This window comes from Diabrotica virgifera, chromosome 4 (assembly GCF_917563875.1).
Source record: "Diabrotica virgifera virgifera chromosome 4, PGI_DIABVI_V3a".
Classification (NCBI taxonomy): Eukaryota; Metazoa; Arthropoda; class Insecta; order Coleoptera; family Chrysomelidae; genus Diabrotica; species Diabrotica virgifera.
Genome location: NC_065446.1, coordinates 209,250,223 through 209,322,311, shown reverse-complemented (window position 1 = coordinate 209,322,311; position 72,089 = coordinate 209,250,223).

Here is a 72,089-nt window from a genome sequence, read left to right as displayed (position 1 = left end):
TAATGTGGAACTGCGTAGAATGGGGAAAGAGTGTGAAATTCTCATAACCATCAAAACAAAAAAAATAGAATATCTAGGACATGTAATGAGAAATCAAGAACGTTACGGCCTTCTTCAACGGATTCTCCAAGGGAAGGTAAATGGTAAAAGAAGACCGGCAAGATTTCCTGGCTTCAAAATTTACGAAAGTGGTTTAACACGACTACCACTGAACTGTTCCGCGCTGCGGTAAACAAAGTCAAGATAGCCATGATGATCGCCAACATCCGAAACGGATAAACACTTTAAGAAGAAGAAGAATATTTTACAACTTGTCACAGAGAACACCAAGAAACAGGTTTAGTAAATAATATTCAGGCAAAAATATCAATATAAAATTAGTTAAAATTATTTAAAAAGATAGTTTTATTCATGAGATATTCTTACCGAATTACTCTCGAGCTCCTAAATTATCGATTTGTTTGCCCTCGTGACACTTTGACATAATTTCACTCCCGTTCGGGTAGTGAAATTAAAACTGTGAAAGTGTCACTCGGGATAGAAATCGATAATTTTAGAGCTCTCGTGTAATTACTACTGAAAATTCGTCACTTTAAATCATCAAAATTGTATTGAAACACAATGAAAATTATAATCGTTTATAATAAATTTTTTATAATAAATTTTATTCGACCAATAACTATTCACTGATTTGTTTGTTGTTGGTGAAAATCTCTGACAGGTGGAAAATTTGTAGAATATAGAAAAGGTCTGTACTTAAAAAAATACGAATCTTCAATACGTTTTGCGGTTCGATAACAGAGGACGTTGCTACTATAAAACTATTGCTACTTATAGTTTTATCGGTACACTCTGTATGAACATATGTGAAGTTTCATTTCAATCCACCAATTTGTTTTTTGTTTAGAAGTCATTAAGTATTGACCCTGTCACAGTATTTTTTTACAATGGGAAGAATGGAAATTTATAAACGAATGTTGAAAGGACTGTATGGTTAACAGTGGTATATAAGAACTCTTTGCCTTCACTTAGAACAGTAGGAAGATGGATTGCTCGATTTAAACGTAGTTGTACAATCTTTTAAAGATGACTCACGTCAAGGATGTCCAAAAAATAGTACCGACACCATACATTGTAGAAAAAAGACAGGATATCGTATTTTAAAATCATCAAGTGACAGAAAGAGATTTATTAGAAATCCTAGGTATCCTGGTAGGTAGTGAAAGCAACATTTAGACTGAATTATTGGGTTTCAGAAAGCTATGTACAGAATGGATGCCGCATTCGTTAACAAAGGAAAACAAAACTACATTCGAAGGCGACTGTCTTAGCAACATTTAGAACATTATTTGCGAAATGATAAGTAGATTTTAGGCATTTGTTCATCACAATGGATAAGACTTGCGTCTATCTCCATGATCTTGAATAAAAAATAAGCTAAGCAGTAAAATGAACCTGATCTTTTGGCTCCGATACGAGTTCGTGTCAAGAAATCAACCAATAAGGTGTTGGTATCATGTTGTTTGGGATGCGAAAGAGATTTTGTTTTTGCATTACTTGCAAACTGGTAAACCAATAAGTTATGAACATTATTGGTTACCCTTTAAACCAGCTCAAGGAAAAAGTTCGTGAACAAATACCCGTTCTGCACAAGCAAGTAATTCATTTTTATCACGACAATGCACTGTGTTGCACAATAATCTTCAAAAATTGCGTTACGTACTACTTGAACGCCCTATTACGGTGCGTTACATATTGGTAAGGAGGGTCAAAAATCTTCAAAAAGCGCGTTACGTACAAATCGCGTTCAAAAATCCATTAATTAAAGTTCTAATTGTCGGAGCATCCGCCGTATTCACCAGGTTTGACACCTAGTGATGAAAAATGAAGCGCGTTCAAAAATCCATTAATTAAATTTCTAATTGTCGGAGCATCCGCCGTATTCACCAGGTTTTACACCTAGAGATTTCTATTTATTTCAATATCTAAAAAAATTGTGCGTAGAAAGAATCTGCTTTGACTGTGTGTATGGATATTCAGGAAGACTATACTAAATAATAAATTGCATTTCAAACGAAAAAATTGTCTTTCTCAACGAACCCTAAATACTTTAATGCTTATCCACTTTATCGTACCACATAGCTGTTCAAAATGTTTCAAAAGAAGCACCATTTAAAACAGTTAATTGTATAATTAGAATGGAAAGCAACTAAACACTGTTAAGCGACTTTAAAAAGTAGTTAATAAACGTGTCTCTTAATTGCCGCAATCAAACTTTTTGTCATTTATTATCAAGAAGATACATTTAATTAAAAGTTCCGTCCTCTTCGGAGCGCATGCATCGAATATTAATTAAAAGACCCATTGAAGTATTCTCATCTTTCCTTTGAAACTCTTAAAGAACAATCAGAATATTTTATCTGATATTAAATTACGTTCTCTCAGAAACTTCGGTAGACTTTGATCCTTTAGCTGCTGTATGGTTTTTGTGTTAAAGCATTTCAGTGGTGTTAGTTTTCTCTGTTTTACTTTAATGTAGATAGATATTATATCAAAAATGCTTGGTTAATATTTACTTTCGTAGAATGTGTGCTCTGGTTATTTAACTACTTTGATAAATATAGTTCCTTTTTCTCTCTATTTTTGTTCTTTCATCGTGACTTCAAAAGAAACTTGGTTATGTGATATTTAGAATATAATATTAAACATAAGAGAATATAATATAAAAAGTGTGAAGAATTCATGACAAACACAAAAATCTGCTTCTGGGATGCAGTGGGCGCCTGAGACTAGGGATGGCGGTTGTTCAACAAAAAACCGGTTTTCAGTTACACCGGCTTTTTTTTACTTACGGTTTAACCTGGCGATTATAACCGGTCAAAAAAACCGGTTGTTCCAAAAACCGGCTTTCGGTTTTTTTATCAAAAGGAAATACTTAATAGGCTATAACGTTACATTTATATTGCACTTTAGTTTGCTCAATTTTCCTCCCGAAAAATTCCCCAACCAATTCAACCTATAAAAATTTTCCCAGGCGCTTTCAAATTACCCTAAAAATGGGAGAAAGTACCCTAATCTGGCATCTTTGATTCGTCGCTCGTTGTAGAAGGCGTCGGCGTATATTGCGTTGTCAATTGGGATATTCCCAAAAGTGATGATCCTACCGATCTACCGAAATGTCCCTTGGATCTATCGAGTTGAAAAAAATATCCAAATGACTTACATTTTACTCAAAATTAAATTCGATAAACCAATTCATCATTTACTTCTCTATTGTCATCAAAAAATTTCAGTAGGTAGTATTTTTTAATACGTTTGTATAATACCTTTTATTTCCTAAGAATTATGTATTGTTTAAAAATTACATACTTAATGGAGATTCCTAATCGTATTTCGGTATTCACATTTTCATACAAGAGTCTCAAGTACTCAAGTAGTATATACAATTTTTAGATGATGTTTGGAATATCGATTTCAAGCAGATCACTTTTTTATGTAAATATTATCATTACTTCACTTAGTGAAGTGCGGGTATAACTATCCCCAAACTATAATAAAACTTACTAATAGTAATCGTTTCATAAAAGATGATGTCACACTTTTGTCCAGTTCTTTATTTGTAAATAAAAGTTGAATTATGGTTGTTTGGGTTAATTACTTCGCATATTATTTATAATATAATACAGTAAAACCTCCGTTAACCGAAATAATTGGGGGAAGGACGTTTCGGATAACAAGAATTTCGGTTAAAAATACCATTGTTTTTTGTATTTTTTTTGTATCAAATTACATAGTATTGGAGAGATATAGCTGCAAAACATCGTAGTCAAAGGAAAACACAAAAGAAAATATAAGATTTCTTTAAAAAACACTCTAAACATGTTCGTTTTCCTTAATTTTATTCCTTTTTTTAAACTTAGTATGTATTGGTAAAACCGGTTGTTTCGAATTAAAAAAAAACGGTTTTAGGTTATAACCGGTAGGTTTTTCCCATCGCTACTTGAGAGGCACTTTTTGCAATACAAGTTTTCTTTCAACGATGATTTGTTGATTATCAGAAAGCATATTACGATAGAATAAAAACTGAGGAACTATTAATGAGGAAATATTAAATTCACCTGGTCTAGACTGCAGAAATCACCGTATAGCAAACAATATCTATTATAAACAAACTTCAGTTGAGTCAATTATTAGTTAACCAAAAACCTATATCACAAATCACCAACTTTTGTTACTTAAGTGCATAACAATAGCTCAAACATGAAATCTATTTTTTTGATACCAGTTGGCTGGTTTCAATCGTCGGATAAACTGTCCATTTTTCAAGCAGGAACATTTGTACATTTGAGTCCGCGAATCTTTACCCGTGAGTCATCATTTAACCCTGCTGTCCCGTTCGAGTCAACTACACAAATGTACTGTTCGGGTCAATATGACCCAACTATGGTTAACGCTCCTTAATCGAAATAAAATAAGATAATGGTGATAAATAAAACTTTATTAACAAGAAATTATGGTTAGTTAAACAAAAATTATGTTGTTAATGTAAATTAAACCTTATTAACAAAAACAAAAAATATTTTTTTCTTTCAAAAAAGCCTAGTAACAAATATCTACAAAAATTTAATTCAGTTTACAACTGACAGTAATAAAAAGAATGGATTTTACTCATATGTTTATGATATATACAACATGATAATTAGTCTTGTCATCGTTTTTAGGGCAAGTTTACAGCGTGCTCGTTAAGCAGGCGGAGTTAGATTGTCCATAGATGGTTCACTAGCATTTCCATCTTGTCTACTTGTTTCTGCTCGTGTCCTTTTTACCAGTTCGTGAGAGTCTTTAGTTATTGGTATATTTTTCTGGAAATGATGACTGGCTTCATTAGTTTTTCCCAATTCCTCAAGAAAAATTCGCCGTTTTGCCAGTTTATTGTTATTCCATTGGATACAATATATTGATGCCCATAACACGAACGCGTTGTGGCAGAAATGTCCAGCACATTATAAAAAACAATCATTGGCCAGCGATTTATCTCTTATCACATGTATACGTGCCAACAAACTAATCTAGAATATCCACTGCTCCCTTATTGGAATTGTAATCTAAAATAATTTGGGGCTTTTTTATTTGATGAAAGTGATGCACGATGCATCGATTCATAATGCAAATTACTTATAAGAACAACATTTTTATCATTTTTGGGAATATTGTCAACAACAGTGGTATCTTGCGTAAAGCAAAAAAGACGAGCTATGACCTTCTTTATTCGCGATTTTTGCTGAAAGCTCCGGTTTATTTTAATTATAATCCCCGGCATTGTATCTATTTTGTGATAGAAGAAATTTTCCTAAATTTGACGATGTAAAAAAGTTATTACACGTAATATTGTGGGCTTCCAAATGGCTACTCAAGTCACACATCACACGCATTCCTGTATAGATCTGCAATTTTAGAGCATAAGAAGTTTTACTATTCATAACTACATAAAATCCAAACTTTTGTGCCATATTTCGCTGGCTTGCTTGGAATGTACCATTTGAAGGGAGAGCGGCCTCTAAAAGGCTAGTTGCTTATCGACGGTAACATTTTCATCAGGGTTAAAAAATGTTGGTACATTTTCTACCTACGTTTCATAAATTTCACGTAGTGCAGCAAGTTTATCAAAACGTCTAGTATCCTATCCTGTCTACTAGTTTTGTTATCAAAACGTATTACTTGCACACTTTTTGTAAATATATCAAGCGACATTGTTGATTGAAATATACTACGACTCGTTTCTTTATTCCACAAACTTTTAGTTGATTCACCATGGGACTTATAAACTCGAACTAAAAATAAGAGACCAATGTATGCTTGGAAACCAACTTTATTCATGTCTTTCCAGTTGGTTCCAAAGACCTGCTGTTTTTCCATGTTGGTCATATTTACAATTTGGTTTGCAACATCGTCCAGCTATACTACAGTTGTTTATTTTACAAGTTCTAGCTTGCAGAAACCTGTTTTTATTTACAGACGTATCTGGCTGACAAACACACAGGTACTACCAATATAGAATACTGCCAACTAAACACACATACACAGGTAATTTTTAACGGTTTAAATACGCGGGTCATATTGACCCGAACATACCCTAGGTAACAATTTCATTTTTATCAAAAAAATCAGGAAGTTGATTATTTATCTCATATGCAATTGAAAGAACTCATATTAGGTAATAAAGTCACGAAACACCAAATCGTTACGCCGGGTAATATTTTGTAAAATAAGAAATAAACTATTTTTTGGGTCAAATAGACCCGAACAGGACAGCAGGGTTAAAACATACTAAAAAGTCGATGATAAGTCGGAAATTGAAATTTGCTAAACGCAACAGCAATTGACAGTAAGTGACTTGCTGTTGCGTCTAATAAATTTCAATTTCCGACTTATCATCGACTTATTTCGTATGCTTTAAATGATGACGCACGGGTAAAGATTCGCGGACTCAACTGTATGTCCCCTTAAAGCGAATCCTTTAGCATCGACCTGGTGTCATCACAATTTTATATTTTAATACATTTATCATGTAATTTAAAGGTTTTTACAAACAAAAATGTGGCTAGTTTCAATAATTATTCTCAAGAAGTTTCACTGATGACTCCCCGACTGGACCAAAAACATTTTGAAGGTATAATTCATGTGGATAAGTTTTAAAATAATTTTAATACAAAAATATACCATTATACCTTCACAAAATATAAATAGGAAATGTATCACCTCATTGTAAGTTTATCTATTTTTTCCTTTTATTATAAACTTCAACAAGTTTACGAGTTGATATATGCCGATGACCTGGTAATTGTGCAAAATCAGAAAAAGACTTGCAAGTGAATGTGAATGTTTGTAATGAAGCTTTTAAGAAATTTGTGATGAAAATAAATATTGAAAAAACAGAAGCTTTAGTAATATCGAACACTCAAGAAAATATAAATGTAAAGCTGAATAATGAGACCATTACACAAGTCGAGGACTTCATGTATTTAGGATCAACAATGAATTGACAAGGAAATATAGATTATAGAACCAGGAATAAACGGCAGGGTAATGAGTGCAACAAAATTATACTATAAACTAAATAAAAGTTTTACTAGGAAGAAAGAAGTAAGCCTGAAAACAAAAATGAAAGTATTTCAAACTGTATACGAGCCGGTACTACTCTACGGTAGTGAAACGTGGACAGTGAACGACAACATCCGTAATAAAATTCAAGCATGAGAAATGCGATATTTACGTGCGGTATCCGGAGTGACTAAACGTGATCGTACAAGAAATAAAGACATACGTGAAAGGTGCGGTATTGGAAGGGCCGATTTGAAACGAAACAGTTATCGTGGTTCGGACATATGGCGAGAATGAGTGAAGGTAGAACTGTAAAGAGGGTATGGAAAGCGGCTTCCGATAATAAACGACGAAGAGGCAGGCCAGCAAGAACGTGGAACGCAAATATTGGAAAGACTTGGGTAAAAAGAAATATTGGGTGGAGAGAAGCAGAAAGACTAGCTATTGACCGAAAGGCATGGAAACGTCTGATTTCTCCACTTATCTCGACACCGTAAGGTACAAGAGGACGGCTTAAGTAAGTAAGTAAGTATAACCTACAACTACCCTATACATCCTGTATTTATCTGTAAATTTTCCACTACATACTCAATTTATTAATTCAGTTTATGAAAGTCAGTTAGTAGTAGGTCTGGATCCCGCGTATGAAAAAAAAGTTGATTAATAGCAAGCTGAAAATTTGTTAATAGCTTAAGGGTGTCTAGTCGGACAAACTTTGATATATGGGAACACTGAAACAGGGGAAGTTTTAATAGTGGAACAGGTTAAAAATTTGGAACGGTCAGACCACGAAAACGTCACATGTATTATTTGACATGTTCTACGTGTTCCACTCATTATAATGCCCATTTGGTGATAAATAGCAGCCTGATTTTTGCATGAGACTTTAATGAAAGGGTAACAAATCAATTGGAAGTTCTGTTGGACAAAATACATGTGACATTTTCGTGGTCTGACCGTTCCAAATTTTTATCCTGTTCCACAATTAAATACTGTTTTTTTTTTCTTTGGCTTGCAGTCTTCTGGACTATATACATATGTTACAGTTCAAGTTGATTATCCAGTTGGAGTTGACTCCAACTAGTTGGAGTCAACTCTAACGGCTGGTTTCAGTAAAAGTTGATTATAAATATAAAATGAAGATTTATATTCAACATTTACTAGTAAAAGTAGACTCCAACTAGGAAAAGTATACTCTTCCCAATGCCATTTAGTAAAAGTTGATTCTGATTCACACAAACAGCCGATTCTAGAAATTAAATGTTACTGAATATGTTCAAATTAGTCTAGGCTGTATCGTCGCCCCCGTTAGGTAAATTACTCCGATTCGAATTTTTTGCACAAACTTACTAAAAAAGAGGTCCATAACAAATCTACTGGTTGCCAGGCAGTACCTTGATCGATAAATTGTTTAAACAATTTTTTGAGACAAATTCACAAAAATAATTTTTTCACTTCGAGTAATTTTTTTTTAGATCATTTGGGTTATTCTGAGCAAAAAAAGTTATTTTGTGATTTTTCTCTAAAATTGATTGTTGTCGAGTTAAACGCGATTTAAAATTTGAAAAATGCGAAAATAGCCAATTTCAAGGCTTAATAACTCGGTTAAAATCCATTATTATGAAAGTCAGAAAGTGACCAAATCAAAGTTTATAGCCCCCTCTACAAGATCCAGCAGAAATTTTTTGTCACTATTTTATTACTAAGCTTTATCTATAATTATTAACAATGAGCGCTAAGTGCGTATTAGGCGGCCGTCAATGGTGAGTGCTAAAGAGATGCACCATTCCGGCCGTCCAATGGTGAATCTCACTCGCACTCACATTGACGGCCGCGTCAATACACGCTTAGCGCTCATTGTTGACAATTAAAAATAATATCTTATTAATGAAATAATGAAAAAAATTTCTTTAGGATCTTATAGAGGTAGCTTTAATCTTTGATTTTTTTAGTTTCTGACTTCACTAAAATCATTCATTATTGTACTCATTTGCCCTCATTTTCGGCAGTAAAGTAACAATTTGTTGTATTGAAAGAAGAATGTTACTTTATCTGCCGCGATTATTATTATTATTAAGTGGTCAATGACAGCAATCGATTATTTATTTGAGTCAAATTAAAATTTATTTACTTTAATTATTAAAAATATTGAACAAAATTTATCTTATTATTAATAAAATTTATGTCAAAAAGTAAAATTCTGTAGTGTTTCGCAATTATATTCATACAAAATAGATTGTTACTTCAGACACACTTTAAACCCTTCATGTACTGCTATCTATATTTACAATTTTCACACAATAAAACCTTTACATCAGCGGTTCACAATCTTTTTGAGTCATGTACCATCTAAAGTTTCTTTTATTATATTTCTATATTTTTAGATTGTATAATCAAGACTTACTATGTACTGCTATTTTAAGTTTTTGTGTGTTTTGTGTACCACCGCAAATAATGATATGCACCACCGGTGGTACATGTACCACAGATTGAGAACCGCTGCTTTACATAATATGAGATGGAGTAGATAAAAATTATTTTTGTGAATTTGGTTTACCAAAAATTGGTTAAACAATTTTTCGACCGCGGTACCTCGTGACACCCTGTGTATTTGTTATAATGATTGTTATACGGATGTAAATCTGTGAGTAAGTTTGTGCAAAAAATCGAATCAGAATAATTTACCTAACGGGGTCGACGTTACAGACAATAAGTAGTTGAAACGGTCAAAACAAAGAAACGCACACTCTTTAAAAATGCACTTGAGATTCTCGTATAATCAACATTTACTGAATCGATCCAGGAAGAGTCAACTCCAACTAGTAAAAGTTGATTTAAATTTTTAAAATCAACTTTTACTGCTCGTTTCAGTTGGAGTTGACTCCAACTAGTTGGAGTCAACTCTAACTGAGAATCAACTTGAACTGTAACACATTGTTCTGTATGTAATTATTTATGTTCTGTTGTTAGTTTTACGTGTAGTATTCTTTCCTCTATGTTGTTTTTGATTTTTCCTACAAGATTTTTGAATTTTTTGATACAATAAAAAAACCAAAACTCATTATCACAACAAAAAGGATCTAAAAATCCAGAAAACAAACACCGGGGTTCAATGTAGAACTGAACTCTGAAATAAAAATATTTGGAGAATTTATATCGATTCAGAATGAGTAGGGCCTAGGTTCTGCTCCTAAAAAAGGAAGTGTCTATTATTTTAAAAATTAATTCGGGCAGAATAAAAAAATATTCTTAAGAAATTGGCATATCTTACTATGTGTCACTTGCAGAGATTTATTTATATTTATTTTTAGAATACAAAACAATCTAATATCTATAGACGGTTGAAAGGTAATAGGTTGTAACCGACAAATCAACTTTTTTCATGAAGTGCAACAAATGTTGCATTTGTAATTTGATGAGGAATTAACATAATAATTATTTTCATTAATTTATATATCAATTATTCACCTACAAATTAACAAAAAAAATATTAGGTTTCTCATAAAATTACGTAATGGGAACGTTTTTTTCTACTTCCTGAAAAAAGTTGATTTGTGGGTTACAACCTTTTACCTTTTGACCGTCGTTATTTTATGTATTATTTATTTAATTTTAAATGCTTCACTTATAACTCCTATAGAGATTTGTTAGTAAATTTCAAAGTAAAAAAACTTACTTTTTCATATACTGTCACAATTTTCCGCTATATTGTACATCACAGTTTTCCCTTTGTTTTTTTTTCTATGGACATCAATTCTCATTACCATTGTGCAATAGAATCTATAAATTTTGCTTTGTAAATCATCAGTTTTTATTTGGACCAATGTAACCTAATAGTTTCATTGAGAGGCACTAACGAAATTAGCGGAACCAAATGCATGCCAATATGCAGTTAATAAAACAATATATCTAGTGATGACAATATGAACATGGCAGCTAAATAAAGTATTTATGAACACGTGTAACAACAACTACAATTACAAGCAATTTACTAGAATTTGGTAACGGGTATACAACTAGAACATTATAGTAAACTCAGCGTTGTAAAGCAAAAACGGTGTAAGAAATAAATCGGTGTAATATTAACAGAAAAATTAAACGGAACAACTGAATTAAATAAGCATATAAATAATTAAAAAGCATATTTTGAATTAAATAAATTACACAGAATCTTCTTTTTATGCCAATATATTAACTTCAAAAAATTGTTTTCGGACACCCTGTATAAATAATTATGTTACTGTTTAGATTACTGGATAGAGAATTGAATTAGATTTCAAATGAGCTATAAAACGACCCCTATTCATATTTAAAAAAATCATCGATGACGTCATCACGCCCAAATGGGTGACGTCACTAGTAAGATATATATGCCAAAAAGTCGTAATTTAAAAATAAAAATCGACCTGTTTCGGGATTTTTTTCCAAAATTGTTCATTCTCGAGAAAATGAATTTATTCCAACCTTTACGTGCTCTCTGTATATTCATATAACAGGAAAATACATGTAGTTTTCGTAACCTACATATAACCACATTCCAGCCAAAGGAAAAAAATTAGTCCTATTTATCATCGATGAAAAAGTACATAAAACTACCCTGGAATAGTCCTTGAAACAATCTTATGTAATATACGCAAATAGATATTAAGAGCATGGGGTTCTCCAACCTCGACGCTTCGTTAAGGGCTGAAGGGGCAGGTGAGTGTCCCGACGGTCTTGTTTAATTAAGGGATAAGCCAAAGGCAGAAGGGCCTGCGATGTGTCGATGTGCAATCGATTGCCTTCCGTATCCCTAAGGATCACCAGACGAGCAATTACGCAATCTCTGCTTACGTAATTGATAATCAGGCACTCCACCATAGGGCATACAAGAGCTCGACCGAACCGACGCGATGAGCTCGTATGCATACATTGTTTTATGTTTTGATGGGACCTTTATATACCGTGCACGCCCTTTTAGCCCGATCAAAGAACAATCTGACCCCAAAAAAATAAAGAATGAAAATTTGGGAATAGGTAGTCGAACTTGTCTATTATTAAATAAGAAAAAGTTTACAATTCTACATCCTTTACACCCTTCTCGAGGGTGAAAAATATACATTCAAAATAAGACCAGAATTAGATAAAATGACTAACTCTAAGCAACTTTTGTTCTATACAGTTTTTTCCACAAGTCAATACTTTTCGAGTTATTTGCGAGTGAATATGTTCATTTTTAACAAAAAAAAAAATATGATTTTGGACGGTTTTTGGCAAATAACTCAAAAAGTAAGTATCTTATCGAAAAAAATATTCTTAGCAAAAATATAGCTTATAAAAAAGTAAAAAAAAATGTGTATGCATGAAATCTATAGTTCAAGTAGAAGCAAATTTGTAGCTAATGAAAAGTATATTCTTCTTCGTTAAATTCAAAATCGAATATTTCAACGTGAAATAACCGAAAAACGGAGCAATTTCCGGGGAAAAGTCGTTACAACTTTTTTAAAGTGTTTAAAAAGGAATTTCCTTGTGGAATTTTTATAATGAACTATTTTAAATGGGAAATAAGCCACAATTTTACCAAAAAAAATGAATTTATTAACGTTTCGACGCCCAAGTTGGGTGTCGTTGTCAAACTACAAAATAATACTAAATAAACAAAAATGTTGTTGCTTAGTAAAAAATTCTTCTAATAATTTATTTAATCTGACTCATTTCTATCGGCAATTCAGGCATGTATTATACATTTTAAAGTAAAAGACTTTAAAATGATATTGCCAATATTGATGAGTTGCGTTTCCTGGGACGACTTTACTAAAAGATAGTTCATTCGATTACATGAAATCAACCCCAACTCAAGAATATCCGCCATAAAAAATCATAGCATGTGAACTGTCTTTAAAAAGACAACAAATGCAACGATCGCAGTAAAATTCTCGCGCTAGAGATTCCATAGTACATCACGAGGTTTTTTCCTGGTTTTCCCTCGTGATTTACTATAGAATCTCTAGCGCGAGAATTTTACTGCCATCATTGCATTTATTGTCTTTTTAAAGACAGATCACATGCTATGATTTTTTATGGCGGATATTCTTGAGTTGGGGTTGATTTCATGTAATAGAATGAACTATCTTTTAGTAAAGTCGTTCCAGGAAACGCAACTCATCAATATTGACAATATCATTTTAAAGTCTTCTACTTTAAAATGTATAATACATGCCTGAATTGCCGATATAAATGAGTCAGATTAAATAAATTATTAGAAGAATTTTTTACTAAGCAACAACATTTTTGTTTATTTAGTATTATTTTGTATTTTGACAACGACACCCGACTTGGGCGTCGAAACGTTAATAAATTCATTTTTTTGGTAAAATTGTGGCTTATTTCCCATTTAAAATAGTTCATTGTTTAAAAAGGGTTTACTTTTGTTTTTTAAAAAAACTTTTAACATAAAAAGTAAGTGAGTTACGCTCATAATATTGTTGTCCCCTTTTATTTTTTGGTAAAAGGAATCGCGAAATCACCCCTTAATTAGCATCCCAAATAAATTTAATCGTTAACGCTTCACAAAGTACTTTTCTTATGTCTTCTTTTTATATGATCTGTAAGTTTCATCGGTTCAAAGTGCTTATTTTTGAAAAGGCTGTAGTTAAAATGGCTTGAACGGGTAACTAATCACGAGTTTATGCCAATTTTGAACAGCCATAGGATAATCAATTTTGGTCTAACAAGCAAACAAAATTTCAAAATATTCAGAAAATCAAACGTACATTTTATTACTGTTTGAGATTTTTGGTATTACTAGTAATTTTTAAGTTATTTAAAAAATGAATTTTTTTCAAAATTAAAATAAACCAAAACCAATTGTTTTGAAAAATGTGCACATTGAACCAATGAATCTTATACATCATATAAAAAATACATAAGTAAAGTAACTTGTGAAGCGGTAACGATTAATATTATTTGGCATGCTAATTAGCGGGTGATTTTCGCGTTTTTTTACCAAAAAATAGAAGGGACCAATAATATTTTGAGCGTAATTCGCTTACTTTTAATGTTAGAAGTTTTTTGAAGAACAAAATTAAACCTTTTTTTAAACACTAACAAATTTATAATGGGTTTTCCCCGAAAAGTGCTCCGTTTTTTGGCTATTTCACGTTGAAATATTCGATTTGGAATTTGACGAATAAGAACCTACTTTTCATTAGCTACAACTCTGCTTCTTCTGGGTCTACAGACTTCATGCATATGCCATTTTTTTTACTTCCTTTTAAGCTATATGTTTGCTAGGAATATTTTTTTCGATAAAATGTTTAATTTTTGAGTTATTTGAGAAAAACCGTCTAAAAACATGTTTGTTTTTGTTAAAATGAACATAATCACTCGCAAATAACTCAAAAGGTATTGACTTAGTGAAAAATCTCAATAGAACAAAATTTGCTTAGAATAAGTCATTTTATCCAATTCCGGACTTATTTTGAATGTAAATTTTTTCACCCCCGAGAAAATATTTTTCACCCCGTATTTCCCAATTTTTGGAAAATGGAGGGGATGTAGAATTGTAAACTTTTTCTTAAATAATAATAGACAATTTCAACTACCTATTCCCATATTTTCATCCTTCCTTTATTTTTTTGGAGGTTTTCAGAAAATTGTGTGTTCTTTGATCGGGTTATTTAGTATCACTGTGTGGTTCAATGTAAATAGAATAAGATATGAGTGAATGTCGAATATACGAATTTTTCAAATACCTTCTTCGCAAAACCTTCGTCGATTTTTCTTTCAAATGATTTTTAGATGACTATTTCACTAGATTGTTTTTAACTGATAAAACGGCATAGCAACGCATCGTTTTCTACTGACAAAACTCCTTAGCGACGTGATTTCTCAGCGACAAAATTATGACAGATCCGTCACGAAAGTGTCTGGTAATAACAAATAAACAAAGATTATATTTCGTTGATATGGTGCATTAATTGTCTCGTGAAATAGTCTTGTAGAATATCATTCGAGAAAAAATTATTTACCGGCAAAATTTTCTCCTGGTTTCATTCAAGTTCGTTGCCTCTTGGTAATTTTCGCTTATGAAATTTTGACAAAATCACTCGACTGACGTCTCGTGATTTAAGTCAAAATTTAATTCGCGAAAATTGCCAGGCAACAAACTTTCATACCAGTCGAAAATATTGCCGGCAAAATTTTCTCTCTTGTGATATTATATACGAAAATAATATCGTAAAAATTAACCGAGTGAAAAACACAAAAAAAAATATCATTTTTTTGAAAAAAATTTTAGGACATAAATTTTGATTAAACATGTTTGTAGCATAAATTTTGATGCTATCAACCTCTTTTGCCGTGATTGAAGGTTTAATACATAGACAAGTACTTACCGAAAAAAAAATATATATTGTATTGATTCTCCTTATTTTCTTTATGTAATATTTAAAATTTATTATACGTATACTTATTTTCAATTAATGTAACAAAACTTTTATTGGGCTAGCTCAAATTTATAAATTATCCCAGGGTTTTACGTCATCCAATCACAGACAACATAATACATATACAACACATAATACATCCACATATTATAATACCTATATTAACACTTAAATACATAAAATCATGACTATTTAAAGCGCAAATTGGCTAAACAAAACCGCCAATCAACTATTGGTTATAGTAATAACAATAACCCAATAATTTTAAAATAATATTTTTTGAAAAGGATTTCCGGGTTTTAAATCGAAACGCCAAATAATAATAAAATTTAATTTGTAATCATATGATTGTACATTTTATACAATTAATAAAAGCCATCCAAGTACTGTAATGAAATCTATATTTTTAACTAATATTTGACGTTTGTTTTCAAAATTTGTAAAATACATAATATAAGTGTAAAATATAAATGTTAAAAGTACACGTTTAAGGCATGCATGTGAAAGTTTTCAGAATGAGCAATAGCGAGTTCTCCAATTCACATGAGTGCTTTAAAAATGTACTTTTTAACACGCATATCATACAATATTTTTTCTACAAACGTAATTACAGGACAATATCTACAAAAACTTTTACTTGAACTTGACTGACATTCCATTTTTATATTTTTTGACATTACATCAAAATTGCCTATACGCTATGAGCTTCGCTGGTGTCGCTCCTAGCGGTTACTAATTCAACTTTTACCGGTAATTTTTAAATTTATTATTTAATTGTTATCGCTTAATATTTACAACGCAAAAAAGTAATTAAATTGTAATCGATTTTTTTAAGATTTTTCTAATCATTTTGACGTTCTATTGATAAAGTATCAATTTCTTACTTCGGATACTTTGACAATAATCGTGTAGATGGCGCTAAGATTATAATAGATTATTTATAATTAGATATTACGGAACATTAAAAAAACTTAAATTCAGTATTTAAAACGTAAGTATATTTAAGGTAAAAATATATACCACAGCTTTGACCAACTAATATTGTTTATAATTAATGTTTTTAATTTTAATTTTAAATTAATCACTTTGACATTTATGTCAAATTTCCAGTAAACGTTTACAAACTTGTCACTACTGGCGTTCGCGAATTTGTAAATATCCCCTCTACGTACGAGCTCACAGCGTATACGGTCAATAAAAATTGCAGTGCCATAAAAATTTTAAAGCACTAGCCTTAAAGTAGCACTTTTAACGCTCGTATGGAGTGCTAAAAATTGCATTTTTAACACGGTTGTAGAAAAAAAATATTATATAAAATTCTGCAAAACATGTATAAAAATCAATGTTGTTGAACATTGTTATATATACATTTTCGCAGAACTTCTTAAAATAATATCCGTAAGGAAAAAAATTCCTGTAGCTGGCTGTATACCATTAATTACAAAAACTGAAGAAAAAAATTTTCTGTGTAAAAGGTATATTTATTTGAAAACCCCAATAAAGGGCTACATTAAAAAACAGAATGCTTTCGCTCTAAAGAGAGCATCATCAGTGTCCTTTGTAAGCTCTACATGCTAAGCCACGAAAAATACATGGGTAAAAACCCTTAAAATGTTGACTAAAAGTCTTACATTGACATGTTGTATACGAAATCCGGGCGATGGATGAAATTTAGAAAGATACCTCAAAGCATTATAATATGACTATTCCACGAAGCATGTGGGTGGTTGAGTCCATTTCTTGAAGACAGCTTCACAAAGAGAAAGGTGAAAGTTAACTTAAGGAGTTATTGGGGTTTTCTAATAAATAGACCTTTTACACAGAAGATCTTTTTCTTCAATTTTTCTTAAAATAATATTTTTTGAAAATATTTTCCGAACTGGAAATCGAAACGTTAAAAATTATTTAACACATAATTAGGTTTCATTACAACTAACTTAATTAAAATATAGTCCTGTCGCCAGGGGGGGTACAACGGCCTCGTTAATTCAGATGGACTTACTCAAGTTTTTTTTATGTATTTTGACCCGTAGAACACGAATTTTTTGGGTAACAGTTGATCCGGATGTCGATAAGATTGTTATAGACCAAGAACTTGAGGAATCAAATAACAGCGATTTTTGGCAAAACAAAACACTATTTTGTATTTTTTGGGCCATTTTAAGTAAAAAATATTTCTACAAGTTTTTTCGTAGGATGCACAGTTTTCGAGATAAACGCGGTTGAACTTTAAAAAAATCGAAAAATTGCAATTTTTGAACCCGAATAACTTTTGACTAAAAAATAAAATAGCAAGTCTGCTTACCGCATTTAAAAGTTTAAGTCAAATTATATCGGTTTTGATTATTTCCATTGGTAAAAATTTATTTTTTTATTGTTTAACAAAGCTATAAACACGTAGGGTTTCCCGTGCTTTTACATGTGTTTTAACGCATGTAACGTAGAAATAGTCTTGATTGCACTAGTACCTATTCTACCTACTCGTTCGATTTTAAATGAGAAATCATAGAAACATCACTCACGCACTAGTTGTTTGTAGCTTTGTTTAACAATAACACAATAAATTTTTAGCAATGCAAATAATCAAAACCGACATAATTTGACTTGAACTTTCAAAGGCGCTAAGCAGAATTGCTATTTTATTTTTTAATCAAAAGTTATTCGGGTTTAAAAATTGCAGTTTTTCGATTTTTTGAAAGTTCAACCGCGTTTATCTCGAAAACTGTGCATCCTACTAAAAAACTTGTAGAAATATTTTTTGCTTAAAATGACCCAAAAAATACAAAATATTGTTTTGTTTTGCCAAAAATCGCTGTTATTTGATTCCTCAAGTTCTTGGTCTATAACAATCTTATCGACATCCGGATCAACTGTTACCCAAAAAATTCGTGTTCTACGGGTCAAAATACATAAAAAAACTTGGGTAAGTCCATCTGAATTAACGAGGCCGTTGTACCCCCCCTGGCGACAGGACTAATAATGTTCTTGATTATAAACACTTACCGCAATAATCAAATACAATGAGCATATAAAGATGACTTACCTGAAAAAAAAAAAAGAATTATTAGTATTATTTTCTCGCAAAAATCAAAAATAATTAATATTTCGGATTATTGACTTGAGATTAAAAAATTGTAAAAAAAACAATTGATTTATCTTTATTTTAGAGATTTTTAGAACTATTGACCTCCTTGTTATTAGTATTTGTTTCGCATTAAAACAGAATGAGACAATAGTGTCTACTACCCAAAAGGAGAGTTAGATGAAAAAAAAAAAATACCAGTAAACCAAAATTTGATTTTTAGTACAATTTTATTACTCAATATATTATGTAAAAATTATCACAACTGCACATTAGGTGTTGGAGATATTGCTATTAATTTTTTGGAAATACATTAACAGTACAAAAAAAAACAAGCAAAAAATAAAAATAAAATAATTAATATCCGATTCATTTTAAAAATCAAGCGATACTTTTCTTGTTAGTATTGTGCCATCTACGACTTTCAGTAAGGCATTTATATACTTTTTACTAAATTGTTGACTCTTATACATCTTCTGTGATTGATATTCAGCAACATTTACCTTAAATCCCAAAGAGTTTCAATTTTTTTGGTATACATCTCATGATTTCCAAGATCGATAAAATTTGGAAATAATGGCACATATAAAATAATTACACATTCATTTTGTGGATCTTCAACTATACGTACATGGGTATGTACCTAAATGCTAAATAGTTTTAATTTGTTCGTGCAGACCTCTGTCTCTAAGATCGATAGACCTCGGAAGTAGTGACAAATAAAATATATTAATACTTTATTACCTTTATTAGGAATACCTTTGTTTTCGGAAGAATTATGCGAAATGAATCAAGATAACGCTCCTACAAGCCATCCTGAAAAGAAAAATACTTGGAAAGCGGGGTCCAGGAAGAACAAGGACCTCTTGTTTGATGAACCCCAGAACCTGGTTCAACACAACATATGTGCAGCTTTTCCGCGCTTATAAGATAAAATTGCCATGATGATCGCCAACATTCACCACGGATAGGCACATCAAGACGATGAACATTAATTTTGTCTTGACTAAAGAATTTTTCAAAACATGTAGAATGTAGATTTCAGCTATAAACTAGCTTCCAACAAAGTACACATTTATGTTCAACCTCTCTTAGTCCAGAAAGCCACTGCGCATCCGCTAGGCAAAATATTCCGATTCGGATTTTTTGCACAATCTTACTCAAAAAGGACCCCTTTTAACAAATTTTCATGTTTCCAGGACCAAAAGGTGGTCAAAAATTTTTTAAACGTTTTTTTTTGTTTTTTTCCTAAAATTATTTTTTTTGCATGCAACAAAGTTGTTTTAGGTTTTTTGGATCATTCCAAACAGGAAAGGTCTTTAGTGACTTTTCTCTAAAGTTGATAGTTTGTAACATATAAGCGATTAAGAATTGAAAAATTGCGAAATCGGCCATTTTTAACCTTGAAAAACTATGTGAAAAACTTAAAATTTGAATGTTGCCAAGGCAGGCAGATATTCTTTAAACATGTATTGATGCAATCCCGAAGAGTTTTTTGCAATACAGTATTCAAAACTCCTTTGTTTTTTAATTTCTAATCAAGCGTGCGCCACACTATTTTCCACCGACAGTATGGTGCAGATGAAAGGAATAAATTCGTTATCTTGTAAACCGGTGACTTTAAGGAAAAAACCCGAAACAGGTCGATTTTTATTTTTAAGTTGTGATATTGTGGCATATATGGTATACTAGTGACGTCATCCGTCTGGGCGTGATGACGTAATCAATGATTTTTTTAAATGAGAATAGAGGTCGTGTGGTAGCTCATTTGAAAGGTTCTTCAATGCTCTATTCAGTAATGTCAACATTTACATAATTATTTTTACAGGATGTCCAAAAATTTTTTATTAAATTAAATTATTTGACAAAAAAAGAAGTAGAAAGACACCCTGTATAAATAATTGTATAAATGCTTATATTACTGAATAGAGAATTAAAGAATATTACAAATGATCTAGCACACGACCCCAATTCTCATTTAAAAAAATCATCGGTTACGTCATCATGTTCAGATGGATGACGTCACTTCTTCTTCTTTAGGTGCCGTGTCTGTATTCAGGCGTTGGCCGTCATCATGTTTACAATTTCCTGAAATCTCTCTCTATCAGCTGCTACGCGAAATAATTCTTCTACTGTGCAGCCACACCATTGTCTAATATTACGCAGCCATGAAAGTTTCTTTTGACCAATCCATCTCTTTCCCTCCACTTTTCCTTGTATTATAAGGCGAAGCAGATGGTATTTAGGTCCTCTAATTATATGGCCGAAGTATTCTGTTTTTCTCCTCTTTATGATGCTTATGAGCAGACGTTCCGAATTCATCATTTGAAGAACATCTTCATTGGAAGTTTGCGAAACCCACGATATCTTTAGGATTCGTCGATAGCACCACATTTCGAATGCTTCTATTTTGTTTAGCATTGTGGTTTTTAACGTCTATGTCTCACAATTATACAATAGGATAGACCACACATAACATGTCAGCACCTTCTTTCGAATATTCATCGACAGGTTTTTATTACATAAAACTGGTTTCCAGGTCATAAAAGCCTTCCGTGATATTTCGATCCTAGTTATTATCTCTTCATCAGAGTCACAATTTACATTTAACCAGCTGCCAAGGTATTGAAATGATTTACCCGTTCTAACTCCTCTCCATCAAGAGAAAGCTGGCCTTGATCTATATTAATCTTTCCAACTGCCATCCACTTTGTTTTTGAAATGCTGATTTTAAGGCCTCTCCGATAGCTTGCTTCACTGACTAGATTTAGTAGTGTCTGAAGATCTTGTAAATTTTCAGCAAGAATGGCTGTATCGTCAGCGTATCTAATATTGTTGATTACTTCTCCACCTAGCCTTACTCCCTCTTGTCTGTCATCCAAAGCCTCCCTAAAGATTTCTTCAGAGTACAGATTAAAAAGGGTGGGTAATAAAACACAACCTTGTCGTACTCCACGTTTTATCGGCAGTTTTTCAGTACGACTGTCTCCAATTTGGATAGAGGCTACTTGATTGTAATATAAGTATTTCAGCGATAAGATGACGTCACTAGTATACTATATATTCCACAATATCATAACTTAAAAATAAAAATCGACCTGTTTCGGAATTTTTCCCTAAAGTCGCTGGTTTACGAAATAGCGAATTTATTCCTTTCATTTGCACCATACTGTCATGTCGGTGGAAAATAGTGTCGCGCACGCTTGATTAGCAATTAAAAAACAAAAGAGTTTTATATATTGTATTGCAAAAAACTCTTCGGGATTTGATCAATCGATGTTTAAAGAATATCTACCTGCCTTGGCAACATTCAAATTTTCTGGTTTTCACATAGTTTTTGAGGGTTAAAAATGGCCGATTTCGCAATTTTTCAATTGTTAATCGCCTATATGTCAAAAACTATCAACTTTAGAGAAAAGTTACTAAAGATATTTTCTGGTTAGAATAATCCAAAAAACCAAAAAAAATTGTTCCATGCAAAAAAAATAATTTTAGGAAAAAAACAAAAAAAAAACGTTTAAAAAATTTTTGACCAACTTTTGGTCCTGGCAACATGCAAATTTGTTAAAAGGGATCCTTTTTGAGTAAGATTGTGCAAAAAATCCGAATTAGAATATTTTTCCTAGCGGGTGCGCAGTGGCTTTCTGGACTATTTAAATGTAAAGATAACATCAAGTATATTTTTTCTCATACTAAAGACAAAATTAAAAAAACTTCAAAGAATGGCATTTATAAATTGTCATGTGGTGACTGCCCTGTGACCCAGGTGGGTAGAATGATGCGATCCATAAAACCTAAAAAAAACTTTGTACCATGCAAAAAAATAATTTTAGGTAAAAACAAAAAAAAAAAACGTTTAAAAAATTTTTGACCACCTTTTGGTCCTGGCAACATGCAAATTTGTTAAAAGGGGTCCTTTTTGAGTAAGATTGTGCAGAAAATCCGAATTGGTATATTTTTCCTAGCGGATGCGCAGTGGCTTTCTGGACTATCTTATAATTTCGATGTTCCAGAGTTCAATCCAGTCTTTTGGCGCACGTATGTTTTATCAATTTGTTAGGTACTGAAATCACAGTTTTCATCACAATAAAAAATGCTGCCGATCAAAAACCCCAAGCTGATGATTATACATTATTAAGTGCTCTATGATTAGATTAGGCCAGAGCATATTATGCTAAAATTAGGATTTTGCGTTATTTCTGGGATACGCTGTATACCGGTATTAATAAGTATTTTTAAGTTTTATAGCTAAACAGGAATCAAATGCAGACTCTTAATTTGCTTCTACTTTTCTGCCGTTGGCAAAAAACTATGTTTTTCATAAAGTGATTTTACAGAAAATAATCTATTTATTATATTTTTACTAGCATGACAATAAAGATTTTAAACGCCTCTTTCTCTTTAAATCTAAATCAAAATTGCTTAATAGCTGCCATTGTATTCTCTTTAGTCTCAACTGAAAAGAAACAAACAATTTAAAAAGTAATTTAATCCTTAATCTTCAAGTCCATAATCTCCTATAACTCCTGCACGAGAAAATAAAAGCACGTTCACGTTCGTCCTTCTATAATCCTCCATTACCCTTTCCATTACCATCAGAAAGGCTCAACAATATTACTCGGATTATCCAGGGAAGGAGTCACGGGCTAACGAAAACTATGACGTTACACTTTTTATAAAATTATTAGCAATAAAATTTTATTTCGCATTTCGCAAATATGATATTCGCAATGTTATTGTGATTCCATTAAACAACATTCTCAAACTTTTCTTGAGAATCAAACATAACAGAATATAGAAGAAGTGAAGAGGTCACCCTGGTCACCGGTCAAGAACCATTTGAATACTGTCTTTTTCTGTTTAATATATTTTGACCGCATGCAGCACGGACCTTGATAGATAGAATGAACGACATCGGAATTGACAAAATAGATTCTCAAATTTTATTATAGGAAGATATTTATTGGAATCAGACAGCTATCATAAAGACCAATGATAACACGTCAAGGCCAATTAAAATACAACGAGGTATCAGACAGGATTGTGTTGTATCACCGATACTGTTGAACGTCTCCGTCTACCTCGAAGGTAATATTTTCGAACGCTTTATCGCATTTTTCAGAAGGTATCGGGATAAACGGACAAAGATTAACTAATATCTTCTATGCAGATGCCACTATTTTAATGACTGATTCGTACCACAGTCTTCAGATACTGTTAAATAGGGTTACTTAGAATTCAAAATGGGGATGAAGATCAATACTACGAAAACAATATATTATGTAAACCACCAACATTTTGAAGACGTAGACCAATACAAATATCTTGGCTTACTGGTTCAACAATCAACTTGACTATAGGCAAGAAATAAGAGCCAGAGTATAGAGGTAGCTTGACAAGGTTTTATCAAAATGAAAAATTTATTTTTAACAGTAGCATTACAATGAGTTTTAGATGTCGTTTTCTGCATTAGTATAATATATGGTCAATACTATAATATTTAACGGAGGCCTGGAGACTAAATATAACGCTGATGAAGAAGTTAGAAGCTTTTGACCTCTGGCTTTATAGAAGGATCTTAAAAATACCTTGGACAACCCACACCACCAACAAATGTGTCCTGAAGAGAATGTATACAGATATGGATCTGCTAAAAATAATCAAAGTTAGAAAAACTCTAGCTACCTACCTAGGACACATAATGAGACACAAAAAGTACCGCCTCGTGCAACTGGTCATCCAGGGGAAGACTAAAGGAAAACGGTGTCCAAGTAGGTGCCAGATTTAATGGCTTAAAAATATAGACTGAACTGGCCTTGATTCAAATATTAGAGCCACCTTTGCAAGTGTAGTCACAAACCTCCACTATATAAGATAGCACCACAAGAAGACGAATTCGCAATATACTGCTACAAATACGTAACCACTAAAATTAAAAACTTTTTTAAGATTGAATAGAACTATTTTCAAAATGATTCCTTGTGAAATCTCCGTTTTTATTGGTATTTTGGAATTTAAGTGGTTTTATTGTCTAAACGGACATTTATAAAGGGGCCTAAATACGGAAAATATTGCAATATTCTACATGATCTTCATTGGCTGGGCAGTGACAGCCAAAATATACTCCAACATCCTGTAAAATGTAAATTATATGAAGCCATAAATGAACTACTCTATAAATTAATAAGACTTGTAAAAACGACTATCAGTAAATTATCCACAAGTCTTTCAAACGTATGCAGGGTTACGGCAGGGGGGCATACTGGCGTTCCTTCTCTTTAATATTCATTTAAAAAACTACAAGAGATGATGTGAACAATTTTTCATAAGTCATCGCAGATTATGGCCTGCGCTGATGATTTGGATTTGGTCGCAAGCACCACACGGAAGCTTAAAGAGATGGTTGTAACGACCTTAATATGGCACAAAATGGGTCTTAACCTACACTAAGAAAACAGAATGTTGGCATCCATTGCAAATAATAGAAATAGAGCCAGATATTGCTAACAAAACGTAAGCACAGACGACTATAATTTTAAGGTCGAAAATAAATATACTTATATTACCACGTATCGACCAGGTCGATAGGAAGCTGATCTTCGGCGTTTCTGTGGCCCAGACTGCACTGGGCTCCCATGTCTGTCAGAATCAACAGGAACTGCAAATATAAGCTCTTCCTGCTACATCGAACGTCTAATCGTGCAGAAACCTTATGGCCTCACAGAAAGCCACAAGTTCATTCAAAGACAACTTCCTTACCTAGCTCGTCTACATAAAGGCCGATCCCAGGATCTGCCATCTCTAATATGCCAATGCCAGGCACTTCCAGAGAGCATATAACGAGGTTTCCTTGTCCTCATCACATAGACGATACCATGGACCATCCGCCAAGGCAATCAAATGAAGGTATCGTCAGAGTCTACAGTGGCCGGTGAGCATACTGACCACCAGGGAGCACCTTCTACGGTTTCAAAGATAAAGTTGGGCTGTGAGATTTTTGGATGGCCTCACTATGTGCAGCCTAGCCCATATCAAACATCCACAACTGGTCCAGGAGTCCTGGAGCCTCCGCAGGAGAAGCTCCTTGAGATTACCCTGACAAGTACTAAAAGGGCACCCCAATCACAGGGTTAGGTCCCTCAGGCCTGTATGAGCCTAGTCTTGCCAGGGCGTCAAATTAGCCTATCTGGGTTCTCTCATAACAAGTGATAATGACACATCTGAAGAAGTAAAAAGAATGGTACTGCACTGAACAAATGTTATTTTGGACTAAACAAGCAGCTAAGAATATACCTTTAATCCAAAAAACCATAATAACAATATATCAAACACTCATCCTACAACAGTGCTGACATATAAGTCAGAATCATGGACCATTTCCAAAACAGATCGTCTGTTTGTCTGTTGGAAAGGAAGATACTAAGAAGAGTAATGGGTGCAATCTGTGAGAATGGCATTTGAGGAAGGCGACATAACTTCGAATTATAAGAGAAGTTTCATCTAATGGTAAATGGTAGAGATGTAATATCTTTTAAAAAAATATGTAGGCTTAGATGGGCTGGAAATGTGTCTAGAGCAAATGAAAATTACCCACCTAGACGAACTCTATTGGTGGTCTTCTTCTTGAAGTGAATATCCGTGACGAATGTTGGCGATCATCATGGCAATCTTCACTTTATCTGCAGCAACGCGGAAAAGCTGCATATATGTTGTGTTAAACCAGGTTCCGAGGTTTTTTAACCTGAATGTTCTTCTTCTTCCTGGACCTCGCTTTCCAAATATTTTTCCTTGCAGGATGGCTTGTAGGAAGCATATCTGGAATTATTTCGCATAATGTGTACAAAGTATTCCAACTTTCGAGATTTGATGGTGGACTTCCTCATTTTTTGACCTTATCAGTCCACGGGATTTTAAAAATTCTCCGATATAGCCACATCTCAAACACTTCCAATTTTCGGCACATATCTTCGTCCAAGGTCGATGATTTAATACCATAAAAAAGGACAGAGAAGTCGTAGCATCTCAGCATTCTTACTTTTATACCAAGAGAAAGGTTGTGGCTCTTTAAAAAGGCCCCCCATACGGTTGAAGGTTGATCTAGCTTTTCCGATACATGCTCTTATCTCTTGCTTGTTGTGCCTCACTCTTCCTACAGGGGTTTGGTTAATGTAGACTTGACCTTCTGTTATCTTTTTCTTGCTAATGATCATAAGCTTGGCCTTTTTTACGTTTATGTTGAGTCCATATTGTTGACTGTAATACGTGATTTTGTTCATGAGGACTTGTAGGTCTTCTAGGTAGTCCGCAAATATTATGGTGCCATCTGCATACCTGATGTTTTTTAGCCGGTACCCGTTTAGTAGGATACCTCTTTCAGTTTCGGGCAAAGCTTCAATAAATATTCTTTCAGAGTAGAAATTGAAAAATAGAGGGGACAAGACGCAGCCCTGCCTCACTCCACGCATGATTTTTACATATACGGGTGTGTTCACCGTCAACTCTGAAATTTGCAGTCTGATTCCAGTAAAGGTTTCTAATTATAATCAGATCTTGGTTGTTAATTCCTGCTTTTTTAGTACATATTTGCATCATCTTGGCGTGCTGTACTCGATAAAACGCTTTCTCGTAATCAACCAGACATGCGTATACGTTGCAGTTAACGTATCTGCATCTCTGGAATAAGAATAGAAAACAAAGCCTTTCTCGAACCAACAGCATTTATGAACCCAAACTGTTGGGCGAAATTTGACTTTCACATAGCTTGTAAATTCTGGTATGGCCTATTGGTGGTTGGTACCAGTAGAAAACAGGAGTAGAGGTAGATCAAGACTAAGACGGAGAGACAGTGTAGACGAGGACGCGATGAAAATTGGCATTGAAAATTGGCAACGATTGGCGATACAGAGAAAAGATTGGCGAAATAGACTGGGGAAGGTCACAGCTCAACTAGACCTGTAGCACCACCGATGATGATGAATTACCATTTTATATTGCATGGTTGTTTTTGCTACCACCAAAGGTTTTCTTTTAGATGTAGATATATTATTCCATTGATTGAACAGATTGTTCCATTCGTTATAGGTCATGATCGATGACTTCGGTGGCTCACCCTTAGTTTTGATTTTTATTTTATTATATTGGAGAATTTGTACTGTTTCTTGCATTCTTGTGTGGCCTGTAGAAGTTCTTTGTTTTACTGCTAAAGTAGTCTAGTTACTCTGTCATCTTCTCGTATGACAAATATCTTATTTCCGTGTTTAATTCTGGTTTTGATATTTTTGTTGTTTTAGGGTTACTTTTCTTAATTTTCCTAGCGTTTATACTAGGTCTTGATCCCGCGTATGAAAAAAAAAGTTGATTAATAGCAAGCTGAAAATTTGTTAATAGCTTAAGGGTGTCTAGTCGGACAAACTTTGATATATGGGAACAGTGGAACAGGGGAAGTTTTAACTGTGGAACAGGTTAAATATTTGGAACGGTCAGACCACGAAAACGGCACGTGTATTTTGTCCGACAGAACAGACTTAAACTCTTCGAACAGAGATTAAACTCTCATGCAAAAATCAAACTGCTATTTATCACCAAATGGGCGTTTTAATGAGTGGAACATGTAGAATATGTCAAATGCCAGGAATTATGACAGGTGATAAATAGCCGTCTGATTTTTGCATGAGAGTTTAATCTCTGTTCGGAGAGTTTAAGTCTGTTCTGTCGGACAAAATAAATGTGCCGTTTTCGTGGTGTGACCGTTCCAAATTTTTAACTTGTTCCACAATTAAAACTGCCCCTGTTCCAGTATTCCCATATATCAAAGTTTATCCGACTAGACACCCTTAAGTTATTAACAAATTTTCAGCTTGCTATTAATCAACTTTTTTTCATACGCGGGATCCAGACCTATACTTCCTTGCGCAGCTTATAAAAAGGCCTGTTTCCGCGTACCAAAAAAAAAGTTGATTAATAGCAAACTGAAAATTTGTTATTAGCTTAACGATGTGTAGTCGGACAAACTTTGATGTATGGGAACACTGGAACAGAGGAAGTTTTAATTGTGAAACGTGATTTTAATCGTGGAACGTGTCAGCCTGACAAGTTTATGATTGTGAAAACTAGCAGGTTGTTTTTAGGTTTATTCAATAGAAAACTTCATATAATATATTGAAAAATGTTTGTCCGACAAATATGTTGGGCATTTTAATAAGTTCGACACGTAGAACATGTCAAAGGACAGGATTTATATTGGTGGTAAATAGCAGCCTGATTTTTGCAAGCGAGTTTAATGAAAGGATAACAAATAAATTGGAAGTTCTGTCCGACAAAATACATAGGACGTTTTCGTAGTCTGACCTTCGAAACCTAATGCTAGGTTTGAATTGCTAAGGTTGCTATTGAATAAATCTAAAAACAACCCCTCACAATCATACATTTGTCAGGATGACACTTTCCACAATTAAAATCACGTTCCACAATTAGTCCAGAAAGCCACTGCGCATCCGCTAGGAAAAATATTTCGATTCGGATTTTTTGCACAATCTTACTCAAAAAGGACCCCTTTTAACAAATTTGCATGTTGCCAGGACCAAAAGTAGGTCAAAAATATTTTAAACGTTTTTTTTTTTGTTTTTTTCTTAAAATAATTTTTTTTGCATGGAACAAAGTTTTTTTAGGTTTTTTGGATCATTCCAAACAGAAAAGGTCGTTAGTGACTTTTCTCTAAAGTTGATAGTTTTTGACATATAAACGATTAAAAATTGAAAAATTGCGATATCGGCCATAGGTAGATATTCTATAAACATCGATTGATGAAATCCCGAAGAGTTTTTTGCAATACAGTATTCAAAACTGCTTTGTTTTTTAATTTCTAATCACGCGTGTGCGACACTGTTTTCCACCGTTGCATGTGTATACAGTATGGTGCAAATGAAAGGAATAAATTCTTTATTTCGTAAACGGGCAAATTTAAGGTAAAAACCTGAAACAGGTCGATTTTTATTTTTAAGTTATGATATTGTGGCATATATGGTATACTAGTGACGTCATCCGTCTGGGCGTGATGACGTAATCGATGATTTTTTTAAATGAGAATAGGGGTCGTGTGGTAGCTCATTTGAAAGGCTTTTCAATTATCTATTCAGTAATGTAAACAATCAGATAATTATTTATATAGGGTGTCCAAAAATTTTTTATTAAATTAAATTATTTTACAAAAAAAGAAGTAGAAGGACACGATGTATAAATAATTATATACAGGGTGTCCAGAAACTCTACCGACAAACGAAGATAGGATATTCCTCAGATAATTTTAAGACAATTTAACCAAATTCACCTAGTCCGAAAATGCTTCTTAAGGGAGCTAGAGCTCTTTGAAGATGGCGCCATGAAATTAGTTTTTCTTAAATACCTCCAGAACGCTTCTATTTAGAAAAACGAAAATTGGTATGCATATTTACTTTTCAGAGATGAATCGATTCCATCCATTGTAAATTTCTAGTACCGGTCATAGGCGTCCGTTTTGGGTAGAGCAACGGGTGTATTATCGCATAAATTTTTGTCCTTAACTTTTATGTATTTTTGACACCGGATTATTAAATTGTGAGGTATTCTACTACTAAAAGGTACTCTTGCTTTAAGTCGGTAGGACACACCGTTTTCTAGAAAAATCGATTTTAAAGTTTTCCGTTTTTGGAATTTGAAAAAAAAATTGAAAGAACTTTTCAACAAAAAACGAAGTATTTTACCAACATAAAGTAAGAGTAACTTTTAGTACCCGAATACCTCATAATTTAATAATCTAGTGTCAAAAATGCTCAAAAATTCAAGACAAAAAAGTTATGCTATAAAATAACTGTTGACCTACCCAAAACGGACGCCTATGACCAGTACTAGAAATTCGCAATTAATGAAATCGATTTATCTCTGGAATATAAATAAATGTACCAGTTTTCGTCTTTCTGAACAGTTTTTTTTTTAATTTTTTTTTTATTTAAAAAGCGAAAAATTTTTAAATCGATTTTTCTAGAAAACGGTGTGTCCTACCGATTTAAAATAAGAGTACCTTTTAGTACTAGAATACTTCACAATTTCATAATCCAGTATCAGAAATGCATAAAAGTTAAAGATAAAAAAGTTATGCGATAAAATAACCGTTGCCCTACCCAAAACGGACGCCTATGATCGGTACTAGAAATTTGCAATGGATGGACTAGATTTATATCTTGTAGATAAATATGCGTACCAATTTTTGTTTTTCTAAACAGTAGCGTTCTGGAAATATTTAAGAAAAACTAATTACAAGAAGCCATCTTCAAAGAGCTCTAGCTCCCTTAGGAAGCATTTTCGGACTAAGTGAATTGGATTAAATTATCTTAAAATTATCTGAAGAATCTCCTGTCTTCGTTTGTCGGTAGAGTTTCTGGACACCCTGTATATGTTTATATTACTACATAGAGAATTGAAGAATCATTCAAATGAGCTAGCACACGACCCCTATTCTCATTTAAGTTATGATATTCACAATATCATAACTTAAAAATAAAAATCGACCTGTTTCGGTATTTTTCCTTAGAGTCGCCGGTTTATGAATAGAAATAACGAATTTATTCCTTTCATTTGCACCATACTCTCGGTGCAAAATAGTGTCGCGCACGCTTGATTAGCAATTAAAAACAAAGGAGTTTTGAATATTGTATTGCAAAAAACTCTTCGCGATTTCATCAATCGATGTTTAAAGAATATCTACCTACCTTGGCAACATTCAAATTTTCAGTTTTTTACATAGTTTTTGAGGGTTAAAAATGGCCAATTTCGCAGTTTTTCAATTTTTAATCGCTCATATTATGTCAAAAACTATCAACTTTAGAGAAATGTCACTAAAAACCTTTTCTGTTTGGAATGAGCCAAAAAACCTAAAAAAAAACTTTGTTCCATGCAAAAAAATAATTTTAAGAAAAAAAAACGTTTAAAAAATTTTTGACCCACTTTTGGTCCTGGCAACATGCAAATTTGTTAAAAGGGGTCCTTTTTGAGTAAGACTGCAAAAAATCCGAATCGGAATATTTTTCCTAGCGGATGCGCAGTGATTTTCTGGACTAAATTATTAAAACTTCCACTCTTTCATAGTTTAAACTTTACCTGTTCCAGTGTTCCCGTACATGAAATTTTGTCTGACTAGATACCATTAATCTATTAACACATTTTCAGATGCTATTAATAAACTTTTTTTTACAACGTATTTTTGTCCAAATCTCCTGAAAATTTCCATCTGAAGTTTTTTTTATACAACGAGTTTATATTGTAGTATTCTAGATTCTAGACACTCCTTAATATAAAATTATATATAGAGTGACCCAAAAGTAGTGCAACGGTCGAATGTTTCGCGAAATGAACATCGCATCAAAAAACTGAAAAACACGTATTCAATATTTTTCAAAAATCTATCGAATGACACTAAACACGACTCCCCACTCCCCCTGGACGAGGGGTGGGGGATAACTTTAAAATCTTAAACGAAAACCCTCATTTTTTATTGCAGATTTTGTTCCTTTATGTAAAAGTAAGCAACTTTTGTTCGAAACATTTTTTCGAACTTTGGATAGATGGCGCTATAATCGGTGAAAGTGAAAACGATTTATCGTGATACCATAGGTAAATTATAGAAACGGACTAATATCTCGAGAAATACACTTTCAAATGAAAAACCAGAGAACACGTGTGTAATATTTTTCAAAAACGTATCGAAAGACACTAAAGACGACCCCCCCCACTCCACACCCTGGAGGTGGGGGTGGGAGAACTTTAAAATCTTAAATAGAAACCCTCATTTTTATTGCAATTTTGGATTCCTCATTTAAGAATAAGTAACATTTATTCAAAGCATTTTTTAAAATTGTTGATAGATGCCGCTAATAAATTGCATTTTTCCAATTATAGCGCCATCTATCAATAGTTCTAAAAAATGTTTCGAATAAATGTTACTTATTTTTTTATGAGAAATTCAAATCTGCAATAAAAAATGGGGGTTCCTATTTAAGATTTTAAAGTTACCCCCCACCCCTGTCTCCAGGGTGTGGAGTGGGGGGATCGTGTTTGAGGTCGTTCAATGGGTTTTTGAAAAATATTAAAAACATGTTTTTTGGTTTTTCATTTAGAAGTGTATTTCTCGAGATATTAGACCGTCTCTGTAATTTATCTATGGTACCTATGACGATAAATCTTTTTTACCGATCATAGCGCCATCTATTCACAATTATAAAAAATGTCTCCAATAAAAGTTGCTTATTTTTACGTAAGGAATCTAAATCTGCAATAAAAAATGGAGGATTCTATTTAAGATTTTAAAGTTACCCCCACCCTACCTCCAGGGGGTAGAGTAGGGAGGTCGTGTTTAGTGTTATTCGATAGATTTTTAAAAAATATTAAAGACGTGTTGTTCAGTTTTTCGATACGATGTTTATTTCGCGAAATATTCGACCGTTCCCCTACTTTTGGGACACCTTGTATATAAAATTCCATATCATTTGTAGCTGCTAGTTTATGCGGTATATTTTAATGAAATTCACATGCCATTTAAAGGGCAAATATATATTTTCCCATTATTTTCGAATAGCACTGGAAGGTGCCATCATTATTTATAGTTAATTTTGTTCAACTCATTAATGCAGCAATAATTAACTAAATTTAATAACAAATTATCTCTTTCGGACACTAAAATAAATTACACCCAATTAAATTCATGTAAAATTAACAATACTCATTGAATAAAATAGCGCAAAACATACAATATAATCAATTAGACCGGACTTTTCGGGTTCATCCAGGATGACATAGAAATTAATTTAAATCATTTACACAGTAAAAATTGAGTTTAATGAAGGTTGAAATACCTTTATGTGTATTTTGAATATGTATGTATAGAGTATAGTGCAAATGAAAGGAATAATTTTTTAGTGAATGGGCCATTTTATAAATAAATCCCGAAAGAGGTCGTTTTTATTTTTAAATTATGATTTTTTGACTATATGTATACATAATAATATTATACTAGAGAATTCATTCATCTAGATAAAATAATCGATATTTTTTTATGAGAATGGGAGTCGTGTGCTAGCTCATTTGAAAGTTATTCAATTCTCTATATGGTAATATAAACACTAACATAATCATTTATACAGGAAGTCGGATTGTACATTCCTTTTCACTTAAATTAGATGTTTAAACTCTCAAGAGGCGGGTGGGTGGCACCTGCGGTGGCGGCGGCTGGAAATAAAAAAGTTCATTAGTTATTCAGAAAAACGAAAGACCTGACAACAATGTAAATACGACCACTCTTACACGAGTATTTTCGTGCATATTAAAGCTAACGCACAAACTAGATTTACGACATGAAGATCAACAGTGCAAGCTATTCTGCCTTACACAAATGCAGAATAGGTAAAAGAGATAAAAAAGAAATGGATCATCTACCGAAATGTACATGTAATTTGTGTAGAACTTAGAAAAAATTACAACGGAAAACCAACATCAGTTTGAGTTTAGTAAAAGTAAAGAAACAACTGTACACTTAATCCAAATTATGGATTAAGATTGGAAGATTTCTTTTGAAGAGATTCCAAATAAATAAAGGTCCTTGGAAAACAATGAAATACTGTGATAAGTATAAGTATTTGAGTATGACAATCGCAAAAGAAGGAACTGTTTATAAGACAATAGAGGAAACATGTAATCAAGGAAGGAAAGCAGTCACCATGTTTAATGCTATTCTGTGGGATCAATCGATATTTACTAGCAACAAACCAAAATATATAACATAATCTTTAAAAGCATAATTACCTAAGCACCCTAATTCGGCAGTAAATAACCCACCCACAAACTCAAAACTGGTGAGGGACTGCAAAGATTTTCTCAAAAACCTGGCAAAAGGCAACAAAATGTCTTTAATATAGATGCCGGGTCACGAAGAGGTGCATGGAAATCAATGAGAAGATATGTTGCCAAAACAAGGTACGCAAGAAACCTTTGAAGGTCTGACCTGAAGGTCTGAAGGTGAAACATTTGAACTAGAATCTTTTAGTATGGCATCACTAAAGATGCTACGAAAAACGAGGTTTAGAAATTACTGATAAGGAATCATCAAAAGAAATGAAAAGCCACTAAACGGCAAATCTAAACTAAAAAATAATCAAGCATACTGATAAAAAACTCTGTAACAATTTGATGACTCCCAATAAACGAGACATCAAAACGGTCAATGAAGTGGTAACTGGACATTGCTGTTTAAGAAATCACATATCCAAACTAGGTAAGGTAAATGAACCATGACGCAGAAAGTGTGAAATGGAAGAAAAGCTATGCTAAATGATATAAGGCAGGAATTCACTGGTCAACTGCGGTTTGAACTAGGAGAGATTCCAAAACTACCAATAAGACAATTGTTGACCTTATTTGAGGCCACATAATTTATTAGAGGTTAAGGAAAAAACAAGATATGTTACAAAGGTCTCATGAACAAGTACCATAATATATACTAACCTGATTTAAGGAGAAGAGGAAGAAGTATGTATGTAACATTGAATAAGTATAATATATTACGGTATATAAAACATTCGAATATTATATTAATTTAATTTGTCTTGTTCGCTAGGTAAAGTATTTGAAATAATACTGTCTTAATAATTGTGTGTCTCCAAATGATATATTTTCAATGTGTTTTAAACCGTCAGAGAATTTTCTATAAATTAACTGAGACTATAATTAATCACCAATAAAATTACTAAAGCATAGAAACTAAAGCAGCAATGGAAGTAGAGATCTTAGTATATTACCAACTCGAAATTGTCACCAACATTCCATTATTAATGCGTTTTCCAAATGAATTTCCACTGTCCTTCCAGATGTTCACTCTCACGGTTCAAACTCAATTAGAGCTCTCATATTAACCATGCAACCCACAGAGCTTCTCGAGTCTTCTAGAACTGCAGACGAGCTGGTTACACACCACAATGACACGGGAGACAGTCACTTATGGTTCAGTACTTTGGTGGAGAAAGACGGTTTTGCAATCTTATGCGACCTCTTTCACCACCCCATAAAGACAGGCACTTCTAAATATAACAGGAGCCTTGAATAATACAGAAAGGGCTTTGGTAAAAGATATAACAGGTCTCCCTTTGCTGGAATTATATTTTTCGGCGGTTGCCTTTATGACCATTCTGAGACTTTAAGCAAACAATACTTGGAGGCCAAATTATGTATTAAATAGCCACACAAACACTACTAGGATTGTACGTGAGGAATCCATCTTTATGATGAACTCATATGTTAACATCAGAACTAATCTTCACTGAGATGATTATCAATTCTACCATCTAGAGAACAAAAAGTCCCAAATATTAATATGTCTCATTGATGGATCTAAAACTGCTCATTGTACTGGATCAGGAGTTTATGGGCACATATGCAACTATGATAAATCTTACAACCTAGGTCAGTATACAACTGTGTTCCAGGCTGATGTTTTTGCTTTGGTGGCCTGCATTGATGAAATCATAGATGGAGGCTCTAAAGCTAAGAGAACCAACATTTGTACAGATAGACAAGGGGCTATTCTGGCAGTAAGTTACCAACTGACAAATCAAAACTGGTAAGGAACTGCAAAGATCTACTCAAAAGTCTGGCAAAAGGCAATAAAGTGTCTTTAGTGTGAGTTCCGGGACACGAAGAGGTGCATGGAAACAAACGAGAAGATATGTTGCCAAAACAAGACACACAAGAAACCTTTAAAGGTCTGACGTGAAGGATGAAGGTGAAACCTTTGAACCAGAACTTTTCTGTGGCACCACTAAAGATGCTACGAAAAACGAGGTTCAGAAACGGCTGATAAAGAATAATCAAAAGAAATGAAGAGTCACTCAAGGGCAAATCCATGCTAAACAATAATCAAAAATACTGATAAAAACTAGATTTGATGAATACCAATAAATGAGACATCAAAAAAGCAAAAGGCAATAAAGTGTCTTTAATATGGGTGCCGGGCCACAAAGAGGTGCATGGAAATAAACGAGAAGATATGTTGCCAAGACAAGGCACGCAGACACGCAAGAAACCTTAAAAGGTATGAAGGTGAAGTCTTTGAAGCAGAACCTTTCTGTGGTATCACTATAGGTTCAGAAATGGCTGATAAGGAATCATCCAAAGGAATGGAGAGCCATTCAAGGGAAAATCCAGGCTAAAAAATAATCAAGAATACTGATAAAAACTCTAAAACGATTTGATGAATCCCAATAAACGAGAATTCAAAACGATCAACGAAATGGTGACTAGACATTGGCGTTTAAAAAACCACCTATCCAATTTAGATCAGAAAAATGAACAATGGTGCAGAAAGTGCGAAAAAGGAAGAAGAGATCTAGCTAAGCTGAATGAACCATAGTCCGGAAAGTGCGAAATGGAAGAAGAGACTGCTATATACATACTATGCCAGTGCAATGTGCTAAGTGATATAAGGAAGGGATTCACTGGTCAACTGCTGTGTGAACTAAGAGAGAGCCTAAAACTACCTATAAGAAAACTATTGGCCATCGTTAAGGCCACAGAACTTAGTACGTTAAGAAAAAAACAAAGTATGGCATAAAAGTCTCACGACCAAGTCTCACGAACCCTGAAGAGGCTTAGGCCTAAACGGGGATAAAACAACGACTATTTATTCAAGTGCCAGAGACTAACCTCATTTAAGGAGAAGAGGAAGAAGAATATAGTATTGGACAAGTAATACACTGCGATTTATAAAACGTTTAAGTACATTAATTTAATTTCCCTTGTACGCTGAACAAAGTGTTTACTATTACTGAAATACTAATCTCTTAATAATTTTGTGTCTCCAAATGATTTAATTTCAACGTATTTTAAACCATTAGAGCCTTTTCTATAAATTAACCGCGACTGTAATTAAAATACCCAATAAAATTACTAAAGCATAGAAACTAAAGCAGCAATGGAAGTAGAGAGCTTAGTCTATTACCAACTCGAAATTGTCACCAACATTCCATTATTAATCCGTTTTCCAAATGAATTTCCACTGTCCTTCCATATGTTCACTCTCACGGTTATGAGCTTTAGAGCTAATTATTTTCTAATTCGACATGATTTGTGACTACATCCCGCTCGAGGACAAGTATTTTTAGTTAATTGCTATTTTGGCACTGCAATTACAGCAAATTTACTTCTGAGAAATATTCGTCTTTTATTTGAACTTTAAAATTCGGGGAAATTTTCTTCCCGCTTAGTGCTTTAAGTGTTTATATTGATAGGCAGTTTTAACCAATGATTTTTATTGCTCATATTCTGTTTACCAGAATATGAGATATAAGAAAGAAAAAAGAATAGATAGAAAAAGTATAGTAGAAGAGGAGAGTATCCTAAATTTGCAGTTACTAGAGCGTTATGGAAACCTATTGGGTTGTGAATAGTAGGTACTAAAACCAAAAAAAGTTAAGTTTTCCATAAAGTGGGGGACTTTCCATTGTTTTAATTTAATTTTCCATTTCCAACAATTGTTTTTTTCTGATGATAGCGCCATTTATTTATAATTCGAAAAAATATCTCAAAAAAAATTTACTTACCTTTACATAAGGAATTCAAATCTGCAATAAAAAATGGGGGTTCCTATTTAAGATTTTAAAGTAACCCCCCACCCCATTTTCGTGGGGGTCGTGTTTAGTGTCATTTGATAGATTTTTAAAAACATTGAATACGTGTATTTTTCAACTTTTCGATCTGATGTTCATTTCGCGAAATATCGAGGGATTCGTATTTAAAATTTTAAATTTGGTATCATTCGATAGATTTTAAAAAATATTGAACACGTGTTTTTTAGTTTTTCGATCTGACGTTCATTTCGCGAAATATTCGCTTTTTTTTGTGAAATTTTGTGACTCGTCAATTACCTTACGTCCCGCTCAAATCGTGAAATTTTTGAAATATACACTGTTTTGCATGTAACTTACCTTATCTTAATCTATTTTGTAATATATGAACTGGGATTGCAAATAAACACTATTAGTCCAGGGCTTATCTGTTTTGAGATGGACGTTGAGAGGTGACTAAATTTTTTTTGCAGATATTGCTTAAAAATAACTCAAATAATAATATTTGAGTTATCTTCCCACTCAAAATGGTCCGGAACATTGTTTAAATAATCAAAATGTCAAAATATGAAGGAAAAATTCGATTTTTTTTATTGTTTTTTTGAATATAACTTTAAAACTGTTCATTTCTGAGAAAAGTTGTACTGACATAAAAGTTGCGTAATTAAATTTACTATAATATAGGATTGGTTAGAAATTTAAAAAATAGTCACCCTTGTTGCAAAATAGCAATAGTTGCGAAAAAAACCATACAAAAACAAGTATTCGCATTTTACGTTTTTAAACCATTTATCCTACACTTACGACCTTCGTATTTTACCCAGAAAAACTTTATGATATGGTAAAACAACACTGTAAATTTCATTAAGATCAGTTGAATACATTTTTCAAAATAAATTTTGAAACCAGCTTTCGCAAAAAAAATTCATTTTTCAAAAATGTTGCAGGACTGAAAATAAAGCAGATAGTAAGTTGAATTTTTTTTGCTTATAGAAGTGTACTGTACCTTTCATTTGCAATTTGCAAAATTAAAATCGAATAATTACCACGGCGTCAGGAAATTTTTTAAATAAACATTCATTTTTGGTGCTGCGTGCAGGACAGCGGTGTTCGATTCACACAAGTTGATTTCCATCAAAATTTCTTCTAATCTTTATTTAATATATTATTTTCTTACTCTATATTTTGTTATATATTAATATTTTAATTCCACAAAAATCAAACTAATTTTATTATTGTTTGTGAAATATTGTTTAAACGATTGCATATGTTTAAAAATGATAAAATTTTATTCTCTAAGTTAAAATATATGAACAAAGAAAGTTTTTGCTAAAAAAAGTGTTATTTCAAAAGATAGAGTATGTGTTTTTATTTTGCAATAAACAAATTTATTTATTTATATCGAAATGTAATAAAAATTAAAATGTATCAATCATTATCAAAGGTCAATGAAATGCTTAATCAGAGCAAACTATCCGCTGTCCTGCGCGTAGCACCAATAATTAATGTTTATTTAAAAAAATTCCTGACGTCGTGGCAGTTAATCGATTTTAATTTTGAAAATTTGAGATAAAAGGTACAGTACACTACTTCTATATGCAAAAAAAATTTCAACTTGCTATCTGCTTTATTTTCAGTCCTGTAACAATTTTAAAAAACAAATTTTTTTGCGAATGCTGGATTGCAAAATTTATTTTGCAAAATCTATTGAACCAAGCTTAATGAAATTTACAGTATTGTTTTATTGTATCATAAAGTTTTTGTGGGTGAAATATGAAGGTCCTAAGTGTAGCATAAATGGTGGAAAAAATGTAAAATGCGAATACTTGTTTTTGTATAGTTTTTTCGCAATTATTGCTATTTTGCAACAAGGGTGACTATTTTTTAAACTTTTAACCAATTCTAGATTGTAGGGAATTTAATTATGCAACTTTTATGTCAGTACAACTTTTCTCGGAAATGAATACTTTTAAAGTTATAATCAAAAAACGAAGAAAAAAATCGAATTCTTCCTTCATTTTTTGACATTTTGATTATTTAAACAATGTTCCGGACCTTTTTGAGAGGGAGGATAACTCAAATATTATTATTTGAGTTATTTTCAAGCACTTTCTGCAAAAAAATTTGAGTCACCTCTCAACGTCCAAATGTACTAATATTTTTACAGATCCGCCCTGGTCTATATCTAAACTAAATTCCAGTTAGCGATGCAGTGCATGCAAACAACAATTTAAGTTATTAAAGGTTTGTAAAATTTATCTTCTCGTTCCATATTATTAAAATCACTTTATCACTTTTCTCTTTTCTAAATTATTAGTTTTTATTGTACAGTATATAAATTATTGTAATCACTGAATACATTCACTCGATTTTACAAGTAACTGTTATACAAAGATATTCAAAAACTGAACGGAATAGCCATCTTATTCGTTGCTGATCACTACATCGCTGTCAACTTATGTTTACACCTACTGCATAGCTTATGTGATTTTAGTATAAGTATTGAATTTTATCTTTCCTTACCAAATTTCTGTCTGAATGGTATTGCATTTCTCCTATTTCCTCTTTTACGACATCTGTTGCTACGTTTAATACAAACCCTAATATTACTTACGACGATCGCTGTGTAGAAATTCGCCAGTATGTAAATGGTAGGAGACAACTTGAAGGAAATACAATCCAGTAACATCTTCTACCAAAGCTTAAAACAAGCCCCTGATCACGAATCCATTTTAGCTCTCCCGTTCGTATAAACACAATCTCTCGCATTATCGAAAATTCATAACAGTTTAGTCAAAATGGGTGTCGCTAAAGCATAAAAATAACCGCAATGCAGTGATACCCCTAGATTGTGTTTGTGCTTAAAGATATCCCATTTCCATAAAGGCCATGTATCGGTTGATTATCGGTAATTTTTCTTCCGACTGTAGCGGTGGATGCATTCGTATTCATTTTCACTTGACTTGCAATATCTTTTTATGAGGCGAAACATAAAAAGCGAATTGGAAAAATATGTTTGCATCGAAAATTTACGTCGGCGAAATAATCAACTTACTGTTCCAACAGGGATATTCTATCAAGTGTATAAGTCAGGAGTAAACAATGTGTTGTTTGGGTATTGAAAAATGTACAAAGGTAAACACACTCTTACAAACTACTGTTTTGTTGAATGCCTTCTGCTTTCATTTTGTCGGTTCACATGGTAGGTTTTTTGACCTTACCATTATTTTTTACGTTTTTGAAGTTATACTTCTTTACGGGCGTAATGACGGTGAAATTTTATATGGGAAAACCTAGCGACCGGGCGCATGCGCATTATAACTTTGTTCTGATTGGATGTTCAAATGACATGACAAAAATTATCCAATATGGCAGCTGTGGCACAGCTGTGGCTGTGGGACTGTGTTTGGTTATAATGTATGCTTGTTGCGTTTTAAAATTTGTAGGAAGAGAAACAACAAACAAAAAGTTAGTTAATGGTTATACTGCCTTTTTAAATAGTTTTCATATTATATTTTTGGACTTATTTACATAGAAGAGATGATTGTTGCATGCCAATGTGAAAGCTCATCAAACTGTGCCTAGTATGAGTGCCGCAGATCTCGCTTATTCAAAGCTAAAGAATCTTTCACTGGTAAGTGTTTTATAAATAGTTGATCAAATTTTGTTATGATATTTGAACATAGCCACTTTGCACGACGCAAGTGATTGCGAAATTTATTAGTCGTTATACGGGCTCCGATACTTACCTTGAACCTACCAAAATACATAAGTAGTATGTAATACTTTTTTTTACATAATTTGATTACCATCAAAATTTCTATCAATATTCACCTAATATATTGTCTTCTTTCCCTATGTTTTGTTGTATTTTTTCAATTCCAAATCATTTCAATTCAAAATCAAAATAATTTGATTTACATAAGTTAAAAATGTCAAAAGGTTAATCTGTTTAGTTAGACGATCTTCGCACATAATGACAAGCTGTCTCTGTGGCGCAGTTTTAATGCGAGTGAATCCCAATACAACGCAAATACCAGCCGCGTGGTAAGTTGGTTCGAATCCCAATAGAAACTTTTATTTTTTTTTATACATTTTATGATTGTAAGTATATGTATTATATAATTTTATTTTCAGAAAATACGTATTTAGTTAAAAAAATTTCAGACAATTAATGTTCAGAAATCATTTGTGGCATTTTTAATGTGTTTGTGTGTGTTTTATTTTTTTATTATTTTAATTTTTGGCACTGTTTTAATAAAAATGTTTGAGAAGTATTAAGTATAAATTAATTTAATATTTAAATAAAATATAAATAAAAAGTATATTAATTTCGTTTATAAACATATAATCATATAATAGAAGTATAACTTCTTACGTGCGTACAAAGTACACACACATTCTTTTTTTTGTGAAAGACCTACATATTGACCCATGCAACGAAAACTATTGTAACTCAATTTTGGTTGAACTGAGATAACGTTTTAATGGAGTCACTGAAGGTGGATATGAGCTATTACCTCCGATTTCGTTGAACCTCCATCGATTTGCATGAAAATTGGTGAGTAATTAGAGGATATCTCAAGGAACTGTTAGAATATACAATATAAAAAGTAGCTATTGCTCTATGGTTGCCACTTTATGTATTTGACAGTATTGATAATTGAAGTAATGTAATGTCAAGAAAATATAATGTCAGCAATACAAGTTATGTTCAAGTAAAATGTTTTCCTATTGTCCTGTAATTAAGAATAAATTTTTTAATCGTTGATGGTCATTTAGTTAGCTCACCTAACTCATTTTATAACAGGAACAAAGGTGACATGGTGCCAATTTGCGCTTTTACACTGGGGGTGGATGCCACCCCTTCTCGGGGGTGAAAATTATTTTATTAAAAATAACCCCATAATTCGATAGAGGGACAAATTTCAAGCAAAATTTGTTATATAAAGTTATTAAAATAAATCAAAATTTTTTGAGTTATTACCTAAAGATCAAAGATTTTAATTTTTCTTAAGAAAAATGCATGTTTTTAACCAATTTTTCATCAGTAACTCAAAAAGTGCAACTTTTTACAAAAAAGTTATTATTATCAAAATTTAAGCTAATAAAAGTATTCACTAACTAACTCTAAGTATTCAAGCTGAAATAACGGAAAATGTATGCATTTTATAACATAAACTTATTAAACATTTGTCAAAGTACTTAAAAATATCTATTAAATGAACTCCTGAACATGTTGATAGCGTTAAAATTTATGCTCAAAAATGTCTTCAAAATTTATCTTTTAAAAATTTTTCCAAAAAATGTTATTGTTTTTTTTTAATAACTCCGTTCGTGTTTACGATATCAGGTTCGTCTAAAAACTGTTTGAAAGTTAACTCCAAGTGGTATTTAAGTACGTTAAACACAATCTTTTAAATCCCTTACTTTTTTTAAAATAAAAGGTTAAATGACCCCGGTTGCATGGCTCCCACAGCAAAATTTAAGATTTAAACGTTTCTATCTTGGTTATTTTTTACCCTATAGAAATAGTAAAAGAGGTAAAATATTTGGCACAGAAAAAACTAAAATTTGGTTAAATATATTTTTTTACGTATATCGAGTATTTTTGGAGCTATTATAATAACTATAATAATATCAAAAGAATATGAGAATTACAATAATTTTAAAAATTATGATTATTTTAAATTATATCTTTTTTCAAAAATATGCATTCTAAACCGGTCAAAATTATCGAACGCATTACTTATGCTAATATAAAGAAGTTCTTGTAAGGATTACTATAAATTTAAATTTTTGTGGAAATGGCGTATATTTTATTTTTCACTTTTTTCTAAAAAATTCGAAACGGTTCTTTTATTTTCATTATAACTTACAGTCGGAAAAATGAAAGAATACCCATGAACTAACATATAAAACACGCTGTATTTTCCTTTCACCGTGTCACAAAGAAAATTGCCCAGCGCAAGTACATGTAATAATAATTATTACATGTACTTGCGCTAGCCAATCTTTTGTGTGACATGGTGACAGGAAAATACAGCGTGTTTCATATGTTCGTTCATGGGTTTTCTTTTATTTTTCCTACTGTACTTAATTTTGACGCTATTATTACCTTGTTCTGAAGCTGATTTGATAGGTATTCCGAAGTAATTTTGCAAATGTTTAGCAAGAATATTTTATACATTGCATCGTTTTCCCGTTATTTAAGCTTGAATACTTAGATTTGAGTACTCGTCGAAAAAAATACACATTCAATTGCCAATAACTCACTTTGAACTAACATTAGTTTAGTTTTTTATGTAAAGAATGTATTCAATTTTTTATTATCTTCAATTTCAGTAATAATAACTTTTTTGTAAAAGCTTATAGTTTTTCATTTATACGTAAAAAACCGATTTAAAACATGCATTTTTTTACGAAAAAATAAAATTTTTGGTCTTTAATAACTCAAAAAGTGTTGATTTATTTTAATAATTTTATATAACAAATTTTGCTTATAATTTGTCCCTCTATGGACTTATGGTATTTTTTTAATAAAATAATTTTCACTCCCGAGAAGGGGTGGCATCCACCCCCAGGTTAAAAGCGCAAGTTGGCATCATGTCACCTTTGTTTCTTGAGTTATCCTCTAATTACTCACCAATTTTCATGAAAATCGATGGAGGTTCAACGAAATCGGAGGTGAAAATCTGCAGTGACTGCACTATTTGAAAATTTTCCATATTTCATATCCTATTTTGCTACGATTTCTGGTTTTTCAGTGGCAGATCTACGGGAAGGGAAACTGAGAAAATGCCCCCTCCACTAACAAGGCAAAAAAATAAAAGAACAAAATTGTTAAAACAATAACTACGCTAGTTGGAAAAATTAAGGGATCTTAATGCATATAAGTTATTATTTCTTTTGTGTCTTTTGTGTAGTTTCGGTTTATTATTTTTTTTATGTCTATTGGTTGGTGTTTCGTTGAAAGTTCCTCCCAATCCAAAGTAAAATTTCCCCTCCCAAGGCAAATGTCTGGATCCGCCACTTGGTGGTTTTTTAATGTTTGCTGTTTTCGAATGTCTTTGACGTGGATATATTGCAATGAAACTTTCTTCTTATTTTAATGAAATTCTTCACACGAAGACTGTACCGACATAAAAAAATAAAATTAGGCTTGTAGCAAAAATTATTGAACAGCATAGTATGAGGATGGCCGACCTCAGTCGCAAAGATGGCACTTGAAGAAAAAGAAGAAGAGGAAGCCTAAAGTTGTTATTAATGTTACTAGAGAGGCTTTCCTTGTGAGGTTGCTATTATGTAATTATTACCGTAACGTAATATCGCCGGTCCGGAACAAGAATGATGTAACTGAAAATTTTGTCAATTCCTGTTTATTGCATAATTGACTTCTAAACTACTGTGTACAGATGATACAAAAGCCACAAAAATGTAACTATGTGTTGAGCCACTACAGAGTAGTTGCGTCGTTATTGAAATATGCACCATTTTAGACCTGATTTCAGATGAATATTTCAGACGAATAGGGTTAAAAATGGGGGACTAAATTAAGATAATCAAATTGGGACCAATAAGGATGAAAATCGCTGTAATAATAAATGGCATACTAAATATTTAAAAATAGTTCTTTGTACAGAAAAAATTTAAGATTGAGGATGACGCAACTGTAGATAGGGATGAAAATGGGGGAGTTAATTAAGATAATGAAATTCGAACCAATAGGGATAAAACTAAAACCCTTCATTATACGAGTAAACACCATATCGATACTCCGGACGACTAATATTTTAAATATTTAAAAAAAATTTAGAGGAAGAATGACGCAACTGTAAATAGGGTTGAAAATTGGGGGATTAAATTGAAGACCTTGGGACCAGAAGGGGACATGCCACCAAACAATACTTTGGAGAAAACGTCATTTTAAACTTATTTTCAAATCCTGAAATCCAATTTTTACATTTTTCTCGGAAGTAATGCCCATAATCGTTTGGAAATATGTTATTAAATACACAATAAAAGCAACACAAATGTTTATTTAACGGTTTTTGAGTTTTTGAAAATTTTTTGAAAAAAATATGACGTTTATCCCCTTCTGTATAAAAAAAAAATTATATTCTAAAAATGAACATAAAATTCAGCAGTAAAATAATTCAGTTGTCGATATTTTCAATAGCTGAATAGGGGTAAAAATGTTCAGTGTCTTCCAGTGGTTCATTTAATCTAAGAGCTAGTAAACCCTCAGACTAACGTTCATCTTGTAAGGCTAGAAATTTGTCTAGTGATAATTCATAGCACACCAAGGCTAAAAACCATGACCTCGCAGGCATCAGCCATGCACGTGTATCTACCAGGTGAATCGAAAACTGCAAATTTACGGGGCAAAATAAACTTTCTCCTGTAAAGTTTAAATTTAAGTATGTGTTTGAGTAAGTCATTTAGAATTTTAGAAGAAGTGTGTACAATGACAGGCGATTCTGAAGAGCATAAGACCTTGCCAGCCGAGGGGAAAGATTATGGGTTTCCCTAAAATTATTTTTTTGCATCGAACAAAGTTTTTTTTTTTAGGTTTTTTGAATCATTCCAAACAGAAAAGGTCTTCGGTGATTTTTCTCTTAAGTTAATAGTTTTTGTTATACAGGGTGTCCCGAAAAGATTGGTCATAAAATATACCACATATTCTGGGTTCAAAAATAGGTTGATTGAACCTCACTTACCTATATACAATAGTGCACACAAAAAAAGTTACAGCCCTTTGAATTTACAAAATGAAAATCGATTTTTTTTCATATATCGAAAACTCCTAGCGGTTTTTTATTGAAAATGGACATAAGGAATTTTTATCGCAGCAACATCTTAAAAAAAATTATAGTGAAATTTGTGCACCCCATAAAAATTTTACGGGGGTTTTGTTCCCTTAAACCCACCCAAACTTTTATGTACGTTCCAATTAAAATATTTTTCTGGCACCATTAGTTAAACACAATATTTTTAAAACTTTTTTGCCTCTTAGTACTTTTTTGATAAGCCAGTGTTTATCGAGATATTTTGAATATTTTTCTAATCCACTACATATTTCTATATGGTTAAGTATGATTATAGACACCTGTTAATAATCTGATAATTTATTTATAACTAAAATTTTTTGGTATATTTTGAAAAAGAAGCCACATCTCGATAAAAGTTGACTTATCAAAAAACGACTAAGAGGCAAAAAGTTTTAAAAATACTGTGTTTAACTAATGGTACCACAACAATAGTTTAATTGGAACGTACACAAACATTTGGGGGGTTTAAAGGAACCAAACCCCCATACATTTTTTATGTAAATATAGTAAAAAAGAAGCCGCATCTCGATAAAAAATGGCTTATCGAAAAAATACTAAGAGGCAAAAAAGTTTTAAAAACGTTGTGTTAAACTAATGGTACCACAATAATGAATTAATTGGAACGTACACAAAAGTTTGGGGGGGTTTAAGTGAACAAAATCCCCATAAATTTTTTATGGTGTGGACAAATTTCGCTATAATTTTGTTTTAAGGTGGTCCTGCCATAAGAATGATACGTGTAAGTTTTCAATAAAAAAGCTCTGAGAGTTTTCGATATATTGAAAAAAATCGATTTTCATTTTGTAACTTCAAAGGGCTGTAACTTTTTTTATGAGCACATTTGTACTAAGGTAAGTTAGGTTCAACCGAACTATTTTTGACCCCAAAATGTGTGGTACAATTTATGACCATTCTTTTCGGGACACCCTGTATAAGCGATTAAAAATTTTGAAAATTGTGAAATCGGCCATTTTTAACCCTAAATCGGACATTTAACTGAAAATTTCAATGTTGCCAAGGTAGGTAGATATTATTTAAACATTGATTGATGAAATCCCGAACAGTTTTTTGTAATACAATATCGAAAACCCCTTTGTTTTTTCATTGCTAATCAAGACGCGACACTGTAGTACATATAAGTGAGGACGTTTGAGAGTTTGCATAAATTCATTATCTCGAGAAAGGGCAAATTTAAAGAGAAATTCTCAGACAGGTCGATTTTTATTCTTAAATTAGGACATTTTGGGATATATATAATACTAGTGACGTCATCTGTCTAGGCGTGATGACGTAATCGATGATTTTTTTAAATGAGAGTAGGGGTTGTTTGATAGCTGCTTTGGAAGGTTATTTAATTTTCTATTCAGTAATATAGACAATAATATAATTATTTATACAGGGTGTACAAAAAATTTTTTTTATTAAATTAATTTAGACAAAAGGAAGAAAAAACTGTATGTACACCCTGTATAAATAATTATGTTAAGGTTTATATTACTGAATAGAGAATTAAGTAACCTTTCAAATGAGCAATCACACAACCCCTACTCTCATTTAAAAAAATCATCGATTACGTCATCACGCCCAGATGGATGACGTCACTAATATTATATATATGCCAAAAAGTCCTAATTTAAAAATAAAAATTGACTTTTCTGAGGATTTCTCTTCAAATTTGCCCATTCTCGAGATAATGAATTTATGCTAACTCAAACGTCTTCATTTATACTACAGTGACGCGCCCGCTTGATTAGCAATTAAAAAACAAAGGGGTTTTCGATATTGTATTGCAAAAAACTCTTCGGGATTTTAACAACCAATGTTTAAAGAATATCTACCTACCTTGGCAACATTGAAATTTTTAGTTAAATGTCCGATTTAAGGTCAAAAATGGCCGATTTCGCAATTTTCAAAATTTTTAATCGCTTATATAACAAAAACTATTAACCTAAGAAAATAATCACTAAAGACTTTTTCTGTTTGGAATGATTCAAAAAACATAAAAAACTTTGATCGATGCAAAAAAGAAAATTTTAGGAAAAACCCCTAATCCTTCCCCTCGCCTGGCAAGGTCTTATGCTCTTCAGAATATCCTGTCATTGTACACATTTCTTCTAAATGACTTACTCAAACACATACTTAAATTTAAACTCTACAGGAGAAAGTTTATTTTACCCCCTAAATTTGCACTTTTCGATTCACCTGGTAGATACACGTGCACGGCTGATGCCTGTCAGGTCATGGTTTTTAGCCTTGGTGTGCTAAGAATTATCACTTGACAAATTTCTAGCCTTACAGGACGACCGTTAGTCGGAGGGTTCACTAGCTCTTAGACTAATTATTATTCTCAGTATCTGGTAGAATCTGTTGGCAAGCATCAATTTCTGTCTACATTGTTTTGTGCAACCGCAAGGTGCACCTAATTTTTTTGGTTCTATTTTCTTGCCTTTTGTATTTATATATTCGTAACCTATATTTCTTATAATTTTGCGCTTATTTTTTTTTATGTCGTTGGCTATCTTTGTGTCTCTATTCTCCATCTAGAAGGCGCCTTATCTACTGGAGTTGACAAGACACTTGGAGAAATCTATGGGGTATAAACCTATTCCTTTTCCTACAATAAAGTATTTTACTAAAAAGGGATAAGCCACAAAAAAACCTTTAAAACAATCCTAATATTTTTAGGTTCGAAAAATATAACATAAGGGGACAAGCCACACATTTAATAAACATACCGTTCCTAAGTTTATGTTTTAGGAATCGCTGCTACTTGCGCATACTGTATAGTCTTTGACATCTTCGCTTTCATTTAAAAACGGATCTTGGTCACTGTGTTCAGAATCAAATTCAGAAGCGTCTATTTTCCATTTACATGCACGGGAATGTTCCTCCGCCATGTTGATTACTACTGTGGCTTGTCTCCTTCTGTTGCAATATAAAGTTATAGTGACATAACGGGACTTACTACAGCGGCGCCATCTATGAGAAATCAGCTAAAATTTTCTGTTTGGGACATTAATATGGCCTTAAGGCTATGGGTACATAATTCGCAAATATTTTACGTGTATCCCTACTTTTTCTGTCTTTACACGGCAAATTACGTGTAGTAAAATTCACACTGGTGTGGATATGTAAACATTACTAGAATGTCATTCTACTTGAAAATGTCATAATTAATTTAAAGAGATGGCTTTTGAATGTTCTTGGATAACTGTTATTTTTATAATTGCAAATTATTAATTCAGTTAATAAATGTGATAATTTTTTCACTAATTATGTTTTCAGTGATTGTAATAATTTATTTGTACAACAAAAGCTAATAATCAATCGAGAAAAGAGGAAAAGTGTTAAAGTGATTTTTTAATAATATGTTGTTATTTTGGAACGCTTACAATTTTGAACATCTCTAACAACAAAATACTTGGATCACAGGATATATCTGATGTATTCTCTGCTTGGATCTTCCACAAATAATACACAATAAATAACTTTTTATTAAGTTCACGTCTTAAATCAATTATTTATCAAATACACTATATATCAATAATATTTAATCAATTTCTTAAAATATTCCCGATGCAATGTCAAATATTTAAAATTGTCACTGATTGTCAGTGTCTGACTGACAATATATTATGCTGACAATATTATATTCGGTTGAGTGCGTTGTAAGACAAAGACAGATTTGGAAAATATTACCACGGCATTGTGTTCATTTTTTTCAAATCCTGAAAAAACCAATAAATATTTTTGAAAAATTTAAATGCAGAATGAAAGACTAAATTATTACCGAGGGCCGAAAGTCCCTTAGAATAAATAAAAAGTTTATTTTGAATGAGATATTTGAAATTAAAAATCACACTAAATTTTCTCTTAGTTTTTTCACCCCTGTAACTTATTAAAATAAACATTATAGAAGTTCTCAGGGACTTTCGGCCCTCGCTAATAACGTAATCTTTCATTCTGCGTTTAAATTTTTCAAAAATACTTATTAGTTTTCTCAGGATTTGAAAAAAATGAATCCCCATTTGAATAGCATTGCAGCTGAAAATACGTACCGATCCTTTTAAGGTGTGCGATTTCTACTTTAACTCATTTTTAACGAAATTGTGGCTTGTGCCCTTCTGGTCCCAAGGTCTTCAACAATTAAGATATTGAAATTCGAACCAATAGGGATAAAAATAAAAGCCATCATTATAAAAATAAACGCGATACCGATGCTCCTGGACGATTACTCCTCATTTAATCCCTATTTTAAACATTTAAAAATCCGGCGATATGACTTAATTTACAATTTTTTCTTTCCATATCTATATATGTTTAAATATATAACTATGAACTGAACTATAGCTATAACTGTTTACAATAAAATACTTTACTAAAAATAACCCAAAAAAATAACCAACTATTCGGAAATTTGCTTAGTTTAATATTTACTGACGAAGTGACATAAGAAGCTATGTTAAATTGACAAAATTCCAAAGTAATAATAAATCCCATTTCCATAACTTATATATTATGCAAACGGAATCTCGAAGTGGAGATATCAAGTTAGCGTTTAGATATTGCCATGGAGTGCGCACAAATTGGACGGAGGCCAAATAACAAAATATTTCTGAAAATATTCATCTTTTTCCATGAGACAGAGATGTTATTGGTAGACCGCGACATTTCAAATGCATCCTGTTATTTTTCCATTAAAACCGACATCCAGTTTTGCTATGAGCACGGCTTGGCTCTAGCTGGATATCTTGAATTTAATTGCAACGCCAAATGAACCTGTTGAAAATGGGGAAAATGTTAAATTTAAATACTCGGATCTAGCTTAAGCTAATTTTAATAAAGATATATATTTTTGGTTACGTTTAACAAATTAAAGTGACTTCCTTGTAGTCAAATAATTATATAAAGTGAATAAAATATTTAGGTATCTATGTATTTATCACTTTATAATAAATATAACCTCGCCATAGAGAGTATCGCATAAATATATTAAGTCTATATAGAAATTTTAATTAGAATCTCGACATTTTTTTTTAATACCAGGGAATGAAACGTAGGAATATTTAACAGCTTTTTATTGCAATAAAATAGGGATGGCGGTTTTTAACAAAACACCGGTTTTCGGTTACCGGTTTTTTTCTTACGGTTTAATCTGGCGGTTATTAACGGTCAAAAAAACCGGTTTTTCTAAAAACCTGTTTTCCAATAGGTTACAATGTTACATTTACAATTCACTTTAGTTTGCGATACTCCACTTGACTCGATAGTCGATATCAATATGATCAAAATTAGTACTATCGAAAGAACATCAATATCAATATAAATAAAACACAATTTTTAATAAAACCATTTTATTCTATTCATTATTATATTTATTTTATTATAAATATATATTTATTGATAATTACTTATAAAAAATTTCCAGTCTTTCAAATGGGATTTAAAAAAATAATATAAACATAAATATTTTACTTAAAAATAAATTGGATAATGCAATTTATCTTTTATTTTTGATACCATCAAAAAAAATTATCATGTATTTCTTTTAACACGTTTGTATATTTGTATAAGAGGTACAGTTAAAAAATAACTCATTTAATACTCCCTGTATGAGTGTATGGTTTTGAAAACGTAGGGAAATCCTTGGAGATTCGTATTCGTAATCGGTAATTCGATATTCATAGTCAGAACATTATTTGTGGTAATCAGAAAAAGTCATTCACCCACTTTCAATGTAAAGAGTCAAGTGTGAAAAATAGATGATGTTTGCGTCTACTTCAACCAGATAACTTTTTATGTAAATACTATGATTACAAATACCTTTTCAACGAAATATTATAATAAAACTTAATTGTTTCTGGCTGTGAGTTTGCACTTTCAGTTTGCTTCTGTATTTATAAGAGAAAATTTGAAAAATGGTTTTGTTTGGAATAATTACTTGAGAATAATAATTATGATTGGGATCCAAAATAATACCAAACCTAATCCTAATCACCGTAAAAGCTTAATAACCGGTTTTTACTTTAAAAAGAAAAAACCGGTTAAAACAAGTACAAAAAACAACCGGTAAAACCGGTTATTTAGAACTAAAAAAACCGGTTTTAGGTTCAAACCGGTAGGTTTTTCCCATCCCTTCAGTAAAATGAAAAATCAAAAACTAAAATGCCGAAAAAATTAAAATAACAATTATTCAACAAAAATAAAAACTACAAATATATGAAATAAGTAGTTTCAAGGACAAATTGAACATTTTAGTATCTGACATTAGAATATCTGGCTCTAATGACGTCCCTCTTTATTTGTTGAAAGCATCTTATCAGATAACGTATGTACTTCAAGACGAAATTTTCCATTTTTCCATTAAAGCATTTTCCAGTCCATCAATTATATGTAGAGAGACGACACGGGCTCTTATGCGTCTTCCTAGGTAGTTCCAAACATGCTCAATTGGGTTTAGGCCTGGGCTGACTGCTGGCCAAACGAGAACTTGATTACCCAGCTCTTGAAGATATTGCATTGTTATTCCAGCAACGTACGGGCGAGCTTTGTCTTGGATAAGAACTAAATTATCTCCAATACTTTTAGTAAAAGGCACGATATTTTCTTCCAGAACCCTTCTAATACCGATCAGCTTTCAACCGATCAGCTGTCAGGGATCCCCTACGAAATACTGCTAATTCTGTGTGACCTGCAAAGCAGATGCTTCCTCATATCATAATCGAGTCACCTCCAAAATTTCTAGCTGCTTTCTCCTTTTTCCTTTTTTTTCATTTCCTCGTCAGCTATGCCATTATTCAAGGATAACTCATTCAATAATTAAAACCATTCTGAAATTGGTGGACAATGATAATTTTAGAATCTTAAATATTTCATTTAACACAATTTACAATACTGGGAAATAGAAGAAGAATGGTTAGAATTTATTTTTATTAGGTTATCAAAATAAGCTAGCTCCAGATGATGTGCATAAAATATGAAAGTACTATTTCCAAATTTTACACTTCTCCAAGAAACTAACTCTCTAGGGAATATATATTGAGAGAATTGTGGCAACTGCGCTAACCTGTGTTAGTTGAAGCTTCTGTTCGAGTACTAGTTTTTGGTGCGATAGAACTGTTAGAACGAATAGAATGAGTTGGTTTTGAAGCAAGGCTGTCCATAAATAAATCTAAAAAAAAATTTACTTTACCTAAATTTTAAAATATTTTTATTTAAAAACTAATTTCAAAACTTAACTGTTTTCCCATTCCCTTAGGCCAAAAATATTTAGCTACTATATTGGCATATTTTGACGTTTATTTGTAGCAGTCGAAATGAGTTGTCAATTTTGAGATCAAATTCCCGTTAATGCTAACAACCATATTGTCATTGAGAGAGCTCAGTTGCCACAATGATCTCAATATAATACAATGTATGTTCCCTATGTCCAGCTGAATGATTTACGTACTGTATAATCGAATTAACAAAAACACCATTTCATAATATATTTGCATAAATACAAAACTTAAAAGATTTAAGAATTTTATTAATTTTAGATGAAATAAAAATTTCGTGTGACAGTAATGAATGACGATGACATAATGCTTTTGCATGATGGCCGATTTCGATGTTTAATCGATAGTTGTTCAAGTAATCAATATTGAATAAGTACCTAATTACTAAATCTGTATGTAAAGTTTCGATTTATGTTTTATGAATATAATTGCAAAATACTACAGAATTTCACGTTCTGACATAAATTTAATTAATAATTACGTAAATTTTGTACAATATATTTAAATAATTAAAGTAAATAAATTTTAAATTCACTCAAATAAATAATCGATTACTGCCATCGACCACTTACATTCAATCTCAGTTAATTTGATTAATCGCGGTAGGTAAAGTAAAATTCCAGTACAATAAAGTGTTACTTTACTGCCGCAAATGGCGTCAAAACAATAGTGTATGACTTTAGTGACGGTTGGCGATAAAATATTTTTTCTGACCTATAGACAAGATGACAGTATTGTATAGCCAGTTGAAAAAAACAAAAACGATAAAAATTCGAAAGTTACAATATTTAGGTCATGTAATAAGACATCCAGAGAGGTATAACTTTCTCTACCTAATAATACGGGTCAAAATCGCTAGAGGAAGAGGCACAGGCCGAAGAAGAACATCCTGGGTTCGAAATCTCCAGGAGTGGTATCAAGAGACCACCGCTAATCTGTTTAGAGCTGCCGTATACCTAGTTAATATTGCCAATATGATTACCAACGTCCGATAATCGGACAGGGTACTGAAAGAAGACGTTGCAAAAAATACATTTGGAAAAATAACCTTCATCATTCAAAAATACTGTACTCAGTATAGAGGTTACTGTCTGCATCGAACATCGGCAACTCTTCTGGCAGACGCTGGAGCTACTATGACAACGCTGAAGCAGTATGGTGGTAGTATATCTTAAAAAGATGAGGTTTCAGAGATGCTGATAGGCATACCTTCTGGATTTGGGTTTTACTTGCATAGACTTTGCATAGACTCCCTTTTTCTGCATAATGAACTTTCTTATTTCAAATAGAATACACTATATATTTTTACGTTTTGAAGTCCTTAAGAAATACTGATTATTTTTCATGTTATATTCCTTTTAGCTAAATGCCCTAATTTCGGATTTTTTGAAAAAAATTGTTTAAACAAATTATAAAAATCAATGTTTATGACCGGAGTAGAAATTATTTTAGGTTCTTTGGACCATTGGGGACAAAAATTTCAATTTTTAATTTTTCTCTAAAGTAAATAGTTTCCGCGTTATAAACAATTAAAAACTGAAAAAATCTAAAAATGACGATTTTCTAGGTTCAAATAACTAGTAAAAAATATCATTCTTGAAACTACTAAGTACCTAAATTCAAGTTCAAACCTAATTGCATTAATTACCTATAAGTAATTTGGTCTTACTCCATTTTAAAACATTGTTTTCTAGTTGTTAATGCAGTCAGATCGTCCATCCTCTCATATGCGCTTCATTAACAATAATTAGAAAAACATTGTTTTAGAATAATACGTGTCAAAAATTCTTATAGAATAATGTTTGCGCTTGAATTTAGGTGTTTCGTAATTTCACAAATTATTTTTTTACATGTGTTTTTGAACGTTGAAAATCGTCATTTTTCAATTTTTTTCATTTTTAAATTGTTTATATTATGTAACACGGAAATGATTAACTTTAGAGGAAAATTACAAAACACCTTTTTTGTTTCCAATGATCCAAAGAAACTAAAATAGTGTCTATATCGGCCAAAAAATTGCTTTTTATAATTTGTTCAAAAATTATTTTTTTCATAACTTCTATAACTCCGAAATTATGGCATTTAGGTATAGGAAATATAACATAAAAAATAATCAGTATTTCTTATGGACTTTAAAACGCAAAAATATACAGTCTGTTTCATTTGAAATACCAAAGTTCATTAGATTTCCACAAAAACGGAAAATTTGACAACAATGTAATGGCCATTAGCTTCTAAACTAAAATGCGTGCGCGAAAGTAAACATTTTTGCACGCTCGTAGAAAAAATATTTATACATTTTTAAATCATTTACCATAAAGCGAAAAAAAAAATAAAAATTTAGAAAACCTGAATATTTCAAATTTAGAGAGATCTAGGCAAATTCTGGCAATGTACTGATCCGATACACATGCGATTGCTATCAGTAGCCTCTCCAAACTTTTCAAATATAAATTCGAACAATGTATCTACAATAAAAGCCCGTGGTAATTGAAAAGTTGAAAGCCGAAAACACGGCATATGCCCGATATTACGTAATGATTTACAACATCGGAACGAGAGGCAGGGCGAGCTTTAAAGCTTTTGCTGCGAGCTTTTGGAGCTTTTTGCAAGCCAGCTTGATTAACTTCAGCTGACCCGACGAATTGCACAAAGAGACGACAGTTTCGACGTTTCGTACAATATTCAGTGCTAGAGGTGAGAATTTTTAACTAGCGGTTTGTTACTAAAGTGAATTTCGAATCACTTTCTTTTTCGATCGATGAAGCTTAGCACAATAGGAATGGCGATGGCAGGTGTCCAAATATCCCATTAAATCGCTACCTACATTGAAAATGTACACCAGGTACATTTTTTAACATCTACATATGCACCATTTATTTATGGAATGAATGTTTGACATCATCCAGTTATACATTAAGATGCAAAAGTATGGAATTAGTTCATTATTTCACAAACATACGACTTTTTAAAATAGTCTTAAACACGTCAATTTAAATTTTTGTATGGTCATCAATATGGGTTTTCATCGATTGTCATTTGTTTCGAGATTCTGTCATGTGTCACATAATATTAATATATCTACGTCATACGTCTTTGGTTTGTATCATTGGTATATACCAATAACGTACGACGTATATATATTAATATATTATGTGACACATGACAGAAGCTCGAAACAAATGACTGTGAATGAAAAGCCCTATTGCTAAATATGTGTTGGATATTACGGCATCAGTGTTGGCGCAATGTTGTAATAAACGATTTTTTTAAATAAAAACCAAGGCCCACGGACACCTAATTTAAAGGTCTCCTAATCCACTTTTCAATGATATATTTTTCGAATATTTATTTTTACATAGTTAACCAAAATTATGTACCTAGTTAAGTATAGTCCAAAAGTATTTTTTTTAACATCCCATTTATTTACAATCTGTAATAATGATTACAATAAGTAAATTGTTTAACAATTAAAAGAGACTTGCAGGAGACTGTCCAGTGACAATAACCTATGAAATCATAATTTTAGTACTTAACAAAATTATTTGTGACTAATAAATAAAACCCTATAAATAAAACTCTAATAAATAAAATACTTTTGAAAATTTAAAATCTGGTTCGTAGATCGCTTGGAGCGTGGCGCTTTAGTCTTCTGTTACTTCGGAATTGGACGTTTCGATGCCGCCGGTTCATCGCCGGCCGTTTCGATGCCGCCGGTTCATCGCCAGTCCATTTCATCGCCGTCATATCTCGCATTTCCTAGAATTCCTAATTAATACTAAAAATAACTAATAATTGTAACTGTCGAGAATTCGGAAATATATCAGATAGCGATTAATTGACTGGCGATGAATCGGCCGGCATCGGCATCGAACTGGCGGCATCGAAACGGCGGCGATGAAACGTCCTAGACCCGTTTACTTGGGGTCTCATTAGGTTCTTCGCTAGCCTGTAGGGGTGATTTTGTAGTCGGATGTCGTATTTTTGGGGCGTAACTGGCAATTTCTTCTTTGACAGTCTTCATTTGGAGATCACGATTGATGTGTTCATTGGGCATGTACCACGGTGCATTTGTGATAATGCGCAAGGTTTTCGATTGGAATCTCTCCAGGATGTCGATACTGGATCTCGACGCAGATCCCCACAGTTGGATACCATAGCTCCATATTGGCTTAATCACTGCCTTGTATACTAAAATTTTATTGTACAAACTCAGTTGTGACCTTTTTCGTATCAGCCAGTACATTTTATTGAGTTTCAGACCCAACTGTTTTCTTTTCGTGAACATGTGTTTCTTCCACGTTAATCTGCGGTCCAAGTGCATACCTAGGTATTTTACATCATCCTTTTGTTGTAATACTTGATTATTTAATGAGACGGTTGGGCACGTATCTTTTCGATTAGTGAACGTTATATGTACTGACTTGCTTTCGTTTACTTTAATTCGCCATGTTTGTAACCAGATATTTATTCTGTCGAGATTTGTCTGGAGCAGTTGCGAGGCGATGTACGGGTTCGAGTGAGCTGCAATGATTGCTGTGTCATCTGCATATGTGGCTGTGATGATGTTTTGGCTTGTAGGAAGATCTGCTGTGTAGAGTAGGTAGAGAACTGGTCCAAGGACACTACCCTGAGGTACTCCAGCTTTGATTGGATATAAGTTAGTGCACTGATTTTTAACTTTTACAAGGAAATGGCGGTCGGAGAGATAGGCCTTGAGGATTAGAAAGAAGTTGAGAGGAACGACTTTTCTTATTTTGTATAGCAGGCCAGTGTGCCAGATTTTATCAAAAGCCTGCGAGACATCCAAAAAGGCTGCAGAGCAGTATTGCTTCTCTTCTAAGGCTTTGTTTATGGAATTGCAGACTCGATGAATTTGCTCGGTGGTAGCATGTTGTTGTCTAAATCAAAACTGGTGGTTGGGTATTAGCTGCTTTTCCACGAGGATTGGCTGTAATCTGTTTAGTAAGAGTTTTTTAAAAACCTTTGACATCACTGAAAGTAGACTGATAGGTCTATAGGACTTAACTTCTTCTACAGGCTTGCCTGGTTTGGGTATTAAGATGATTTGTGCCACTTTCCACAAAAGGGGATAGTAATCAGTTCTTAAGATTGCGTTAAAAATCTGTGTTAAATATTGCACTCCTTTCTTGGGAAGTTCTTGTAAAATTCTTGCAGTGATTAAGTCGAACCCTGGGGACTTTTTCGGATTCATATCTGTTTGGATTTTGTTGAAAACTTGTTTGGCTGTGAATTTCTCCAACGATGCTTCTAGTTGGTATGGATATTCTAAATACAATTGAATATTATCTTCTGCATCAGACTTGTTGTTTTGGGCATGTGGTTGGAACACTTCCTCCAGGTATTTGGCAAATACTGTGGCTTTTTCGTTGTTACTTTTAGCCCATCGTCCGTTACTGGCCCGGATAGGCGGATTAGAGAGTTGTGGTCTGTTAATCTTTCGTGTTGCCTTCCATAGCGAGTATTCGGAGGTTTCCGTGGCAGATAGATTTTGTAGATATCGTTTTATGTCGTTGTTTTTATTGTTGTTTAACAAAGTTTTTAGTCGCGCTGTAGCTTGGTTTAATCTATTTTTATCCTGGGGTGAGCGGGTTCTTTGCCATATTTTTCTTAGCCTTCTTTTTTCTGCGATTTTTTCTTTTATTTCGTTGGGTTAATCCAAAAGTATGGAATTAATTCATTATTTCAGAAAGAGAAAACTTAGTTCGCTTCAGGGTACATCACTTGCAGTTTTAATGACTCTAAAAAGAATAAACTTATATCAACTGATAGTGGTGGCCCCTAAATAGAATTAAATCTAAAGCTTCCTCTCTTTTAATTATTAGATGGTTGATGTTTTTAAACTTTCTCATTGCAATTATACAATCATCGGTGGTCGATATATTCTTCGACTGCTATTATGAAGTTTGTGCAATTGCTGTTAGGATCCACATAAGTGAAGATCCAATTTCCTCTTACGTACAACTTCTCTAGTCGAGATAAAGACGGTTTAGAGTCAATAACATGGCTTTTGGCATAACTCACTTCGACCTTTTCAGCTCTGTTGTGCTCCTCTAGCCCTAGATTATATTCTCTAGCCCCAACCTGTCTAAAAGTTTAACAACTTCAAAACAGAACCTTCCATGTAGCCCCTTGTTAGTGGCTTTGCTTCATCTAATGCAAAGAACAGCGCAGTTGCCAGGCTATGACACTATCATAAAATGTCCCTGTTGTTTCTTATTCTAGGTGACATAATCTTCAACTAGTGTAAAAAACCGCTCAGTTACCAGGCTGTAACACCAACATAATATGTGGTCTGCCGTTGTTTCTTCTTCTAGGTGACATACGCTTAACCCGGCACCTGCCACGTGGGGATCTACCAGCACCCCATAACATATTTTTATCAAATATTTGGTATTTCAAGTTTGGTAAGCGAGCTGTGCGTCATAGTAGCTTTCTATAATACTATATAGTATATATGTGTTAGCGTTTAAAGTGGCTATTTAGTGTCATTCTGAACTTATAGCTCTAAAGTCGAATTGGGGTGTCATCATCTGGCACTTTATGTTTTAAATTTTTTTTGTATTTTTGATATAAACAGGTCAAATTTACATTTTGTATTGAAATAACTGATTTAAATTATTAATATAGACTCTATACTCACTATATCTTAATTTTTTTTACCCTGTCATCAGACTCTGTTAGCAGACCTACTATCACTTGACTATTTTTTTGTCTTTGTTTATTAATTCTGCCGTAAATTTTGGCGAATTTTCTGTAATTAACTGTTGTGTCAGCCTTTGCCCTGGTGTATTCCTCCGCCATTTCATAGGCCTATGAGCTACCTACTTCCCTGTAACCGTACTGACTTTGCTACGCCGCAGATGGGTTACGGTTCAAGAAATAACAATGAGCCTTGTTTGGCCATTTCATCTGCTTTTTTATTACCATGATGACTCCCGTGCCCCGGTACCCAGGCTACCGTAAACTTTCTCCGGTCTCCTAGTGCCTTTATTGAGGCATCCACATATACTAGCTTACAATTGAGTGCCTTAAGCGCTGCCTGGCTATTTGTGAAGCTGGCATTTGAACGGTACGTTCTTTTTTGTCTTACTATTTCTTTCACGCAGTGACGGGTTGCCGTTATTTCTGTCCAGAAAATTGTAAAATTCTTAGGTAGATTTACCGGGAAATGTATCCCTTGCTTTATCCCTGCTATTCCGTCTCCTACACCACAAGAAGGTGCCTTGCTCCATTCTAATTTCTACCATTCGTGTCAAAAGTACCTCTACCGTCTACTAGGATGCAATACGTTATCTTTTATTCCGTTCTGTTATTACTGTGTTGTGTAAAGTTTTGCCAGATGCCCGTTCTATAATATACAAAGACATTAACCCATATTTCTTTTCCTTAGACAGCGTCTATTTCATTGAGTACCAATTTATCCGTATGCAATATCCCTGGACACTCCGCTTAGTCTGTTAATATAATATAAGGTAATAATTCAGCATACTCGCCTAATAAAGACTAAATCACATAATTTTTTTTTGTATGAAAAGTACCCCGCACTAACCTTATGGAAATTAGGTCCCAGTAGATTTAGTACAAACTTTGGGAAAATACTCTTTGAAGCATACTGATGCAGATCTCGATCTGATGGGGGATTTTCAAGATATAGAGGCACAAACTCGGAAAATTATAAGATTTACCGGGGATTGCAATTTCCGAAGTTACTGGTTATCTGGTAACATGTACAGGTTAGGATCAAAGAAAAGTAGTAGTAGTCTAGGACTTTTTCCTGGCTATCCAATAACGACATTTACGTTGACCTTGACCTTGAGCGGGAACCCATGTTTCTAACTGCAACAATGAATAGAACGGATATATCTACGTTTGAATATGACCTTGAAAATCTTGGTCAAGTTTATTGTGATACAGATTCCAAAGTAATGTAATAGAAGTTTGAGATTTTTCCACGGCTTAACGATACCGACCTTGAATTTGACCTTGATCATGACATTCTTAATAGTATCAAGGTCATGAATTTTTATTCACAAGGTGCCATATTTTTGACTTTGAAAACGGTATAAAGGACGTACAAAAGATAGCTTATAGAGGTTAGGATCAAAGTAACATCTTCAAGTTTGTGTCAATATTTATATTCGTTATTGTTTTACACGACCAGTTAAGGTAAGGTAACAGCGAAACCGATTATCTAATAATTATTTTACCATGGTGCATATCTTATACGTATGACTGAAACCTAAAAATTCAATTTAAATAAACCACAGGTAGGAAATAATACGTTATCTAAAAGAAAAATAACATTAAGGTTTGATATTAGGTAAATCAACGTTGATTTACGAAAATGACATAATTGAGAATCGCTACACTTGAAGGAATATTCACCTTTATGTTTAAGATCTCAGAGTCAAAAATATGGATCATTTTGAATAACAATTCATAACCTTGATACGATCGTATCTGTCAGATCTATCGAAGAATGTCAATCGAAGTCAAACTCAGGGTCGGTGTCGTTAAGCTGTGGAAAAATCTCAAACTTCTATTAGATTATTTTGGAATCTATAATCCAATAACCTTGACCATGATTTTCAAGGTTATATTCAAACGTAGATATATCCATGTTATTCATTGTTGCATTTAGAAACATCTCGAATAAGAATGCGTGACTTTGGCATGACCTTGATGGTGAAAGCAAAGGTCGCTATTGGATAGCCAGGAAAACGTCCAAGACTACCAGTACTCTTCTTTGATCCTAACCTCTACGTGTTGCCAGATAACCGGTAACTCCGGAAATTGGAATACCCGGTAAATTTTATAATTTTCCGAGTTTGTGCCTCTATACCTTGAAAATCCTTCTTCAGATCGAGATCTGAGCATGAGAAATTTTTATCAGGATGCTTCAAAGAGTATTTTTCCAAAATATGAACTAAATCCACTGGGACCTAATTTCCATATGGTTTGTGCGGGATACTTTGTCATAAATACAAATTATAAATAATTTTCATTACCCTCAGCTACTATAATCTGGGTCTGTCAGACGCAGAGAGCTTCCGGCCACCACGCACTTCTCCCACCTTAAGTAATTTTTGACTGCGGCTCCGTCTATTCTCCGCTTATTTTGTCTGAAATACGAATGTGAAGAGTGCATAACTTATGTTTGGAACTAGCGACTTTTAGGGTAAGAATAGAACAAGTAGGTCGAGGTGGAGGTGTAGGTGTCGGTCGCGGTCGATGTTGACATTCATGTAAAACAAACACATTGTAATGAATGGAAGCGAAAAGAGCAGGTAAGTCGCGGTGGAGGTTTAGCGCGATACCATCCAGGAGGTTTACATCGATGCTTTTAAAAATAAAATGAGTTTGTTTTACATGGATGTCTACTTCGCGGCCTACAAGGATGCTTTCCTGTAATTGTTCCGTTCGAAGCCAAGTTGTCATGACCTGCGCTATCTGAGTTGGTACTTTTTATATAATCCCTTTTTTTATTCAGTTTATTTTTGAATTTCTTCAAATTTCATTAAACTGCTTCACTTGATAGTGGTTCTAGCTTGACTGACAGCACAGGTGACCTCCTTGCTATGTGATGTCGAAATCTACCGCGACTTAACTAGTAGCATCCACCGCCGCCTACACCTCCACCTCGACCTACTTGTTATGTTCTTACCCTAATAGACATAGTTGGGTGTATTAGACCCACTTATAGCAATTACGTGATTTTTACATAATTATTGTGTCTAAGGTAAATATTAATTTATATCACGTTTATTTAGTATATCCTAATTTATTTTATTTGAAAATTGGTTTTCGTCGTTTTTTTTTAAGTAATATAATATGTATTTTCTTCATTATTTCTGTCCTTCTCTAAGCTTGTAGCCAATTATTCTGTAGCTCTAAGATCACAAAGATGGCTAATGGCAGTATTTTTTGATGTTCTTAATATTGCAGGTGTTAACGCCAAAGTGTTATATCAGTTGGTAAGTAAAGGAAACAAAGACAATTAGCACAAAGCTTTTACATTACACACATGAAGAGAAAAATAATATATAACTCCAATGTGCCCCAACAGCTTCGAGCTATTGCGGCAGATATTCTTGGCACTAAATTTTTAAGTATTTCTGAGCCTCCTTGGGCAAATGGAAATCGAATAAAAAAAAGATGTCATCTCTGTTTGGCCAAGAAAGACAGAAAAACGAACTATGTTTGCGCAGAGTGTAATATGCCTGTATGTTTACAATGTTGTGTTCAAGTAAGCAAATAATGCTAAGAATAACATCAATTTGTGTTTAAACCACTTATGTTACTTCATTTTGTAATCTTAGTTTATAAATAAAAAAATTATCAAAAAAACTTGTTTGTTTTCTCTATACAAAAAAGTGGGTCTTCTAGACCCACTTATAATATTTATGTAATTACTTTTGACTTATAGTAGTTAAGGGTTTTAAAGTTGACAGTAACAGATCGAAGCAAATAGTATTTTCCTAACCCCATCTCTATTCACGAGAATGAGACAGTGTCTAGCAAGTGATGAGGACGGATATGTATGGCAACCGTTCTGCAAAAAGTACAAAAATTTGACTGTAGTCAACTTGTTCTACAATACGTTTTACATGCAGATTTTTTGTGTTTTAAAAGTAATAGTCCTTTGTAGGTTTTAAATAACGATATTTTAAAAAACTTAATTTATAAATTATCAGGTTATTTAGGCTAGGACTATTTTAATAGATAATATTGTGATTTTGTTTGAACTCGATATGTTATATTATACCTATTTTATGAAGTAACTATTTTATGAAGAAATCCTACTGTTTATTAAGATAACTACAACTTTCAGGCTAAATTAGATACGATTTATCATAGTCCCTTTATAAAGTTATACACTAATTTTATCGCTTCTCTAACAATTATATGTTTTTTCTATAAGGATTTATCTTTTTTCTCAAACTGGACATCATTTTACGTAATATCCTCATTTTAGTCAAGCTTTTTTTGAGAAATCTTATTTGAAGTTTTGCAAGCATTTCTTTTATTCAGTGCTCAGTGGCAGCTCATTCAGAAAAATATTATGTTGGGTATTAAAACAATTCATTGGAAATTTCATGTATATTTTCAATATTCCATTTAGAAAGATTTTTGAGACCATCAATAAAAATTGGCTATGGCGTCGAAGATACAACTTTGAACTGTATCAGTTATACACCGATCCAGATATTGTGAAATTCGTTAAAGTGTAGAAATTCGGAGACGTAGATGGGCTGGACACATTGCTAGAATGCCACATCACGAATACACTAAGAAATTAACTTTTTCAAAACCAGAGGGCACAGTAGAGGACGACCACGAAAAAGATAGATTGATGATGTGGAAGAAGACCTAAAGATTCTAGGGGTCAGAAGATTGAGGGAAGTTGCCAGGAAACGACAGGAGTGGCGAATTCTTTGCGAGCAGGCCAAGATCCACAACGAATTGTCGAGCCACCATTATGATGATGAAAAACAGTATGTAAAGAGAAACATAAATAATATATGAAAGCGATATAACAAAACAAATATAAACAGTTATAGTCCAGGAACCGAAGCTTTTCACCTCGCAATTTTTACAGAATGGATCGAATTGCTTGAAAATTTGAGAATAAGTAGTGGATAGTCCAAGGATCAAAATCTATATGATGCCGATAGGCGCTTTTACCATGGGGGTGGTTGCAACCCCATCTCGGGGGTGGAAATGTTTTATTATATTTTGACCGCAAAAGTTGATAAAAACATTCATTCTAAGCCAAAAATGTTTTATACATTGTTTTTGATAAAACTAATAGTTTTCGATTTATTCGCTATCGAAAGTGTTGATTTTATATCTACAAAATCAATGTTTTGCGATCGTATACTCATTTAGGATTCACTCAATTTTTGCCGTAGAATTTTTTTTTCAAACCTATTTCTTTGGAATTAAATAACCTACAATTTCATATTTAAATATTTTTTTGTATCCCTGATACTAATCTTTCTGTTCTGAAAAGAAGGAGAATTTTTACCACATTACAAAAATTTGTTATTTGCTTTAAACTCCAGTTTTTTAAAAACTAATCTAGTCTAATCTTGACTAACTAAGCGAGCCAAACTTCTAAGAATCTAATAATAATACATAAATAAAGAAGAATAAATAAGACCAATGACTAAAAACACCGATAACTTACATTATTATGCCTGCAATTGAATTTCTACTTTTTTTTTCAAAAAATATAGGGATTTTTTAACCGTAACTTTTTAAATTTTTATCTTAGAAAGTTTGTTAAAAAATAATTTTGTAGGTTTTTACAAGAACTATAAGGCTATTTATATTAAATCCTTTTAAAATCTACAGTCACAAAACGAGGTGACATTGAAAGTGTTGGTAAAGGTGGTCTTTGCAGGTTATTACAAGATTTAATTGTCAATAGCTAACTCAATTATTGCCGTACAAAAAATTTGTTTAAACCATGATCTTGGGAATTAAATAGACTACTTATTTCATATTTAAATATTTTTTCGTATCTCTGACGCCAATTTTTCTATTCTGAAGAAAAAGGCATTTTTTGCCAAACTACAAAAACTCGTTATTAGCTTTTAACTCCATTTTACTATTTTTAAACTAATCATTCTAAGCCGATAAAACATCTAGGACCTATTAAAAATATATAAATAAAGAAGACCAAATCAGGTCAATTACTAATTTTAATTAGGGTGGTGATTAGGGGGTTGTTCGAGTTTAGGTCCGATCACTTTTTGCTGAAACAAAAAATAGGGACTGACATTCTTTTCATTATAAGTCACTTCATTTTTGAGCTGGAGACTTTTTGTTTATTTCTGGAGATAAATATTTTTAAACACTTTAAATTAGTTTGAACAAGTTATCCTCGAAAAATGCATAGTTTTCCCGTCTTTTGACCTTGAAGCTACAATTTAGCATTTGACGAAGAAGAGCTATCATATGTATAATAACCTATATATCGATTACTATTGGTTTTAAAGAAAATAAAAAAAAACAGTTTGTTTATTTTTTCAAAAGGTTCATTTTTATTAAGTAAAGTTAAAAAAAATAACAAACTTATATGGAATCACCATGTATTTCAAAGTAATATTTATTTATTTTGAAAAAACTTGTTATTGTTGCGAAGATTAAAGGTTTTTATTGAAAATAAACAAATATACAAGACAATCGGATAGTACAGCCCGGTACGGTATAGATTATTTGCTTGAGTTGCAAGTTGGACGAAAATAAATAAACTAACTTTTGCGTCCAAAAACTAAAATATGCCTCATGTGGGGTTATAGAACTAACAACGAGGAGATATTATTGGTCTTGTGGAGAAAGTAATGTTCCCAGATGGATATAGCTGCAGAGCTAGGCGTAATACAGGCCGTTCTGTCCAAAATATATGCTAGGTAACAGAAACTAGGAAAGCTCAAAAATAAAGCAAGGGAAAGTCGCTAAAAGTAATAACGGCTCTCCACGATCGTTTAATTGTCCAATCAGCTGGAAGACACCCAACCATTTCTCACCTGCAGCTCCAAAGGCAGCTTTTGGAAGCTACATGTGTAACTGTTTCAGTTGAAAGGATAAGAAGAAGAGTTCGTACCAAGAAGTATACAGCAGGTGACAGTTATGGGTTCCCGAGTTATCGACGCAGCACAAGATTGATCGCCTAAATTGGTGTCTTCATCACCAAAACTGGAACATTGGGAATTGACAAAATGTGCTATTTTCAAAAACAGTCAGAATTTAATGTAATCAGATGGAAAATCAGATGACCCACGAAATCGTGTAGTTAGAGGTTGAGGAAGACAAGCAAGAATAAAAACTGTCAGATCTGTTCACAAATATACAAGGGGAAGTGTAATGTTCTGGAGAGGATTTGTGATCCGTAAAAAAACTCCTTTAATTTTCATCCAATCAACTTTAACTGCTCACAATGTTGATAACCTGTAGTCAGGCTCTGGAGAGGCGCAACAGGAGAAAATTTAATTTTATTGCATGATAATGGACCTCTACATACCATTATAGTGACTACAGGCATCATTGAAGCAGAAGGTATCCCTTGCTTGGAGTGGCCTGCTTGCTCACCCGAGCTTAATCCTATAGAGTATTTGTGGGATATGCTTAAAAGAAAAATTAGAGCTTGCCGGGATAATCCACAAAACACCGCACGGCTAGTACAAGCTGCTTTTAAAGGATGGAGCAACCTACCACAACAAAATGTTGATAATTTGATTAGGAGCGTGCCCACGCAAACTGAAGCTTGCATAAGGACTACAGGTGATAACAATGACTACCACAAAATACAAAAAAAAATAAATAAAAACAAGTTAAACATTATTGGTTTTACATTGAAATTTTGTATGCTATTGACTTTAAGACAACTACTTTAAATTTGTTTGTTAAATAAGTTATTGTTTTATTTAATTGTTATGTATTTGTTATTAGATTGCTTTAAAATAAATATTGTTTGACTTCGTGTGTTCGTTTTTTTAAATTCGCCCGAAATAATAAGAAATATCAGGTGATTCCATATAAGTTTGGGTGTGTGTAAATCGAAAACTATTAATTTTATCAAAAAAATGTATAGAACGTTTTGCTTATAATGAATGTTTTTACCAGCTTTTGCAGTCAAAATATAATAAAAAATTTTCACCCGCGAGATGGGGTGGGAACCACCCCCATGGTAAAAGCGCCTTTTGGCATCACATAGATTTTGACCCTGGGACTATCCACTACTTATTCTCAAATTTTCAAGCAAATCGATCCATTCTGTAAAAATTGGGAGGTTTTGTCCTATTTTAAGCTTCATTGTGTTTAAATAGGTATAATAGTTCAACAGTTTATGAATATATTCGATTAAAATAAATATCGGTCAATATTTTGCACGGATCATAACATGTTCTCTCCCATTTCTGAGTGTCATTCGGTAAATCAGCGCCATTACGCGTCGCCCGTTATACATCTATATATCAAGGGAAACAATGACAATTTGTGCAATTTGCATCAGAGAGGCTTAAAGTGTCACAGTGCGTGGCACAGCACCAGCAGCAGGCAACAGCCCTGCTTGCAGCTCTGTCAGCTTTCTGCAAATCTGGAAGCCGACATAAATCATGTACAAGCTGCGTTCTCTCTTATCATTGAAATATCTCGTACTATATAACCGTTGGAAATTTTATGACTGGAATATTAAACAGTCTGTTTCTTTTAAGCTTTGAAAATATATCCGTTTTATATTGCATATTTTAAAAATAATATATATATTAAATGGGGAAATTTTCAGATTTTAAATCTTAGCAAAATACTAAAATATTTTTATTATTTAATAAAACAATATCAAAAATATTGTATTTTCTTTATAGCTTATAAAATAGAAAAAAAAATAGTATTACTTTGTAACTATTTTCTTGTTAAAGTTTTTTAATAGATAATCATTATTATTAAATACTTTGAATTAAACAAAATTTATTTTAATTTGTTCGAAACACTTTATTTGACGTTTCGGTTTCTATGCCAGAGGCCAAAGAAGACTACACTGTATCAAATTGATAACTAATAAATACAAAACTCATTTAGCAAAAGTTTTATATTATGTAACATATGCGAGAACAAAACTTGATCAGATACAATGAAAATAATCTGGGGTACGAAAAGTAGACACACTAGGGTACAGAATGAGATAAGCATAAATACAACAAAAATCTCAAAAATATTGGAAACTTATAATAGATCCCCACTCTGCTCCTGGATGAACTCTAATCTCTAATCTTTATTTTGTTTGTAGTTATTTTTCATTGAATATAATAATAGTAATCGATTCATCATCGTATGGTACTACGGTCCTTAAAGGTTCTCGACAATCTCAAACTTTATGCACCATTCCGCTCTGTCTATTGCTGGGATTTTCCAGTTGGCAACACCGATCTTCACAGCATCCTATGTTACGCCATCTATTTACCTTCTTGTTTACACCGATTTTGCTTGTTAAAGTCCTTCGATCTCCAGGGCCCGGATTTCGTGCACTGTAGATATCTACAGTCGCTTTCTATCGATGTCAATTGTCATGAAAATATTTGAATATTTAGCTTTAATTGAATTATTTTCTAGTTTTGCTAGGTTATACTCTAATTGATGCTGAAGTGACACTTAGTTTAACAAGAAAATATTTGAATTAAAACTAAAAATTCAAATATTTTCATGACAATTGCCATCGATAGAAAGCGACTGTAGATATCTACAGTGCACGGAATCTAGGCCCAGGCCCGGCACCTTTTTTTATTTACATTTAAGACGCATCAACCTATGTGGTTATTAGTGCCGCTTGGTATTACAAATGTTTTTGTTTATAATTGTTGATAGATAAATAAATTGTCAGTAGTAATTGCACAAGAGCTCTGAAATTCTATATTAATTTCAGAGGTCGAGTGCAATTTGTTGCGATTATTTCATGAATAAAACTGTTCAAGACCAAAATTTTATTATAATTTATTTATGTAAGTACCATTAAACACAGTTTTTATAAATATTTGACGATTGAAAGTCATCACTTTTATAAAATTTAAAACATTAATTGTCATTAATGTCACTGAATGTATTTTTTCGTAGCAACGAAGGGCATCTGACGTAATATACTTAACGACGGGAGATTATCAAAAATTATCGATTTAATTCAGATTTCTGTAGCTTTCTATTGGTCAGAATCTCCTATGAATGAAATAATCATTGATATACATAGATTGTCATATGCATAGATTATTACCTACATAGATTTTAATTACATTGATTTTCCCATTCAAGAATCTTACGCATTTATTTTTACCAGCATTGATGTTTATATTTGGTTGTATAGTCTTATTGATTTCACAAAACCTAAAACTGATGAAAAGTCACAGTTTTCTTCTAAACACTCACGTGGCGTTATCAGTAGTGATGTGAGTCGAGAATATTTCCAAGCGGATATTCGCGAACATTGGAAAGTTTCCGAGAATATTCGCCTATAAAAAATGGAAATATTCTCCTGACCGCGAATATTCCCGGAAACTTTCAATGGAAAATTCTCGAGAATATTTCCGAGAATTTTCAAGAATGTTTCCGAGAACTTTCCATAATATTTCCGAGAATTTTTGAGAATATATCCAAGAGCCTTTTGGACATAAGAGTCAGTGACGTAATTTGAATTGACATGGAAGTAGTGCTATTTAATTCAAATGGCCGGCGAACCTATACCACTGCCATGTGGAACATTGTTTTGATCATTACCGTCAATTCTTCATTATTTTTATACTAAAAATGCCTAAACTATACTAAAATCACAATAAAGATGCACTAGAAATAAACAAACTAAGATACGTTGAATGTCAAGAGGAGTATTCCCGAATTATGATTTACAATGTATAAACTTTGCAAATCATGATTTCCCAAATCATCAATTTCCCAAATTCATAAACTTCTTGTAAAACTAGATGGGGTTCAATCCTTAATTGTATAAATAACATTATTGCGTCTAAAAGTGCTTTACTGATACTTATGGTCATAGAGGGAGATAATTTAAAAAATTCAGGGAATTTTAAACAGAACTGTCTGAATGATGAAATATTTTGGATAAAGTTGCAAAAACTAGCAGTTGTTCTAACACCAATTGTGAAATGGATTAGGTGCTTTATTGGAAGGCAATATGTTTAAAATATCCCAGGTTGACG